The sequence below is a fragment of the Orcinus orca genome, chromosome 4 (assembly GCF_937001465.1).
Source record: "Orcinus orca chromosome 4, mOrcOrc1.1, whole genome shotgun sequence".
NCBI classification, from domain to species: domain Eukaryota; kingdom Metazoa; phylum Chordata; class Mammalia; order Artiodactyla; family Delphinidae; genus Orcinus; species Orcinus orca.
Genome location: NC_064562.1, coordinates 81,019,604 through 81,090,781, shown reverse-complemented (window position 1 = coordinate 81,090,781; position 71,178 = coordinate 81,019,604). Strand labels below are relative to the sequence as shown.

At 45.9% G+C, this 71,178-nt stretch overlaps 1 protein-coding gene and 1 non-coding gene across 6 annotated transcripts; one reads left to right on the top strand and one right to left on the bottom strand.

The window, feature by feature from the left end:
- Window positions 1-19,358: 19,358 nt before the first annotated feature.
- Window positions 19,359-19,431, bottom strand: TRNAK-UUU (transfer RNA lysine (anticodon UUU)). Its single transcript has one exon. It is a non-coding gene; the product is annotated as a tRNA-Lys (tRNA).
- A 5,503-nt stretch (window positions 19,432-24,934) lies between these two features.
- PDGFRA (platelet derived growth factor receptor alpha) lies at window positions 24,935-70,847 on the top strand. 5 transcript variants are annotated; one of them, XM_033425413.2, is made up of 24 exons: window positions 27,776-27,935; window positions 28,511-28,808; window positions 34,633-34,693; window positions 36,157-36,474; window positions 39,957-40,217; window positions 41,437-41,567; window positions 43,528-43,699; window positions 43,793-43,982; window positions 47,121-47,236; window positions 48,162-48,288; window positions 49,346-49,539; window positions 50,329-50,423; window positions 50,643-50,775; window positions 52,473-52,577; window positions 52,963-53,073; window positions 53,320-53,473; window positions 54,315-54,481; window positions 56,719-56,834; window positions 57,196-57,318; window positions 58,260-58,371; window positions 59,462-59,561; window positions 59,675-59,780; window positions 61,024-61,265; window positions 67,785-70,847. In XM_033425413.2, exons 3-24 carry the CDS (start codon window positions 34,645-34,647, stop codon window positions 67,930-67,932), a joined length of 3,270 nt encoding a protein of 1,089 aa, XP_033281304.1. In that variant the 5' UTR covers window positions 27,776-27,935; window positions 28,511-28,808; window positions 34,633-34,644; the 3' UTR covers window positions 67,933-70,847. The 5 variants fall into 5 exon arrangements, with proteins under 5 accessions (XP_004268313.1, XP_033281303.1, XP_033281304.1 ...); XM_004268265.3 differs by lacking the exons at window positions 27,776-27,935; window positions 28,511-28,808 and adding an exon at window positions 24,935-25,132; XM_033425412.2 differs by lacking the exons at window positions 27,776-27,935; window positions 28,511-28,808 and adding an exon at window positions 25,822-26,311.
- Window positions 70,848-71,178: the final 331 nt, after the last annotated feature.

Here is a 71,178-nt window from a genome sequence, read left to right as displayed (position 1 = left end):
AAAAAATAAAAGAAAAAAAAAAAGTACCCATCGAACGTACGAGGTTTTCTGGCGGAGAAAAACTAGTCTTTATTTCCAAACATTTATCCAGGGCAGGATTTTACCTAATAAAACTCGATTCAAATGTAATTTTTCTGATGCTCTTTGAGTCTATTCATTTTAATTTCTAATTACAACAGAAAATATCTAGTGAGATCCTTCTCCATATAGACAACACTGCTTATGAACACCCCCAGTTGAGGACTTTGAAACTGTTCCATGTTCCTTAAGATATTTTCATCTGTTTTTGTCTCTTCTATATTTATTTTGTGAAAAAAACTAGCACTGGTATTAAAACAATGGCACAATGACATACTAACCCTTGGGGATCAAGAAGAGTATTAACTTGCATTCAAAATAATATGACTCCTAAGAGAGTAAAAAGACAAGCCACAGATTTGGAGAAATGCTTTGCACAACACATATTTGGTAAAAGACTTGTATCCAAAATATACAGAGAAATTTTAAAACTCAGCAATAAAAAACAAACAAACAATCCAATTAAAAAATTGGCAAGATCTGGGCAGCAACCAAAGAAGATAAGCAGATGGAATAAACATATGAAAAGGTGCTTAACATCTATGCCATTAGGGAATTACAAATGGAAACAATAATGAGATATCACTATATACTTCTTAGAGTGGTGAAAATGCAAAAAACTGAAAACACCAAATGCTAGCAAGGGTGTGGCACTACAGGAGCTCTCATTCATTGCTGGTGGGAATGCAAAATGGTACAGCCACTTTGGAAGACAGCTTGGCAGTCTCTTACGCAGCTGAACATAGTCTTAGCATATGATCCAGCAATCATGTTCCTAGGTATTTATCCAAATGAAAACTTATGTCCACGCAAAACCTGAACATAAATGTTTATAGCAGCTTTATTCATAATTGTTTGGAAACAGCCAAGGTATCTTTTGATAGGCAAATGAATAAACAAACTGTGGTATATCACACAATGGAATATTTTTCAGTGATAAAAATGAGCTATCAACTCATGAAAAGACGTGGAAGAAACTCACATGTGTGTTTCTAAGTGAAAGTAACCAGTCTATAAAGGCTACTTTGTCATTTCAACTATATGATATTCAGGAAGAGGCAAAACAATAGAAAGAACGATGGCTGCCATGGGTTGGGATGCAGGGGTAGGGAGGAATGAATAGGTGAGGCAAAAAAAGAGAATTTTTAGGCTGGTGAAACTATTCTGAATGATACTATAATGGATACTGTAATGATACTAAATGCACACATGGCACTGTGCATTTGTCAAAGCCCATAGAATTGTATAACACAAAGAGTGAATAGTAATATAAACTTTGGCCTTTATTAATAATGATATATAAATATTGGTTCATCAACCATAACAAATGTATCATGCTAATGCAAGATGTTAACGATAGGAGAAACTGTGTGTGTGTGAGAGGGGTATATGGGAACTCTGTATTATCTGCTCAATTTTTCTGTAAACCTAAAGCTGTTCTAAAAAGTAGTCTGTTAATTAAAAACAAAAACAGCAATAATATGACTAGAAATGATCAGTTTTCATCATAAAGGAAAACTTTGTCTTCTGCTATATCTTATTTCTGTGCTGGTTACTGGAGGGCCCTTGTCTATCTTGTTTACAACTGAATCCCCATGGCACATAGTAGGTGCTCAGTAAAGGCTGTTGGATGAATATGCTCACAGAAGTTTAGCTAATAAAACTCTCCTCTCATGTCTTTATGCTCTGTTTGAACAGATAAACCTTGACCAAATGCAAACGATTGTAATAATATATATGGAACATCCAATGTGTGCTAACATTTTTCTAGACCCCTAACAGGTAGTAATTAATTGATTCCTAATAACTACCGTATGAAATCGGTACTTGTTTTTACAGACGAGGAAACTGGAACACAGACAGTTTAAGTAATTTGTCCAAAGTTATAGGAGCAGTAAGTGATAGAAGCAGGATTTGAACTCTGAAAGTAGCTCTGGAGGCCACACTCTTTTGACAACTCTGCTAAAATAGGAGCTGTGGGAATAAGATGTAGCAGCAAATAATCTCCTCCCTTAAGGAGATTTCAATCCATTAGGACAGCCAGGCATGAAGACTACAAACAATAACAGAGGGCTGACCTCTTTCTTTCACAATGCTCACTCAGGCCAAGTCCTACTGGCACATCAGGCTGATGGTTTCTTGATCTATGTCCTGGGCTCAGTTTTCTTATTACACTTCATCACAGTCAACATGGAAGAACTATCGACATTACTTACTAATTGTTTCCTCTGTGTTTGTCTCCCCCCAGTTAGACTCAAACTCCTTGAGGTCAGGAATAACTTCTTATACTTTGCTCTCTACCTGCACAGTAGGTGATTAATAAATACTTTCAGATTGATTAACTGTTGGGAGAATGCTCAGTGAGTGAGGGAAGAAATTTTAAGTCCAAGTTTCAGTAAAAATAGAGCTTAAAAGTTATTGTGTGTATGCCGTGCGCCACAAGTACTGAGCCTGTGCTCTAGAGCCCGCGAGCCACAGCTACTGTGCCCACGTGCCACAACTACTGAAGCCCGCGTGTCTAGAGCCCATGCTCCGCAGCAAGAGAAGTCATCGCAATCAGAGGCCTGTGCACCGCAACGAAGAGTAGCCTCTGCTGGCCGCAACTAGAGAAAGCCCCGCACGCAGCAACGAAGACCAATGCAGTCAAAAATAAATAAATAAATTTATTTTAAAAAGAAGTTATTGTGTGTGTGTGTTTGCTTGTTTTCCAGGACCTTTGGTGGCAAATTTCTACTTCATTTACATTTGATTAACTGTGATGGTCATAGTGTTTGATATTAGCCATATCTTTGATAGCCCATTAGAGGGCAAAGTGCTTCAGTAAACCATCAGCATACAGATAGAGAGGAACTCACCTTGGATCCCTGGAATTGGAGATTTTTCATTTTAGCCTGATACTGTCCCAGACTGTGTGACTGGGGCAGATCACTGAACATCTCTGAGCCTCAGTTTTCCATCCACTACATGAAGCTACTTCTACTTACCCTGCCTACCTCTCATGGTTTTTTTTTTTATCAAATGAGGCTTTGGTAAATGAAAGAGCAGGGTATTACATAATTTGAAAGAGAGAAGGTGGTGGGAAAGAATAGTGATGAAATATTTTTGTGATTCATTTTATTATCGTCTGCATCAGAGGCTTATTGTTTGAAATAGGGCAGCATAAAAATACTTCTGCTTGCTGTTTTAGAATATATGAAAACTTATAGAAGAGGGTTTTGATCATCTGGGTCAAGCTGAAGGACATCAAGTACATACTCTTTTTTTCTTTCTTAATAAATTACCCTCTAATGGGCTTGACGTATTCACCATCATTCTGCTGTTGTGGGATTATACCATTGTAGTGAGAATTCAGTGTATGCTTGCCACTAATGGCTGTAATTTTAGTAGGATGTCTCCTACTAGGGGAAAACATTTACACAAGGACTGAACCATCATTCCTACCAAATGTCCTACCAGTTGGTCAGTGGCCAGGTAAAGACCAACAGCAAGCCAGTGTTGATTAGTCATCCGCATTCTATTTCATGTTTGTTGACAGCCATCAGAACACCTTACAGTCATAGGTAGGTGACAGAAACAATTATCAGGTTACACAGAAAGTTTTTTCCAAGAAGCCTCAAGGCATCTCTTACAGAACTTTAAAGATACACTATGATGGGGCTTCCCTGGTGGCGCAATGGTTGAGAGTCCGCCTGCCGATGCAGGGGACACGGGTTCGTGCCCCGGTCCGGGAAGATCCCACATGCTGCGGAGCGGCTGGGCCCGTGAGCCATGGCCGCTGAGCCTGCGCGTCCGGAGCCTGTGCTCCGCAACGGGAGAGGCCACAACAGTGAGAGGCCCACGTACAGCAAAAAAAAAAAAAAGATACACTATGATGGCATCCTGACTGCCCTCATCTTTGGAACCAGAAATCAGCATACAACAAAAGGCTCTGAGAGCTAGATGCGGGATTAATTAGAAGGTACGGAATGGTTGCATCAAGGATAGAGCATCCTGCCACCTTATGTTCTCCTCCTCCATCACCTCCCGTGGATACTGCTACTGGACCCTATCTGAAGGTATGAAGGCAGCCGGGCAGAGGGCTCATCCACTGTCCAACCACCACCATTTCTTCTGTCCACATCCAGGGAACAGGAAGCAGATCAGCCTTGGCAGACGTGCCCTAGGCAAGACCCACCAGCACGTAGATTGCTGAGAATAGCCAGGTTCGAGGGACACTTGGCCAGTCCCTTCCGTCTGTCTCCTCAGCAAGGAGAAGGAAGCCTCATGCTTAGGAGCCATTCTGATGTTTAAATATGCTTACTATCATGAAATCTTTTGGAGCAAAGCCCAGGTAGAGATTGAGCCTGTGTGTGTGTGTGTGTGTGTGTGTGTGCGTGTTCCCAGCCTAAGGAGAGAGGCTTCAGAAAACCCCTTTGCAGTTTGGGAGAGACACTTTGGCCCTTGGGAGACAGTTTGGCAGACAATTTAACTGTCTGAGGGTTTGGATTCAAAGCAAGCTATGGGAGCGGGGGGAGTAGGAGGGGAGAAGAAAATGTGTGCGAGGAAGGATGTATTTCTGTGAGCTTGCAGCTGCCAGAAGCACACTGACACTAAGCTCTGGGCTCATTCTGCAGGTGGGACCATAGAGAGAAAGGAACTGCGGTGGGGACAGTACCCAGGACAGGAGCTGGAATAGCAGACTCGTCTGGGACCAAGTTCTAGGCCCCTCACTCAGGCAAGATGCCATTTCAGATCAGGCCCCCATCCATTTTTGAGCCTTTGGTTAGTTCCTTCAAGGCAGTCCAGATGTCCCCCTGGACATTTACAGCCTCAGGAGACATTTAAGGGGCAGGGGTTGGGGAGTGGGGGTCGTTGGAGACTAGGTTACTTTATCTTTCCGGGCCTCATTTTCATTATTTGAAAAAAAAAAAATTCTACTTAATAATCCGTTGGGGGTTTCCCTGGTGGCACAGTGGTTAAGAATCCGCCTGCCAATTCAGGGGACATGGGTTCGAGCCCTGGTCCGGGAAGATCCCACATGCCGTGGAGCAACTAAGCCCATGCACCACAACTACTGAGCCTACGCTCTACAGCCCACGAGCCACAACTACTGAGCCTGTGTGCCACAACTACTGAAGCCCACGCGCTTAGAGCCCGTGCTCGGCAACAAGAGAAGCCACTGCAATGAGAAGCCCGCGCGCCGCAACGAAGAGTAGCCCCCACTCGCTGCAACTAGAGAAAGCCCGCGTGCAGCAATGAAGACCCAATGCAGCCAAAAATAAATTAATTAATTAATTTAAAAAATTAAAAAAATATTTGTTGTGAGGGTTTAAATAAAATAACATGTGTAAAGCATCTAGCATAGCGACTAACATGTAGTAAGAGTTCCATAATTGCCAGGTTTTTATTGTTTCACATGACACTCCTAGTAGAGTGGTTTGCATATCGGCAAGTCACTCCCATTTGATTATAAGTCCCTTGGGGGCAGACTCTGAGTCTATTTATCTTTGTCTTTTTTTAGGAACTAAGAGCTCCTTGAAAGCAGGGACCTTTTCTTATTCTTGTAGATATCTGTTCCTTAGCAAAGGGCCTGGCACATGGTAAACAATGTAGAAACAATGTTTTTGAGTGAATGAGTGAATGAATGAATGCATGAGTGAGTGAATGAATGAAAACCACAATGAAGTGAAGAGAATGGAAATCTGAGAGTGGGGTGTGATTCCGTGTGTCTGTTATGTTTGCTTGAAATTAATTCTCAGATCTTCTCTGCTGGGATCCTGGCTGACATACATTTGCTGGGGCTGACTGGATTATATAATTGCCATTTTCTGTCTCTAACTACTGTGATTATGACTCAAGTAGTGGATATGTTTATGGTGCTACGTAAATAATAATTATTTTAATTATGGTTTGACCTGTACAATATATTCTAACAACATAGCTGACTGTGCATTTGTGTGTGTGCACTCTTGAGAGTGGTGGAAAAATCTCCTATTATGAAAGTACAAAGGAATCTCCCCTCTATGCACATGGTAATTTTAGAATTATAACGTGGAGATGTACAATACCACTGTAATTATAGCAAGTTTGCAGAAAGAAATGGCTTTGAAATAGTATATAATTTGTGTTGTATTTAGATAATATAAAATTTAATGTTATTGACAATATTTTATTTTTGATGCCAGGAAAAATTAGTAATGGTGATTTTTCAGGCTCCCTTTAAGAGTAGGAAAGTGCCTTGTAGATTTAAGTGTGATTTAAGCAACATAATCTGTGTACAATGCTTAGCCAGGTGCCTGGCATGTAGTAAGTGCTCAGTATTAGGTGTCCACTTGGCAAAAGCATACATCTAAGTAAGCATTCTATGTAAATGATGAGCTGTATGCATTTTTTTTTTTTTTTTTTGGCCATGCCACACAGCATGCAGGATCTTAGTTCTCTGACCGGGCGTCAAACCCATGCCCCCACTGCAGTCAAAGCACGGAATCCTAACCGCTGGACCGCCAGGGAAGTCCTGTATGCATTTTTTAAATGACCTACACAAAGAACTCAGGTTTTATCCACAAGGCACCTGGGAGAACTTTATCAATCACAGCAACATTATTTTTTGCACTTGAAATGCACAAAGGACCATCTTAGACACTGGAGGGGGTGGAGAATGTTTGGGACCCATGGGTAGGGTACAAAGACGAACAGCAGAGTATTTGCTTCTGAGGAACGTACAATGAGGAGACAAGACACTCATGGAATAATAATAGAGCTCTCACTGAACCCTTACTACATGCCGGGCACTGTTCTAGGTGCTCTGCTTATACTACTCCATTTAATCTTCACACAGAAGGGGAAACTGAGGCACAGGAAAATTAAGTAAGGTGTCACAGATAGCAAGCAGCAGCTGATTCCATTCTAAGCTGTCTGACCCCAGAGTCTGCTCTCCTGACCCTACACTAAATTGCCCCCTCTAAGGGCATGCAAATAGCAGTAATACAAGTATAAACTTTAGGGAGGGGTAAGAAAACCCACTGTGGGAAAATTCCAGCCAAGAGATTGGGAATGTTTCTCCAAGGACTGGCATTTGAGCTGAATTTTGGAAGACTGGGGGAAAGGAATGTCAAAAGAGAGAACAGCTTCCTAGAGACTTTGACAGCGATCCCCATTCTGGGGTAAACTGTTGTAACCCTTAGTACCCTTTATTGCAATAGCCTGTTTAGCTGTCTCCTCCCTTGTTAAATATAAGCTCTTTGAGGACAGAGACCTGTCTGGACATCTTTTTATCCTGAGCACCTTGGAGACCCTCAGGTTTTACTGATATGATCTCCCACCAAGTTTTTTTCCCCCTGAAATAAGATATTTTACACAACAAAATGACTACATTTAATTTAAAATACCATATGCCCTACAGAAATGCCTGTTTACATAGTGCTAAGATATGTTGAACAGCAGTTCATTATTTGAAACATACTTTTGTGGGTAAATCAGTAGGATTACTGGAGCCAAAGTAAACCTTTTAAATGTACATGCCATGGAGGATAAATGCCTTCCAATTATCTGGCACGTTAATTTTAAATGAAAATGACAATACCTCCTTCTCTTGTTCTCATTTGAATACTCTGTACTTTCTATTCTACTCATATCCAGAGGGTGCTTAGCCTCTCCTGTCCAGTAGGAAATCTGTAGTAGTGGTTGTCAGATGGGTGCTATTTGATGGAACAGACAATAGAGGGAAATCAGGTTAGCACAAGAGAGACTGAACATACTTCAGAAATGCACAAAATTACCAACTTATAGTAATTAATGTATTCTCAAAATTCTTGCCAGGAACACTACTTTTCACAATATCAAATTCTGTCCCCATTGTTATTGAAATGTTATTGAAATATTGGAAGGATATTCTTTCTTACACTAAAGTTACTGGCTTTAGGATCTGAGCCAGCTGATCCCTAATGCTTGCACCACTCCCTAGGAATGACTGAAGTCCTTAAGAAAAGGGCATTCCCTCTTGGAAGATATTAAGATGCTTCCTGGGGATAGGAAGGACTATTTGATTCTTTTAAAAATTTCACTTACTGGGGGACTTCCCTGCTGGCGCAGTGGTTAAGAATCCGCCTGCCAATGCAGGGGACGTGGGTTCGAGCCCTGGTCCGGGCAGATCCCACATGCCACGGAGCAACTAAGCCCAAGTCCCACAACTACTGAGCCTGCCCTCTGGAGCCCGTGTGCCACAACTACTGAAGGCCACGTGCCTAGAGCCCGTGGTACACAACAAGAGAAGCCACCCCAATGAGAAGCCCATGCACCTCAACGAAGGGTAGCCCCCGCTCACCGCAACTAGAGGAAGCCTGCACACAGCAACGAAGACCCAATGCAGCCATAAATAAATAAATTTTTTAAAAATTTCACTTACTGGAATACCCACACCTTCCCCCAAGGACGAGGTCTTTTACCCTTCTTTATAGGTAAACTGTCTTTTTCTGGAGACTCCTCACTTGTGGACAAGCTCTGGGCTGCTTGTCTAAGTGTTGCTGGTTCATCCCTCAAACCCTCTCCCTGTCCACGTCTGGCCATGTTTTTGCCACACACCCAGGAAAATATTCCTTCCTTGAGTGGATGTCAAAACTCCACACCCAAAGACGATATTAAACATTATTTTACTTATAGTCTAAAATAGACTGGAGTCATTCACTCGTGTTTTTCAGTTAACATTTGATGAGTGCCCGGTCTGCCAGGCATAGGGGCTAGAGTGGTTTATGAAGCAGACAGACTCACAATCTTCATGGACTTTACAATCAGACCAAAACAAGGGGGCGGGGGAGAGAGAAATATGTAACTACAAACGGCTTTAATCACTATGTGATTAGTTCTGTGAAGGGAAAAACAGGAGGGAGGGGTCGGGGACCTCTTACGGACAGACTTTAAATCTGAGATATGAAGGGTTGGAAGGAAGGCTTGTGACGAGGGCGGGATGCAGTGAAATTCTGAAGGCTGAGGGAGCTGTATGCAGGTCCAGAGTGGGAAGCAGCTTAATAGATTTTAAGAAGGAAAAGGCTAGTGTAAAAAGAGAGAAAGAGAGCGACATGCAGTGACATTGGAGGGGTACACAGGGCCATATTTAGGAGTCTGGGTTTTGTTTTAAATCCAGGGAGAAGCCAGAGACTTCCCTGGTGGTCCAGTGGTTAGCACTCCACGTTTCCACTGCAGGGGGCGCAGGTTCGATCCCTGGTTGGGGAACTAAGATCCCACATGCCGTGTGGCACAGCCAAAAAAAGAAAAAGAAAATTCAATGAGAAGCCATTAAGTAGGAAGTGACACTGGTCAGATTTATGGAAGGGCACACTGCCCATGGCTAAGATGAAAAAGACAGGTAAAATCAGGAGTTGGCAAGGACACAAGGCAAATGGAGTGCTCACATCTTGCTAGTGAGAGCATAAACTGATACAACTACTCGGAAAACCGGCAGCATCTACTAAAGTGCTCGCACCCCACCACCCAGGAATTCCACTTCTAGGTATATTCTTGACAGAAATGCGTACATAGGCTCACCAAGAAGTCAGGCATGAGAATGTTCGTAGCAGTTTTATTCTTGATAGCTAAAAACTGGACACTACTCAAGTATCCATCAACAGCAGAACGGGTAAATAAATCGTGGTGAATTCATAAAATGGAATACTTCCCAGAAATGAGAATAAACAAACGACGACTGCAAGCAACAACATGGATGAGTTTCATTAACAAAATGTTGAGTGAAAGACGCCAGACACGGAAGAGACACACTGTATGATTCTATTTATATAAAGCGCTAAAGCAGGCAAAACCAATCTACGATGTTGGCAGTTAGGACATGGGTACGTTTGGTAGGCGGGTAGCATGGAAAGCGTGTGAAGGGATTTCTGAGATACTGATCATAAATGTGTTTGTTTTATGTAAAATCACTGTCACACATTTTATGGAGAATCACTGAGTTATACAGTATGGTTTGTGTTCTTTTTGTATATATATTTCAACAATATATTTTTCATTTGCATAAAAAAGAATCTACATTTCAAAAGGAGCACCCTGACCGCTATGTGGGGAATGAATTGACAGTAGGCAAGAGTAGGTGTAGAGAAGCAATTGGAAGGTGATGACTGGTGAGAGGAATCTCATGGGAATAGGGGGATATGGTGGAGATAGAGAGGAATGAACAGGTTTGAGACACTCTTGGAAGGAAAAATCAATAAAACCTGCTAATGGCCTGAATATGGGGGACAAGGGAGAAGAAAGAACAAAGTAAACTCCTAGATTTGGGACTTGGGCAACTGAATGGCTGGTGGTGTCGTTGCCTGAGACGGGAAAGAACTAGGGGAGAATCAAGTTTGGGTGAAAATCTATAGTTTGTGAATCAGGACTTCCCGCCACCTCTGTTGGTGCGAGGCTGATCCCCAGGGAAATGGAGAAGGTCAAAATGACTCAGAACACCTACACCCTTGCCAGCCCTGAACTCTCAGGAAAGAAAAAGGAGGAACATTCCCATTCGGAATGAGGTACTCTCTTCTAGGAGTCCACAGCCTCTCCCATTTCTTCCCAGCCCCGTAGCTCTGGATAAACAAGTAAGCTTTTGCCACCAGGAAGGCCGCAAAGATATCTTTAACATTATTCTCTCTTGGCCGGAAAGTAGAAAATGTCCAGCTCTTCCCCTTAGGTCATAGATAGTTGAAATCAAAGAAAAATCTTTTAGTTGGAAAAAAAGGAAAGGAGCCCAAATACCAACCAGAGAACACAAGAGGGAAGAAAAAGTAAATGAGCGTTTTCTGAGTTGGCCAGGTTTGACCCAAACAACAGGATGTTGAAAGCAGCTGGGTGCAGGCAGGGGTGCCCAGGGCAGGGCTGGGAATGTGATCAAGGGCTCTATGGTGGGCTTCGTAGGCAGTGCCCAGGATTCTGGAACTGGATCTTATAGTACTGGAGGACTACTGAAAAGCTTTGCGGGGGACACAGTCAGATTTGCATTGTAAGTGGTTGTGAAGGGCATCAAATAAGCTAGCATATTCAGAAATACTTTGGGAAGGTGTAAAATGGCATTTAAAATGGAATAGAGAGAGTTCCCTGGCAGTCCAGTGGTTGGGACTTTGCCTTCCAATGCAGGGGCTGTGGGTTCGATCCCTGGCCGGGAAGCTAAGATCCCACATGCCTCGCGGCCAAAAGAACATAAAACAGAAGCAATATTGTAACAAATTCAATAAAGACTTTAAAAATGGTCCACATCGGGCTTCCCTGGTAGTGAAGTGGTTGAGAATCTGCCTGTCAATGCAGGGGACACGGGTTCGAGCCCTGGTCCGGGAAGATCCCACATGCCGCGGAGCAACTGGCCCCGTGAGCCACAACTACCGAGCCTGCGCGTCTGGAGCCTGTGCTCCGCAGCAAGAAAGGCTACGATAGTGAGAGGCCCGTGCACCGCGATGAAGAGTGGCACCTGCTTGCCACAACTAGAGAAAGCCCTCGCACAGAAACGAAGACCCAACACAGTCAAAAATAAATCAATTAATTAAAAAAAAAGTGGTCCACATCAAAAAAAAAAAAAAAGGAACAAGGCTTCCCTGGTGGCGCAGTTGTTGAGAGTCCGCCTGCCGATGCAGGGGACACGGGTTCGTGCCCCGGTCCGGGAAGATCCCACATGCCGCGGAGCGGCTGGGCCCGTGAGTCATGGCCGCTGAGCCTGCGCGTCCGGAGCCTGTGCTCCGCAACGGGAGAGGCCACAACAGTGAGAGGCCCGCGTACCACACACACACACACAAAAGGAACAGAAAAACTTAAATGAAAGAAAAGTGACCCATATTTCCAGTGGTTTGTCAGGATTTTGAAAGTTTAGGATAACTGAAATATTTATTTTTCATCCAACCTTCAGGTATTATGTAGACTTGAGGCATTTATCCTCTGAATGGTATGTGTGGTTGTAATAAGTTTGAGCTTTAGAATGAGACTTGTGTGGTCACGGCTGTGCATTTTAACCAGTCATCTTGTCAGGTCACTGTGCTCAAACACCAAGGATTACGCAGCACCCAATCAGACAAGCTCTTTCTCTGTCTTCCAGGTGCGGTAGGGGCAGGGAATTCTTGAGTGGCCAATTCTACTTTCTCAAGTTTTATTGGTGGCTTAGGGGAAAGCAAACAGTACTCATGGAGATAAGATAACCACTATTTGAAGTGTAAGCCTGCAGTTTTAAATTGTCTTCTATTTGGAAATACATTCGATCTCATTTGAAGGCCAGGGTAAAACCTAAATATTCAAGCATCCAGCTATAGACAATTCCTTCATTAAGTGTGCAGAAGAAATGTTTGATGTCCATTTCTACCTGCAATAAGAGACTAGTTTAGTAGGCTAGGTATTAGGTTAAACCATGTTAATTGCTGATGTCCAACCATTTTTAGACCTATAGAAACAGCAGCTACAAATGGTAGAGTTGTCAACCTAATAGAGATTCTGTCACTGGCAAATTTAGATGACCCACAGGAAACTTCGATGAAATTTATATTAGCCATTCCTCTTGTGTGTGTGTGTGTGATAGTCTGGTGTGTCTCTAATTATCTCAAGGAGTGTTGAAATACGTCTTAAAAGAAACTTACTTTCATGTGCTTTTACAAATAAAATCATGTCATTGCACCCTTATTTAGTAGAAGATGGGTTAGTGGTAGAGAATTCAATTCAAAGATTGGAAGTCGGGTGCGGGGAGTGGTGGTGGTGGGGTGGGATGAATTGGGAGTTTAGGATTGACCTGTATACACTAATGTGTATAAAATAGGTAACTAATAAGAAGCTCCTGTATAAAAAAATAAAATAAAATTCAAAATAAAAGAAAGATTGGAAGTCATCACAACCATGCCTGAATTTGACTAGAATGGAAATAGGTATTGGATCTGAATTATTAAGATTCTTCTTAAAGATGTGTGCATGTGTCAGTCAAGTGTTATTTGTGTCTATGGTAACATGACAACATAAAAACATGAGTCTCTTAGCTGGATATATCACTGTGGTTCAATTGACCTTAATGCTCCCAAGTTACATAATGGGGATAAACTACAGTAATAATATCAGGTTTTTCACAGGGCTGCCATGGAAAATTATTTGATAAGAAATATTTCTCATGTTGCCTGCTGATTTTAGAGTACTATCTCCATGGGAGAGCCTCAGAAAGTTACATCTTGTAGCTCCACGATGCAGGACAGTCTGTCAAAATACTGTACTGTTTTTGTGGTGATAAATGAAGAACCTACTATGACATTCCTTGCCAGCAGCTAAGGTTTTTATTTCAGTGTTTGAGAATTCTAGCAATCGATGCAGACTCAACATTACAAGGCAGTGATATTTGTTACAGGAGCCCATTTGGGACATTTTAATTTGAGTTGAACTTAAGTTCAGGTCCTGAGTTGTCTCTTTGAAGTCCCTAGGGGCTGTCAGATTTCAAATCTGCTAGAGTTGCTCACAAAAGCAAGGGGTGCCCGTCCCTGCCTCTGATGGGGTACATGGCCTCCCCTCTCCCCAGCCTCTATGCCTGTGCTTAAGCCATTCCCTCTGCAAAGAACACATCTCTCGCCTTTCTTCCCGGGTTATTTCTACTTACTCTTCAAGACTTAGCTCAGGAAAAAAAAAAAAAAAAAAAAGACTTAGCTCAGACACAGCCAGGGGAAGTCTTCCCTAACGTCTGGTTTGGTAAAGCGCCCCGATTCTGTGCTTTCATGGCCTTATATTTGTACCTCTATGTTATCGCTGACCTTTTTATATAAATTACCTGTCTACGTAGCACAGAGCCTGACACTTGGTTGGGGATGGAAACTGGCTGTAGTTTTAATTGCATCGTCCTCCCCTCCCCCTTGTACTGACACACAAACCTTAGTGTTCTAGGGATGACTCCAGACAGGGTCAGTCCTTCCGGTGGAACCTTAGCTTGTTGAGGGCTGGACTGGAACTGAAGCGGTTTCTAGGGGTGACTGGGGAGTCTTGGGGGAAGGGAGAGGCCCTGACCTGGTTTCTCTCCAGAACATTTGGGAACACTTGGCTTGGTTTCAGGCACTAATTATGAGCTCACCCGGAGTGGACTGAGATTCTGAGCTGGCCTCTTGCGCCCTCTGGTGGTATCAAATCACAGCTGAGCAGAGCTAGAACTCAACCAACTGGTTGGGTTTTCTCCAAGCAGGAATCATCACTAACCATTCAGACATCTACCACGCAGTGAAGTCATTTCATAAATACGCTTAGAGAGCAATCAAATAATTAACCAAACACACACACGATCAGGAATTTGGAACCTCTTGTGGGATCCTTGAAGGGCCTTGGGTTTTTTATTTTGTAGCACAAACTCTAACAGGCTGTACGCACCCAGGGGATAATCGAAAATGTGCCTTAATCAAAGGCAATCACTCTGTCATTGTCAACCTGTGAAACATTAGCTAAGGGGGCCGGATGACAGTATATGTGTCTCATCTCCCCAAGACAACTCCACCCCCAGGATGACTGAAGAACCAGCTTTGGGCCCGTCATGAGATCACGAGAGTCTCGATTACATTCAAATATCACGATAACCAATCCCAGGGGCAACAAATTCTCTCTCTCTCTCTCTCTCTCTCTCTCTCTCTCTCTCTCCCTCTTTGGCTGCGCGGTATGGCTTGTGGGATCTTAGTTCCCAGGCCAGGGATGGAACCCATGGCCCCTGCAGTGGAAGCACAGAGTCCTAACCACCGTACCGCCAGGGAATTCTCCAAATTGTCTCTGTTGAACAAGGACAGTTCGTCAGTTGAGTGTGTTCAATCATTTTGTGATTCAGTCTCGGAATATTACAGTTCCTTTGGGGGCACTCAAAACTCATTTCTAGAAACGGGAGAGTGTGATTTGCTATCTTCGTAACTGCCCCAAACATACACTTCTTGTGGGACCTAACTTTCTGAATGACTTAAAAATAATAGCAGAATATAGCTACTTTCTTCAGAATTGCTCGCAGCTTTATTTATTTATTATTTTTGGCTGCGTCGGGTCTTCGTTGCTGCGTGCGGGCTTTCTCTAGTTGTGGCGAGCGGGGGCTGCTCTTCGTCGCAGTGCGCGGGCTTCTCATTGCGGTGGCTTCTCTTGTTGCGGAGCACGGGCTCTAGACGCCCAGGATTCAGTAGCTGTGGTTCGTGGGCTCTAGAATGCAGGCTCAGTAGTTGTGGTGCACGGGCTTAGTTGCTCCGAGGCATGTGGGATCTTCCCGGACCAGGGCTCGAACCCGTGTCGCCTGCATTGGCGGGCAGATTCTTAACCACTGCGCCACCAGGGAAGCCCTTGCATGAAGTTTTTTGTTTTTGTTTTGAATTTTATTTATTTATTTATTTATACAGCAGGTTCTTATTAGTTATCTATTTTACACATATTAGTGTATATGTGTCAATCCCAATCTCCCAATTCATCCCACCACCACCACCACCCACCCCCGCTTTTCCCCCTTGGTGTCCATACGTTTGTTCTCTACATCTGTGTCTCTATTTCTGCCCTGCAAACCCGTTCATCTGTACCATTTTTCTAGGTTCCACACATATGGCACGCAGGGAAGATCCTTTGAGGCACTGGACCAGCTGAGGCTTCCTAGGATAGCCTCACACAGCCCCAGATGATGGCAGAGCACTTTAATCAGGGCCTGGTTTGTTTTTGGTCTGTCTCCCCGCAACAAAAGCTAAGCCCCGCAGTGCAGAGATCTTGTTTGTTTCTCCACCACGGTTCCCCAGAGTCTAGCACGGTGCCTGGCACAGGTGGGGCTGAATGAACGTTTGTCAGCTGACTGATGCAATCCAGTGGGGTAAATGCTGAGGAGACAGGCCACAGAGGAAAACTGATTTTGATTCTTATTTAAGGCTATGAAGGACTCCCTTCCCTCAAATTTTGAGCAGAAAAAGTATATGATTCAAGACTCAGTGATAGCTGGATTGGAGGCTTGAGTTAGCACCCAGAGGTCGATGTACATTTGTAGCTGTGTCAGGGCAGGGAGAGGAGAAACTCAGAGTTCTCTCATTCAGTTCCTGAGTCAGTCAGGAATCGTCATCTCCTTGCCTCGTGGGGCTGCCTTTCTCTGCCAAGAGCCTGGTGGAAGTTGGCCTAAACTCTGTGGACGGTTTACCTGCAGGATCGTTTTATGACCTCGAAATGTGGGCATGAAGTTTACTCTGAAGGCATATTTTTAAAGCATGAAAAATCGAACGAGGATGTAAATATGTTGAGGATCTGAAAGTGGCAAAGAGAGGAGGCCAGAAATGTGCAGACTGTAAGAATATATGCGGGGTAAGAACAAGGATATCACGAAAAATGAAACCACGAGACCAGGAGAAAGAAGATGAAAAGAGAGCTAATGTGTCCTTCCTTTTGTCTTCTTTGCGTTTCCTTTTGTGTCACTAACTATCTAAAGACAAATTAAGTTGAACAAGCAGCGCTTCGGAATGAGAGTTTTAAAACACACGCGCGCGCACACACACACACACTTAGAATTCCACAGGAACGTCGTAAATGTGAGCACGTCGCAGGGAGACATCCAGTCTTGGTAGGCTTAATGGGGATGTCATGCAGCTGTGTGTACGCTTTCAGCCCTTCTCTCCCCAGACAGCTTTCATTTTTGAGTGAGGGTAGTTGTATTTGTAGTTAGAACGAGCAAACCCTTTCTGACTTCATTAGTTAGGATCAAGCTTGGCTGCAAGTCACAGAAAAATTCAAAAGAAGAGACTTGACAAGATAGAATTGTATCTCTGCTACATTTCCCAGAAGACAATAGGTAGTTTATAAGGGGTTGTTTGGAGCTTCTTGGGTCAGGGACCTTCCATTTTACTGCATTACAGGGTGTAGTTTCCATTTTCAAGGTTGCCTCATAGTCTAAAATCGCTGCTGAAGCTCCAGTCATCACCTGTTTTCCATCCAGCAAAAAGATCAGATTGAAAACGATATGCCCTTTATTATTAAGGACACTTCTTGACAGTTGCACCCACAACTTCTGCTTACATCCTATTGGCCAGAACTTTTCTTCATGACCACATCTAGCTTCAAGAGAGACTGTGAAAGGATGATTTTGTCCCAAGAAGCAAAACAAAACAAAAAAACCAAAATAACAACAACAGTGACCCAGAGGCTCAATTACTGAGTAGGAGGGGAGAATGATTACTGGAGGACAATATGCAATCTTGGTCACTGGAATCATACATATTTTTTTGTCTCTGAAAGTGAGCCCTGCCTTAAGTTCTCCAGTGCCTGCCAAAGACTGCAAGTGGGGGGTACAGAGCTAGCACTGTGTATCCTTAGGACAAGAATCTGGCTTCAACCTCACTCCGTGATCTGAAATCCAAATGTGGATACAAATATGGATATAAATATTTACGAGTATGAAAAAAACAAAGGTTAGTTATTGTCTAAATGGAAAAGCATCTCTTCAGCTTGGGGGTAGTTTTTGCAGTTAATTTACATAATTCTGTTTGTTACTATTAAAATGTTCTGCCTATTTATTCATGTTAGAAAACCTTGTAAAATAATGATTATTATTGATTTGTATTCCAAAAATTTCAATTGCAAATAAATTCTCATACTTGTCTAAAAGAAAAGAGTGGGCTTCCCTGGTGGCGCAGTGGTGGAGAGTCCGCCTGCTGATGCAGGGGACACGGGTTCGTGACCCGGTCCGGGAGGATCCCACGTGCCGCGGAGCGGCTGGGCCCGTGAACCATGGCCGCTGAGCCTGCGCATCCGGAGCCTGTGCTCCGCAACGGGAGAGGCCACAGCAGTGAGAGGCCCGCGTACCGCAAAAAAAAAAAAGAAAAAAAAAAAGAAGAGTATGAGTGAGGGAAAAAATAATCTAGTATTGCCACTCATATAACAATTAAAGCTCTCATGTTTTCATAGAATGTTTATAATCACTCATAAGTATAAAATCACCTGATATGTCTGGCCACATTTTATAATGTTGAACTTAGATGGTAAGCATAGATAGCTCTTTAAATTTGACCAAAGCCTGTCTTATGGATTCAGAGACAAGAGCTGAACGTTCGGGAGATAAAGATTCCTAGCTGTTTCTCAGCATCTTCTCTGCTCACTGGAAAATGCTAGAGTTACTCAAGATTCTGTTCTGGATTTTCTCCTCATTTTAATCCTTCCCTGCCTGAGTTGTTTTCAAATGTATCAGGTTGAAGAGCGGACTCCGTTTCCCTTCCCAAATTTGTGTTCCTTTTGTCCCCCAGCTGTGTCAACAGCACCAGCTATGGCCTAAGGTAAGGACTCCACTCTCTCTTACAGCTCACATTCAACTTCCCTCTCTCCCGATTCACTTTCTCCAAATTCCCTGCCCTCAGCCGCAGGCCAGGGAAGCACCCGCTCCTGCTAGATTACAGTGGTAGCCTCCCTGCCTCTTGGCATCCTCCAGGCTAATCTTGCCTAAAATTCAACTTTGCTCCCGTCCTGCCCCTCCTTAAATCAATTCTAGTATCTCCATAGAATTCAGTCCAGATTCTTAACATGGCCTGGAAGGCCTCCAGGATCTGACTTCTTTCTAGCTCCTCCCCGCGTGGACCTTTACAAGTTCCAGTCATTCCAAACTTCTTTCATTGCTGATGGCCTCCTGCTGTCTCTCATCTCCAAGCCCATGCTTGGAGACTCACAAGAGTCTTCCTGAACTAGATTCTTATTCCTTTTAGGTTCACAGAGGAGACATCCCTTCCCTCTAAGAAGTCTTCTCCAACCTCCAAGTTGGGGTTAGGCTCCTCCTATGTGCTCTGACATCACTGGGCACCCTAACATTCGCTTACAGCACTATATTCCAACGTTATGTTTTATTGATTGTTTGTTCAGCTAACTCTATGCAGGCAGGGCTGTATCCTCAACCCTTGACATGGAGTCTTGGGCATTTCTGGCTCTGGAAGTATTTATTATATTGAATTGGATAAAGATAAGCTCCTCTCCAGCCCGGCTGGAGATCCCAGTTGTACACATTCTGGAGAGTTCGGGCGTGGGGGGTGTGTGCGTTCTGTGACCCACGATTCAAGGGGTCTGCCTTCTCCAGTCATCTTCTTCATTACAGTCTCATGAAAAAATGAGTGCTATTCTAATGGGGGCTCTCTCATTGCAGCAGTGAGTCTGCAATGGGGAGGGGGCACTGGTGGCTAGACAAGAAAATTGTAGCAAGTCCCTCAAGGCAAGGACCATATCCATTCTGTTTACTATTGTAACCCTAATGCCTAATATAGAGCCAGACACAAGGCATGTGCTCAATAAATGTTTCTTGACTCAATCAACTCTCTCTCTCTCTTTTTTTGGCTGCACGGCTTGGATTTTAGTTCCCCGAGCAGGGATTGAACCTGGGCCCACGGCAGTAAAAGTGCTGAGTCCTAACCACTGGACCACCAAAGAATTCCCTGAACCAATTCTCTCTAGCTGAGAGGAAACTCTGATTGGCACATGCCATAAGGTTTTTTTTAAACTCCTTTTTAAAAAATTTTAATTTTATATTAGAGTATAGTTTATTTACAATGTTGTGTTAGTTTCAGGTGTGCCTTAAGTTTTTTATTTATTTATTTTTTGCGGTATTTTCTCCCTGTTGGGGCCTCTCCCGTTGCGGAGCACAGGCTCCGGACGCGCAGGCTCAGCGGCCATGGCTCACGGGCCCAGCTGCTCTGCGGCATGTGGGATCTTCCCGGACCGGGGCACGAACCCGTGTCCCCTGCATCGGCAGGCGGACTCCCAACCACTGCACCACCAGGGAAGCCCTGCCTTAAGTTTTTGATGAATTGAAAAATGGGAAAAGAAACGCTTCCAAAATCAAGGTTGGGGGAAGTCTGGTGGGGGAGGGTGGCTGTCTGGGAGATGCATGTATGGGACACCTTGCCCTACCAAGTGCATCCTCTCAAAGTCCGGGCATCTGGTGCACAAGACATCCCAGAGGCTCCCTCACAGGTCCTCACCCCGAGGCTAAGGCCTCAACTTCTCTTTTTCCTGACTTTCTTACAGACCCTCTTGTTGGTGATGCCAGGCCTGTCTTCTCATTTCAGTTGCTTTTTCTACTCCTTCCTGGCTCCCCCGCTGCGTTCTTGCCTAGGCCCCATTTTTTGAGAGGGCCTGAAACATTGGGGGTTAATAGTTGGGAACCAAGATGCCCCTGACCCACCCTTAATTGAGAATATGAACTAGAAAACTAGACTGGCCTTCACCCAGCTCTGGAGGCCAATCCAGGGGAAGCAGAGAACTGGAGGTGACTGTGACAGTGACTGTGCCTGTGGAAAGCCTGAAGAAAGATGAGAAAGAGAAATTTTATCTAGTGCCTTCCTGGGCTCTTATACCTCATTTCATTTAACCTTCACAACAATCTGGGGGTGTAATGCAGACATTATGTCCATTCATACAGATGAGACTGAGGTTCAGAGACATGACCTATCTTCATCAGATCACACTGTACCTGGTGTCTGTTAGGCAGATCCCGGCACTGCTGTATACAAATTGCTTAACCCTCTGATTTCGTGTGCTCTTCTGTTAAACGGGGGGTAATCACGCACAACCCCCAGGGTTGTCTCGGGGATTAAATAATACCCTGATTAAATAATGTGGCTCATATTCAAACTTAGGTACTATAATTAATGTAGTTGTGGAACCCAGTTTCCACTGGCTTTCCCCTGAACAACGTTTCAGCTGGAAGCTTTTTTGCTTTGCTTTGCTTTTTTTTTTTTTTTAAATAACATCACTGGGCCTTGCTGTACTCCTGGGACTTCCAGAGGACAAGGCCCTTTCTTCAGTCAAGCTGACCTAAACAGAGCCAGCCCTCCTTCCCCTCCCAAGCCACAGCTGTGTGTTGGAAAGCTGGAAGCTGGGGCCCCTAATAAAGAGCAGACCTCCCAATCTCCTCGTTCCTTCCCTCTCCCCTCACACGGGTTTCAAATTAAAAGTAACTCAAAGCTAAGGCCTAAGAGGAGGAGAGGGGAGTAGGAGGTACAGAAACATCCCTAGATTGAGGAAGTGGGGCTCTCTCCCTAGGAAAAGGGTATCCATAAATCCAGACGCAGAGGAGTCTAGTCCTACCACATCTTTCCCAACTCCACAGTCTCTGGTCCTCGGGTCGGTAAGCAGGCTGAAGTGTTAGGGACCCTAGCAGAGGGTGCCTCTGGTCTCCAGCCACGGGGAACCGCTTTCTACGTCTCTCGGGAGACGAATCTCTGCAGAGAGAGCAAGGAACCCAGAAGAGACGCTGCGCCCTTAGCCAGACACTGGGAAGAAGAGGAGGTGTGCCAGGGGCCCCAGAGAGAACTGTCGCCCCAAGTTACACAGGCCGGTCTGGACCCTCTTTCTCCTCCCTTTCTAAGACTTGGGCCTCTCTGTGTTCTGAGCGTGCAGAGGCTCGCAGCAAGCTTCCAAGCCTCAGCCGGGGCAGACCCGAGGCAAGGGCGGGGCTCCCGGCGCTCTGCGGGGACTCCACACATCTGTGCACCACGTCCACAAGCCTCCTCCGGGCCTTCCCGACGAAGGTCCCTTCGGTGGGCCCACGGAGGCGTCCCTTCCAGGCCCAATCAAGAATTGAAGGGGGTGGGAAAAGGGACAGTTAGAGCCTTTTTTCCCTCCCAACCATCAAACGGCCCTTCATTTTCAATTCAGAAAGCCAGAAATGTGCCCCCCTCATCAATTTCATTTGAAAAACCAGTTGCAGGTTGGTGTAAATGTGATTTTCGTTAACTAACGGCTTTGATAACTGCTGCAACCAAAGGTCTCCTAAAGCCGAAGGACCTTCTGAATTCTCCGCGGAAAGTAGAATTGGGGGGCGGAGCTGGAGAGGAGGGGAGGAGTAAAGGAGAAACAAAAAGCCAGCTCAGCGGGGAACGCCCATGAAAGCCGAAGGTGTGACGCCCCGAGCTGCGGCAGCGGTCTCCCAGGGGTGGGGTGGGGACCAAAAGCGCGAGCCCGGGAAGCAGGGCAGGGGGAGATTTTGTTTTTGTTCTCAGGAACCATTTCGATTTGGTTGTAAAAACTTTGTGGAGTCCTCCTTTTGATGGCTGGCTCTGCTACATCTTTTGCCTCCACTTTCACAGTCGCTTGAGCGCCTAGATGCGCAAGGTCACGCCAGAAACACCGCACTCCCCAAACTTCCCACTTGGCTCAACTCCCGAGTTGGGCCTCCTTCCCAGAGGGTCGCAGCTGCCCAGACTCCGGGTTTGGGGAGATAAACCCTCATTCTTAACCCCATGATGATCCCTCAAGGGAAAAGCAGAAGAGGTTGAAAATCAAAATCCGGGTGCAGGCTGAGACCTTCGCTCAGCTGCCCAAGCCTGAAAGGGTCACTCCTCGGGGCGCACAGGGGTGGCCCGGTCACCCGCGATGCCCCAGGCAGAAGCCGACGAGAAGAGACCCCTCAGTCCGCCTCGGCCAGGAGGCGCTTCTTGCCCGCTGCGGCTCCAGGACCACCCAGGACACCGGGCATCGGGGGGAGCAATCTGGAGGATCTTAGAACAACACGGGGAGAGCGAAACTCGGCTCGCCCCACCTCCCAGCGACGCCCGGGCTGACTGACGGGCGCAGCCCCGACCTCTCCAAGCCTCTGGCCAGCGGCGGAGGGCGGACAGCAAGATTCAAACCCGCCTATGAGCAGTGGGAGGGGCAGCTGGGCGGGACTCGTCTTAAGGAACGAACCGCCCCTTCCCGAGGACCTCCAGCCCCGAGGTCGCTCCTGACCACTGGGTTTATTTTGCTTTTGCTGGAGAGGCAGATGTTGCCCTCTCTCCATCTTTGCTCGGCCCAGACTCGGCGAAAACTTCTCCCAACCATTTGCTTCTCTGCGCCACCCCCCACCGGTGTTCTATGCCGGGAGTCTGCTCCGCAGGCCTTTAAACCGTCTGGAATGTCACACATGGAAACCTTTAGCAAATGTTTGTTAATGATCATAACAAAGGCATCATTCAAATTAGGCAGGTAATTACTACCAGAAGGACAACTGAGTGCTTACTGGCTCATCCATTCTCCCTGCTTTAAACTGGCGAGGAGTTATGGTCCGAAGACACCCTCCGCCCAGTCCGTTTTTCGGGCCCCTTTAAGCTTCTCTGAAATGAACTGTGAAGTTACCATTTGTGGGCGGGGAGTGCTGGGGCCCTGCGTTCGGGAGATCCCGGCGTGACCGGTCTGGCAATCTCTTAGCAGCAAAGCAGGCCTTCCTGGGTAGGCCCTGCTCCCTGCCTCGCTTCCTACCCTCTTGGGTACTTGGTATAAAAACTTAGATCTCAGCTTGACTTTTTTAATTGCATGAAAGCCAGCACCCGCCTTCCCCCTATTATTCCGCACTCCAATTTTTTTTTTGGGGGGGTGTCTTTAGTTCCCGTTCGTTATCTACAAACATTACGGTATCCTGTTAGCATTCCGAACAAGGGGCTGTTCATATATTCGCCTTCAATGATTTCCTGAAAGAACATGTGGAAGTAATAGTGAGCAGGGCAGTCACCCGAACCGAAGATGCAGGAGAGGCGGTTGCGCAGAAGGGCTGGGGGTATAGGGCCCCTAGCCCAGCCTCAGGCGTCTTCCCCTTCCTGACATCCCAGGAACCGGTCCCAGTTCAATACAGCACCCCTTGGAGTACTTCTCTGGGACCATCCCCTGCAGGCTGTCCCGCGTCCATCCTCTGGATGAGGTAAAGGTGATGGCTGTCTCACGTTCCAGCCTAAACCAGGCCGCGCTGGCCGTTCTCAGGAGTGTGTGTGTTGTGTGTGGGGAGTGAGGGTGGGGGAGGGATGAGCCCCTCCACCCAGCAAGAGAATTCAAAATTAGGGAAGGCGGGGAAGGTGAACTCGCTCCCTTCCCCCGCCCTCGCTCGGCAGCCCCACTCCGCCCAGGTCTGGTTCCTGGAGCGTCAGCGCCCCCTTTCCTTCGCGAGCAGGATCGCTTTCTCCCGGCGTTGTCTCTTGCCTCGCGCCCCCGGCAAAGGGTTTGGGGCTCCGTTCTCAACCCCCAGGGCACAGGTAAGGTCCGACCTAGGCGGCGGGAGGGAGCGCAGGGAGAGTCAAATTGCACCCCCCAACACCCCCCACACACCTCCCCCCCACCCCGAGCGCGGAGGTGACAGGCTGTTTGTAGAGGATTCCCCAGACGCTCAAGCCTGAGCCTTTTTGTGTGCGTGATAGAAGCCAGGACAACCTCGCCCAGATAACCATGAAAACAAAGACATGACAAGATAAGTGCTCCAAGGGAGTAAAGGTCGTTCTGTCAGAGAACGTTCCAAACCTATGCAGACCCTCGACTCTTTGTACCCTCCTTCAAACCCGTTTTCAAACAAAACCAAACAAAACCAAAGCAAACCAAAAAACACCCATCATCTTCTTATTAGACTCAACAGTTTGCCTAATCCCATTAAAGGATTAGCAACTGCACGGAACTTTCCCTAAAAGACCCCAGGTTCAAAACGACGCAAGCGCTCGGAGATCTCTCGTGACGGCCCCAGTTATAGTCGGGCTAGGAATTCCTACAGAAGGGCCACTTCTCGATTCCAGATTTATATTCTCTCTGGGCAGTAACTACAATTTAACGTGTTCTTTTTCTTCCTTTCAAAGAAAATACAAAGCAACTTAGCTGCGTAGGAAAATGTCCCCCAGATCAGGAGGCAAACTCATTCTGGAAATGATGGGCAGTTTGTATCCTCGCGAACCCCTTCCCCGGCAGAGCATCCACACCTCCCTCTTCCATCCCACCCACCCCATCTGGTCTGCTTCTCCCCGCCCCCCAGTTGTTGTCGAAGTCTGGAGGTTGGGGCTGGACCCCCTGATTGCGTAAGAGCGAAAAGTGAAGGCGCAATCTGGGGGCTGGAAGATTCAGAGCGCACGGAGTTCGAGGGAAACTCTTATTTTGAAGAGGCCGAGGGGAGGGGGGGGCCTTCATTTCCTGACAGCTATTTACTTAGAGCAAATGATTAGTTTTAGAAGGATGGACTATAACATTGAATCAATTACAAAACGCGGTTTTTGAGCCCATTACGGTTGGAGCTAGAGTGAGAGAAACAGAGGAGGGGACTACAGGAGAGGACTGAAGGCCGTGGACACATTTTTTGCTCCATATGTAGGATTTTCATTGCGAATTGACATAGGAGGAGAAGGTAAGGGAGGAGAAAAAGGATTTTTGTTTCTAAGAGAAGTCCCTAATCAGGCCCTTTGGGCTACAAGAAGTGAAGTAACTTCACTTAAAGTTTGGGCGATCAGAAAAAAAAAAATTGGAGTTGAATTCTAGTTGTGTGTCCAGAGAGTAATTTATTTTGAATAAACTTCACTTGGAGGAAAGATAACTATAGAGTTCGAAAGTCTAGGCATTTTAAAAAAAACCACATTTTCCAGACCTATTTTTAAAAGCAGTGTTTTTCTAACAACTCTATGGCCTCCCAAAGAAATTGTTTAAGGTTACATTTTTGAGGTTTCTTTTGGGATTGGGGGTGGTATTCCTGTATACTGGGACTAGCACCTAGTACTGCTGGGAGTTGGGGCAGAGGTGTTTGCCCTCTTCCTGGCATTGGGTCCTGGAAGGCGACAGGTTTTTAACGAGTATTTTCATTCCTCGCCCGCAGTTTGGCGCGACAGCGCTGTAGCGGGTGGTGTGGAGCGCGGCCGGTGGACCGAGGGAGGTGGGGAGAGAAGAGCGCGGAGCGGGGCGCGGAAGGGGTTGAAGGGAGGGGAGGCGTGAAAGGCTCGGCTGGAGAGGGCCGGACCTTGGGTGCCCGCCGGGTGCACATGGCGCCGACCCAGGGCGCGTAATTACTGGACGACGCTGCGCCCGGTGCGAGCCGGGGCCAGACTCACCACAGCCTTGGCGGCTTCGAGACAAGCAGAGGGGGCGCGGATTTGGGCGAGGTTTGGGGAGCTCCTCGGAGGTTTGTGGGATCAGTGAAGTGCAAGGGAGAGCGGGCGCCAGCCCCGCAGTGCGCTCTGGTTGCGCGCTCTAGCGCGGGGGCGACGGCGGCCAGGGCAGGCAGGCAGGCGGTCTGGAGTAATGACAAACACATTTGGCCCCGAGTGAAGAAGTCATCGTCGCCTCGCATTCCAGCAACTGGGATTTGAGGAATTTCGAACTGCGCTCCAAGGGGCCCTCATTGTGCGCGGTGGTCCCCACCCCCACCAATCTCTGCGCGCCCCCTTCCTCGGTCGAACCGTTTATGCAAAGCCCGGGGCTCTGCTCCTGCCCAGTCCCGGCCGCAGGAAGGAAAGAAGGAAGGTCGCCAAAAAAGTGGAGAACTTCTTGTGGGGGAAGTTAGGGACAACTCGTAACGGAGAAACTTGGTTCCCAGGTAAGACAGGAAGATGGGAGGCGAAATACCTCCCTCGGGGCACCCGGACCCTGCACCCCCCTCGCATGCCCCTTTCCGCGCGGGGATGCGTGGCACTCGCCGCCCGTGCTTCACCCTCTCCAGTGTCCCTGTTTCTATTCCACTCCCTGCGCCGGCCAGAGTCTCTGCCCGCCTCGGAGCTCTCTCCTCGCGCCCCTCCTTCTTCCACCGTCTATCCCCATGGAAATCGGCTTTTATACGTGAGATTAACTTCTCCAGGCAGCGCCAGGGGAGCGGGCGGCGTCCACTTGGCTCGGAAACAACTGGGATCAGCGGTTCAGGTCGGAAAGGGTCTCGGCCAGCTGAGAGTGAGAGGGAGTGTGGCTTGACCCGAGCACCGCTGTCTGAGGAGGCCAGGAACCCCGGCCGCCTGGCCAGGTGTGAAGGAGCTGCCAGTAGCCTGGCCAAGCGTCTCAGCCGTGGAGGAAGCGAGGGGCTGTCGGTTCGCTGTCTCTCCCGCCGCCAGAGCGGCCCCCCCACCCCCGCCCTTTGCTCCCCCAGCCCATCTCCAAGGGTGAGAGGCAGATTGGGGCTGGAGAGGGAGCGTGAATGACACTTATCAGGTCCGGACTGCCCCGCGCCCGGCCCGGCCGCCTGGAAAAGCCCCTGGCTTCGCTGTGTGGGAAATGGCTTTTTGGCTCCGCAACCGAATTGCTCAACGTTTTGGACCGCCTCGCCTCGCCGCGGTCGCCTTCGAACAGAACTAGGCAGGTTTTTAGAGCAGGGAGAGACATCCGGGGCAAACGGGGCACGACAACCAGCCGCACAGCTCACGGGACTAACACCCCAGAGACCGGCGAGCCCGGGGGCCGCTGGAGGGGAGGAAGGGGCCCCCGGGACGTGAGCACCTCATTTGTTTCCGCTCTGGCTCTGGTTTTAACATTCCCTCCCATCCCCAATCTCCACCTCCATCTGACCGACCCAGGCTCTGGTACTGCTGCTTTGCTCCCCTTCCGTCTTTTCTTTCTCTCTTGCCTTTCTCCTCTTCACAGTCCTTACGGTAAAGGGGGCCCTTCCTCCACTCCCCGACAGGCGAGGGCCCGACCAGCCTCACTGACACCCTAGTGAGTCCCTGCTTCGGGCTCTTGGACAGTCTTGCTTTTGGTTTGACCCAAGTGTAGCTGGTCCAGGATTGGAGTCCGAAGAGCGAGGGGTGGTGGCGAGTGGGAGATAGACGAGGTGGGAGAAGGCACCAGGAAGGAGCCCTCAGCTGCCCCTCGGCCCTTACACCAGCCTTTAGACCGAGAGGGACTCGAAACGGAGCCTTGGCTCCCGGCCCCAGGTCCGCTTTCCTCCGGGGGCACGGACTGGGGAGGGGTGTAGGGGGAGGGGCATCGGGCCGGGCTTCCCAGCTGCAAACGCGTCTGGCGCCGAGGCGGGCCCGTTTTGTGCCTCCTGGGGACCGGCCGTGGGCGGCGCGCAGTGCCGGGACGCATCCTGGGGACGTGGTGACCGGCGCCTTCCTGCAGACCCCGGTGGGTGGGACTCCCTCTGGCCTCCGGGGAGCTGCGATAGGGTTACATGTTGTTGATGGAAAAGTGGCAATTCATGGGGGAAAGCTAAAAGCTTGCTCGGTCGCCGAAAGGTACGGCTCTCAGCCTCCCTTGCGTCTGGTCTTACGGGGTCCGCGCGCAGCATCAGCCAGCGGGGTACGCGAGGCGGGGGGTAAGGTTTGTGGTCTTGCCTCGAGTGCGGGAGGCAGAGTCGGGGCAAATTGCTTTTCCCCACAACACTCTAGTCCGGGCTCTGCCGGTGCTTGTCTTGTGCTGTAGTGGCTTGGTGGCATTTCCTTTTGTTTTAAACTGAACAGTGAGCCAGGGATCCGTTGGAAAAGTAGATTGTAGGGGATGGACGACCTCGGAATCAGGGTGCTTCCTTCCCCGCCTATAGCAGTCTTCCCCTTCCCCGCGAAAGGGGAGCGAGAGGCGCAGGCGGCGCTTGTGTGCTTAGGGCAGCCGCGGCTGAGCGAGCGTCGGGCAAGGGGGACACTGGGGAAAGGCTGGGTTCTTAAAAGCGCAGGAGGCGCAGCCACGGCGGCCTTCTCTGCGAGCAGCTGTCCGCGGCCGTGGCGCTTTCCGACCCATAGGAGGCGCTAGCGTGCGACTGTAACCCTAAACCCACCCGGTCCTTCTCCCTCCACCCCGTCCGGCCCCCTCTCAGGTCTCAGCCGAAAACAATGCAAACGCCTAGCGTCGTGCCTGGGGCGCAGCGGCGGACGCGGGCGCTAAACCTGGGAGCGAGCGGTCGTTGCCCCAAGCGCCGGGGTGACTGAGCTGACGAGAACGTGGACCAGCGGGAGGGGGAGCGGCCCGCTCGGTGTTCGTGTGGGCGTGGCGGGGCCGGAGGCCGGACTGTGCCAGCGCGGAACCACCCCGGCGAAGGTGGGCGAGCAGCGGTCTCCGCTGCGCTGTCGGGGACCCGGAGCCAGAGCGGCCGGCCGGAGCGAGGAGCTAGCCGGGTAAGATTCTCGGGGCTACCGCGCCCTCTAGCGGGCGTCCGGCTCGCAATCCGGCTCTCCGCCAGCCTCCGGCGGTCCCCGCAGCCGCCGGGTCGGAGCGCAGCGCTGAGACCCAGGGGAAGACTAACCTCGGTCACCTTACCCCCTCCTGGAGGCCTCAGATTGACGCCTCGCGGGCACTTTGTGTGCCCGGATGGCGCTGGGTGGACGAGAGGGGCGGAGGTCTCCGGGTTTGGGGATAAGGGTAGGGGCGTCATAGTAATTACATGTGGGAGAAGCGGAGGATGTAAAATCCTGGGCGCTCTTGGGTGGGGGTCGGTGTCAAGCCCCTCGAAAGTTCTCCTGCCGCGCAGGCGGCCTCTTGCTGTTTGTTTTACGACCCTGCGTTATTATGCAATGGGAGCAGTCGTTTCCAATCAGCCCGTAGTTCCCGGGCTGCGCGGCCGTCGCGGCCCCCGCCGGGGGCTTTACGAGGGGTGACAATGGTATGCGAACAGATTGGGCAGCGCGGGCCCGGCCACGGCGTCGGGACCCCCACCTAGCGCTGCCCAGGTGGTCTCCCTCCCCTGAGCGGGCGGAAACTGCAAGGTGGGGAGAGCGTTGGTGAAACAAAACCCTGAACCGCCCGACCTCCTCCCGAGTGGCTTTTCCTGCTGAACTTTCTAAACCTTTGCGACCTGGGATGGCAGCGCCATTTTCCTGGCTCCCGAAGCTCAGTCTCCCCGGCCGACCCTCTGGCAGGGGTGATGGTGATGGTGATGGTGATGGTGGTGGTGGTGATGGTGATGTCTGGCCTTCAGCGAATTCTCTTGGGGCCCCGCGGAACTTTAAGCCATTTCGCAGGCAGTTACCCTATTCCTGTTTCTATTCTGCGGGCTTTGAGCTGAGGTCACCACGAAACCTAAATGTACAACCCAATAAAATAAGAGATTGGAAGTTAAGATTTGGGACACTTTGGCACAGAACTTGTAGCAGCATCTAAGCCGGACTGCCTGTCCCTTGGACCAATACTGCCACCTGCTGGTTTTACTTGAGAACTGCAACGACCCTTTGCGAGAATGGGCTTCGCGGATATTCTAAGTGAGTCGTGGCACCAGGAAGATGCATTTTCCACCCGGTAGGACCAAGTTTTCTTCTTCTGTGAAGTTGCAAGAATCATTGGGCTGACAACATTTATTTTATGGACTTCTGGGTAGTCTTTCGCCTTAGTTGTTAATCCTTTGTATTTACCTAATGAGCAAAGTGCTGACCTACCACATCTGATTATCAGAACAGACCTGTGAAGAAGATAGGTGGGTTATTTGCATTTCCTTTTACAGTGAAGCCCTAGTGTTGGGGACTTGGTGAGATCAAGTATACTACAAGCTGCTACGCCTAAGGTTGTCCCATTAGGTGTCACACCAGTTTGGTGACAGTCAAAAGGAAGTTGACATTGTAGTCTCCTGTGGTCAAATATCTGGTGCAGGAGAGCAGAAAGGTTTATGAGCTCAGACGGTCCCATAAAATGTTCCCATGTAAAAATGCTCCAGCCCCCGCCCATCACTGGAATGTCTAGTGGAACTCAAGGAGATAAAAACAGTAAAACAGGCTCTGGTGAGGTGCAGATCCCAGTAAACACACCCTCGCTGAAGTTGCCACCAGGGTAGACCAGCATTTGGATTGCCTGGGCTGAAGTTGCAAGAACATTTGTCGCAGGGGAAAAGCAGCCCATGTAATTTTCACAGTTAGAATTAACTGAAGAGAGCTGAAATTAACTGAACCTCGGAAATCTGAATCTTGAGGTCGTCAGTGACTTTTGGGACTGTGAGAGAGTCTTCTGTGGCCTCTAGTCATGCCAGGGTGGGGTGAAATTCAGTATTCAGCGGCTCTGCAGTGGGATGCATTGTGCAGCTGGTGATCCGGAAGCCAGCTCTCTGGCTTTGTGAGAAGAATGCCATGCTCTCTCTTCTGGAAATAGTGCCCTTGCATTGCTTGCCCTGTGCTTACTCTCTAGCTTAGCATGTTGTTTTTGACTGTAGAGTCATAGTTAATGGCTCTTTGCTTCTGTTTGCAGGGACAGAGATGGCAACCTGTTAAAGAGAAAGAATAGTGGCTGCAAACAGATTTGTTTCTCTGTTTACATGACTGTATATATTGGTTCAACTTGAAACAGTGTTGATCACTACACCAGGCTTCACCACATGCGAGTTCAGATTCAGTTCTCCACTACGCAGGTGGTACAGGGCCAGTCAAGTGGCCTCTGGGGCCTGACTGGTCTCAGTAAGTAGAAGCTGCAGTAGCCCCTCTGATGTCCCTCTCATCTAAAACATTTTTGGAGCCTGCAGAAAAAGAGGCAGTATGAAAACTAACAGCTGCAGTTTCTGAAGCCCTTTCAATTACACTATAGAATTTAGTCTTTATAATAATGCAGTAAGGCAAGCCAGCGAGTCAGGTGTTAGTCTTGGTTTACAGAAGAGACTGAGGTTCAGAGAGGTGGCCTAGGTGTCAGATGTGGGATCAAAGCCTGCTCTAATGCCATTTCTATCATATCTTCTGAGAGAAGGAATGAAGGACCGGAGAATGGGGGGTGGGAGGAGAGACCACACTCATTTGTCTGAGAGTGAACACGGAAGAGATCTCTTTTCTCCAGTCGTTTCTCTAACCCGTGGCAACGAGTTGTGAGTATAGAGGATTGAGACTGACGTCTCAGCGCACGGCTGGCATGAGAGAAATGATTATGATTAAAAAAATGTTTTTTGGATGAAATCCATTGTTCGTCCTTGCAAAGTGGTTTATTCTTGCTGACTCATAACACGCTGTGTTTCCCTGAATCTGTAACCTCAGTTCCTGATATTTGCATGTCCGACTTTTGGAGGAGCTCTAGGATAGGGGTTACCGATTAAGGATGAGCAGTTACTCCCAGAGTAGAAAAGCACTGGAAATAGCAACATGACTCCTAGAGATTCTCACTCCAGGGCCAATAGGAAGGGAAGCCTCCGTTCTTTCCAGTTGTTTTCTATTACCTCCCTGTAGGGCTAACAGTCTGCAATTATTCACGAGTAAATTGTCTGAGTTACAGACGAGTAATGACACGAAACTTCACCAATATGCCTAGATTTCTAGCCAGGGAACCACTCTTATCAGAGAAGGGAGGTTGAAATCATAAGTAAACACATGTTGATTTTCAGTATTTGTATCATTATCGCTTGCTCCGAGGCCCTGTTTTCATTGCCCACTTTGTATGTCAGTAAGTAATCCTCCCTGGCATCGGGTCCCCCATATCTGGATGCACAGAAGGAAACATGGTGGGGCCTGGCCGGGGCAAAACGCTCGTCAGAGCCTGCGCTGTAAAAGCAGTGAGCCCCTCTCTTAAGCTTGGGAATGCTTTAAAGATGCATCATTGGCAAGCCCAGCTGAAGGAATGCAGGATATAAATGTGATAAAACCCAAGACATCAAGCTGGCTCTGGAGGGCTCCTTTGAAGTTTGCTAAGTGGATTATCAGTGGGAGGTTGATATTTATATGTACAAACACACAGGCCCGTTACTGCTAATTGTGGTAAGTAAGTCTTTCCAGCCCGGCTCTGGGGCCCGCTGTGCCCGTCACCGCAGCAGTGAGGGGACCCTGCATCCCTGGGCACACGCCAGGATCCTTGGAAGCCATCAGCCAGCTAGCATTGTGCAAATTGCATTTGGGTTCACGGCACATTGTGCTGCTCTCACTGTGGCAGAGAGCAGAGGAGGAAAGCAGGGCCCCAGTTTGCATTAGGAAATAGTTGGGGGTGGAGGGAGCACAGAAGGTTGAAACACTGACCTTCCCTTGAGAGAGAACATATGGTGGATTGCAGAGAGCGTGGTGTTTGCATTACACAGACGCGGTGTTACAATCCTGGCTTTACCACCAACAGCGTGATTTTGGGTCATTTGCTAAACCTCTCTGAGCCACAAGCGGCCCTTTTTAAAATCAGATATTTCACAGGGTTATTATCAACAAACATGGCATACACATGACAACTTTGGCTTCATACATATTGGTTTCTCGTTCCCGCTTTGGAGAAAACAGAATTATCATTTTATTCCTGTCCAGCCCACTCACTGCTACCAGCATTCCATGTTTCACTCTGTCTTTCTTCCTCTTCCATTTAACTGGTAGAATTTAATCTGATGTCTGCAGGTAGACCAGTTGCCACTTCCAAGCAAGAATACATGACGAAGCTCTCGTGCTCCACCAAAAACTACTAGGCTATTATCAACTGGATCCTCTGCAACGAAAAAAAAAAAAAAGAAGAAAACAAGGGCTAAACACAGGCGTACGTGAATTCCTTCTTTGGTTTTGTTTTTTAGACGGCTTACTCAGGAATCCTGTACACACATCAGAGTCAGTGATGGAACAAGTCAAGCCCCATGAACTCATTTCCGTTGCATGAGTTGGGGTTTTGAGCGACTCAGAGACCCAGTACCTCCCAGGCCAAGGCTTAGGTGATTTTTATGGGTCATCTTAAAGCTTGCGCCCCTGCCCAGGCCCCTCCGCGGAGCCTCTTTAATTGAAACTTGGATGCTCAGCAGACCCAATACCTGGAAGCTCATCGTGGTCGACTTCAGGAAGATCACTTTCTCAGTGACTTCATGTGGGAAGTGAAGCGGGAGATAATAACATTTGTGGGGTGTGCATGGAAAGAAAAGGATAAAGGAGAGGGGCCTTTTCAGAGGGTGGACCAGAACAGATTTTTCAGTGGTTTTACTGCAGGGCAATATGGGTCCTGCTTTTCATTTTTCCCTCCGTTAATTTTCCTTATCCCCCCTTTCTTGCCCACTGCTTTTCCCTGTTTTGTCTTAGGGACATTCAGTTTCAGTCTCTCTCTCTCTCTCTACTTCTCTTCCGTTCCCTAGAATTTGTTGCAGGAAATCAGGGTGGAGAACTTGGCTTTTGCAGGTACAGGTACCTGTGTGAGAACGAATCATCCATTGAATTTTATCCCGTGGTTTACTGCATCCCTGAAACACAAGAATTTAGCCACACTTTTCTCTCGCACTTCCTCTCCCTTTTCCACTTCCTTTACAGATCCTCTTTCCATGCCTGTGCCCTCGGCTTTTCTGTGCCTTGTTTAGCTTGACTGTGAATGTAGCAGGTCCTGGGAGAACTTGGGCTGGGGGCCCAGGCCTGAGCCTGGTACAGGGCTGCCTATGACATCCTCTAAGTGACACTGGGTTAGTGCAACTTGTAAAACGTCTATACCAGGATGGCTCTTAAGTATTAAGATATTTGTTGGCAGCCTAAGCATCTTTTCCCAAAAGTTGCCGAGGATGTGACCAAGTATTTTCTGTTAGCGAAACACGAAGCCAACGACAACGCATTTTGAGTGAAAACAGCTCAAGTTTAGCAGTTGAGTAAATACATGTTTATTTGTTTTTCGTAATCTTAATTTAAATGGTTTAAGAGGAACCGTTCTTCTGTACTTTTGGACATATTCCAAGACAATAAAGTCAGACTTTTTGGAATTTGAAAGCTGCAGACAATCAAAAAGGGTTTGGGCTTCAGATGGTTCCTGTCATGATCTCGGGGCCGCACAAGGCCATCTGATTTCTGCTTCTTAGGCATCTTCCTGTTTTAACTGTGAGTCTTAAAACCCAGGATGTTGTTGACTAAAATGATGCTGTTAACATAAAATTGATGACTAATAAGAACCTGCTGTATAAAAAAAATAATAAAATTAAATTTAAATAAAAAGGCAATTTAATAACTAAAAAAAAGAAAAAAAAAACATTTTCCATAGTGCAAAGTGCAAAGAGAACTAGGCTCATGGGTTGTTTTATTGACTAACATTGTTTCTGTTTGACTTTTTCAGTTTTCCAGAACTATGGGGACTTCCCATTGGGCACTCCTGGTCTTAGGCTGTCTCGTCACAGGTATGGATCACAGGCCTATCTGAGTTCATTGTCCTAGGGGAAATCTTTTCTTCCCCTAAGTTCTGTGCTCTGCGGGTATATGACCTATACTGCACATACTGCAAACAGTCCAAAAGAGTAAAGAGAAGTAGAAACCTATGGGACATTATCTAGAATGACCACAAACCTTCAGTTCTCTCTGCTGTATTGCACTAATTCCAGTTCAAAAAAGAATGTTCTTTATGTGTGTCATCATGGCGTTGAAATATCGTTAGGAATAATAGTCTAAATTTGCCCACCGCCCTCCTCCATCTCCTGGGACATGGGTTTCCAGTAGAGGTGGATCAGGGGAATTCAAGAATGCTCAAAGGGAACACATAATGGAAAAATCTCATCTAGAAAATCATACCTGTCTAAAGTTATACCTGTCTTAGGTGGAAGATGCTTTCATTGCTACAAAATCTTAGAATCACCTTTGGCCTTGAAATTGAATTAACAGACTGACTTTTGGGGAAGCTTAGTAACTCTCTTCCAACAGGAGGGATGCCACTGGGGCCATTTGTTGAAATATTTATTGGACTTTCTTAGTTTTCATCCAGATATTTATAAATTGCAGATGTTCACCATGACACCAGTGTTTTTCTAATCTGAGGAGTTAACTTAAGTCTATTAGTCTCTTTAGGTCGTATCTAGATGGATATGGTAGAACTAAGCACTGTCAGTGATTTAAGAGTTCTGAAGTCCACTCAGTATTCCCCACCTGCAGGATAGTGACCCAGGTGTACTTACCACTTCCCTGTTAACAAAAGCTGTTCAATCATAGTGGACACATACTGAAGTCGGGTGGGATTCCCACACCAGGCTCAGAGGGAGGTTAGAGAACATTAATGAATAATTAATTAAGTCATAACATCTCTTCTACCAGTTTTATAGACAGAGGAAGCAGCTAGACTGACATTTTAGGTTCTAAGATGAACTTAGACGTTTTTGCTCTTGGGCTTGACTGTTCTTTTTGAATTGAAATCCACATCCTCCTGCTTTGGTTTCTGGAAGTCATTAGAGAGGAGGCACGCCAGAGGGTAGAGAGGAACGGAAGACGCGTACTTCTTGAGCACGAATCTGCCTTGTGTCTTTACTGTCTGCGTTCCCTGTCCACAGTAAAGAATGCACGTGTGCTTGAGCTTATACTATCTTGGGATATTTCATGGTCACACATAAGAGCCTAAAATATGGAGTTGGAGTCAGACGTCCTCTATCCATTGGAGTGTTTGGAGGGGTGAATCCAGGGGCGCTTAGCGGGACTATTGAGGCCTTAGGAGCATTTGCTGCTCTCAGCAGATGCGGTGCCGTTATAATGGGGGGCCTTTCAAGGGCACCCAGGCTAGCGGATTTTTGCGTAGAAATGGTCATTGTTCATAGAAGCTGCTCTGGGTGAGACCGTCCTTTTGGCCTGCATCCTATTCAGAGCATGTTTCCTTTTACAGGGCCAAGCCTCATCCTCTGCCAGCTTTCATTACCCTCCATCCTGCCCAATGAAAACGAGAGGATTGTCCAGCTGAATTCATCCTTTTCTCTGAGATGCTTTGGGGAGAGTGAAGTGAGCTGGCAGTACCCCATGTCTGAAGAAGAGAACCCCAATGTGGAAATCAGGGACGAGGAGAACAACAGTGGCCTTTTTGTGACAGTGCTGGAAGTGGTCAGTGCCTCGGCGGCCCACACGGGGCTGTACACTTGCTATTACAACCACACACAGTTGGAAGAAAGCGAGATCGAGGGCAGACGCATTTACATCTATGTGCCAGGTGAGTTGCCTGGGTCCCCTGGACCAAGCTTATCGTCGTCCCGTCTCTCCTGTTGATTGTATGAGAGTTTTTTATAAGTATAAAAATCATAAATTTTCATCGGAGAAAATTTGAAAACTATAGGCGAACACACAAACTTAAATCAAGATCATTTGTCATGCCGGCATCTAGAAATATTCACTTAATATTTTGGAACTGTATTAAGTTTTGAAAATCATTGTCATTGTGGCATCTTTTATTGGCATTGTGCAGAATGTCTGAAATGTACTCATTTCTATTCAGTTTGATCGAGTTCAACAAATATTTACTGTGTATGCTTTGTGTGACAGGCACTGCTAAGTGCTGGGGCCACGAAGTAATTAGGTAGGCCTTATCATGGACTTGCCCATAGTCATTAGAATAGTTTCCAAATAACCATGCTATTTCTTAAATTCAATAAAACATGTACAGGCGTACCTTGGAGATGTTACAGGTTTAGCTCCTGACCCCCTCATTAAAGCCAATATCACAATAAAGCGAGTCACACAAATTTTTTTTTGGTTTTCCAGTGGATATAAAAGTTATGTTTGAATTATACTGCAGCCTATTAGGTGTGCAATAGCATTATGTCTTAAAAAAACAACGTACGTACTGTAAGTTTAAAATATTTTATTGCTAGAAACACCATCGTCTCAGCCTTCAGTGAGTTGTAATCTTTTTGCAATAGTAACATCAAATATCACTGATCACAGATCACTGTAACAAAGATAATAACAATGAAAAAGTTTGAAATATTAACAAGAATTACTAATATGTGACACAGAGACACAGACTGAGGGAATGCTGTTGGAAAAAATGGCACTGATAGATTTTCTTTTTTTCTTTTCTTTTTTTTTTTTTTGCGGTACGCGGGCCTCTCACTGTTGTGGCCTCTCCCGCTGCGGAGCACAGGCTCCGGACGCGCAGGCTCAGCGGCCATGGCTCACGGGCCCAGCCGCTCCGCGGCACGTGGGATCTTCCTGGACCGCGGTACGAACCCGCGTCCCCTGCATCGGCAGGCGGACTCTCAACCACTGCGCCACCAGGGAAGCCCCTGATAGATTTTCTTGATGCAGCGTTGCCACAAACCTCCGATTTGTAACAAATTCAGGATCTGCGAAGCGCAGTAAAGCAAAGCGCAATACACCGAGGTGTGCCTGTATTTACTCTTGATGAGTTAGAATATTTTTTTTTCTTTTTAATAAAAATTCAGGTTGATGTTGTCTCTTGTCCTCCAAGAAGCACGTGCCAGGATAGGAGTAAGGTGGGATTAAGTATGTAAGGGTTTTACTAGGAGAGAGGCTTATGAGAGAAAATGGGGAGGGATCCAGCAGAGGCTGGGAGAGCTGTCTGCCTGCATTGTAAGGGTGACCCTGAATGAAGGACCGTGGGTAGGAAGGTGGGGTAGATGAGTCCTAGACCTCTGGGCAAAGAAAGCTGGGGAGTCCTCCAGCCTAAGGAACTCCTGTTCCACACAGTCATTGTCTGGAAGCATCTCTGGAGGGCATGGCCTAGGGTTGTGATGGATTTCAGAGCCAGGCCCTGTTGCTGGAGGAAGATGTGGTGCTTTCCCACAGCAGCCACCCTAATTAACTAGCCTTAGCCATGAGCTTGAGATGCATTTGGTCTGCCACCCTCCTAGCATTGCCTGGGTACTCCTTTGTAATGATCTATGTCTGTATCTGTACCTATATCTATATCTGTACCTGTATCTATATCTGTATCTGTATATATTGGCTTCTTCCAAGGACAGTTGTTAAAAGAAGGACCACCATGTTATTTAAACATTGCATAGGTAACGCATGATGGTAGGGGAGACTTGCATTTTAAAGGAATCTCTGGCTGATGTGTAATGGATATCAAACTGTATATTTTAACCTGAAATTAACTTGCAGCTTAATTAACTTTGCTGGAGTCTTTGCTAACAGAGTTCAAGAATTTGGAACTCTAAACACAAATTCAAGTCACGGCAGTTGTAATATATAGATGGGTGAATTAAAGAGGAATACAGCCAGAGTAGTCAGTTTCAAATAAACATATAAACCACTTACAGCTCTTGCCATCCGTGTCATTTTAGCAGAGGTAGAGTAAGGGGGTTTCAGAAGTGTATCTTCATACCTTTCTGTCTTTTCAAGTTTTTAAAATTGGCTCCTTTTCCTGCCTTCTGTTAACTGTGGGTGCTCCATGGATCTAGACCCTCTTCACTTCTGTTCTGACACTCTTATCTGTATCAGCCTCCCTTCCTACCAATCAAAAAAAATTGTTTCAAAAAGAGTAGGTATTTAGAATGTCACCTGTCATTGCCACCATAAATACCACCCCCCCTCCTTCTCCCGTTGTGAAGGCAATGGTAGGAAGGTAGGTATGTTAAAGGTCCCTGGGTCTTGGAGTTTTGATCTGCCTAAGATTGCCCAAAGATGATTCTTCTTTTTTTTTTTTTTCTGGCTGCACTGTGCAGCTTCCGGGATTTTAGTTCCCCGACCAGGGATCGAACCCCGGGCCCTTGGCAGTGAGAGTGCGGAGTTCTAACCACTGGACCACCAGGGAACTCCCAGTCCAAAGGTTCTTCTTGTTCCTCCCTTGCCCTAGCACAAACATCATCTGGGTAGGCCCTGCATTGTCAGAGATCTTGTTTGCTATTATGAAGAGTTGCACATCCTTTGCGAAACTGATGCTTGAGACTCTCAGTACTTCTTACTATAGTAGCTTAAGTAGCTGGTTTTCTTTGGAAAGGAAATTCTCAAGCTATGGGATTATACATTTTATTTATTATTTGAGAGTCATTTTTTTTGATAGGTAGGTTTCTGTACTACTTTTCAATAATACTGACTATAGGCCATAAGCATTGTCAAAAGCATTGCATAATTTTAAAATTATAAGTATTTTCTCATGTTTTGAACAGACCTGATTATTTTGTTGTCCATTTTTTGTTGTTTTTAGTAGTTGTTTAAATTTTTACCTCAATTCCTGACTAATATTTATATTTATCATCAGTATTTTTTTTTTTTTTTTTTTTTTTGCGGTACGTGGGCCTGTCACTTTTGTGGCCTCTCCTGTTGTGGCCTCTCCTGTTGCGGAGCACAGGCTCCGGACGTGCAGGCCGAGCGGCCATGGCTCACGGAACCAGCCGCTCCGCGGCATGTGGGATCTTCCCAGACCGGGGCACGAACCCGCGTCCCCTGCATCGGTAGGCGGACTCCCAACCACTGCGCCACCAGGGAAGCCCTAGCATCAGTATTTTTTATGAGGGTATAGGCAATTTGGTATTGTTCATACTTTAAGAAGTATGAACCTTCTAGCTTTTATGATGATTAATGTCAGTGGGGTGACACTTCTATATATATGTGTGAAGGTAAAATTCATACCTTTGAATTTGATTAATGGTAAAGGAATAATTTTTCTGCATATATGTGTAAAGATGAAATTAATCCCTAACATGTTTTTCTTTCTTTTTCAAACCTCAGACCCAGATGTAGCCTTCGTGCCTCTAGGAATGACAGATTACTTGGTCATCGTGGAGGACGATGATTCTGCCATCATCCCTTGTCGAACGACTGATCCTGAGACGCCAGTGATTTTACTCAGCAGTGACGGGGTGGTGCACGCCTCCTATGACAGCAGACAAGGCTTTAATGGAACCTTCACTGTCGGACCCTATATCTGCGAGGCCACCGTCAGGGGGAAGAAGTTCCAGACGATCCCATTCAATGTTTATGCTTTAAAAGGTACTTGTGCCCTCTCCGCCCCCCCCCCCCTTTTTTTTTTTGCGGTACGCGGGCCTCTCACTGCTGTGGCCTCTCTTGTTGCGGAGCACAGGCTCCGGACGCGCAGGCTCAGCGGCCATGGCTCACGGGCCCAGCCGCTCCGCCGGCATGTGGGATCTTCCCGGACCGGGTCACGAACCCGTGTCCCCTGCATCGGCAGGCGGACTCTCAACCACTGCGCCACCAGGGAAGCCCCCTCCTTCTTAAAATAAGAGTTATGGGCAAAACAGTCAGATGCATGTAGCTTTTTTTTCCCTTGATCTTAGTCCCTGGTGATGGGAGACCCCAAATTCTGATATGGGAACTTAGGATCCCACCTTTACCGTACAATGTTAAGCTGACTTCTGTGGCTGTAACAGTACGAAGCTTAGCAATACCAAAGGCAAAAGCTTTCCTACCCCTGGAAGATTTTGTGTTTCATCAGTTGACTTCAAAATACTCTAAGGAATTCTTTTCTTGCATAAGCCTCTTACTGTTTAGTCACATTCCTGACTACAAAGGCCCTAACAACAAACACACACCTGTGAGGGTTGGACCCCTAGGTTAATTTTAGTAACTTAAGAAAAGTGATTTTGATTTTGAGAAAAGCTGGTGGTTGTCGACTTCATCCCTTTGATGCGAGTGGTTAATGCAAATGGGAAAGGATAAACCATGCTTGGGGGGCAACAGATCTATTGAACGCTTACGTGTAGGTGTGGCGTTAGCAAGAGTGTGCCATTGAACTTCTGTGAAGGGCTTCTTTTATGCCCAGCTCTGTGCTAGGTTCTTGAAGTGCTGAGAATACCTGGGGAGCGGAGCGGGAGAGGAGAATGAGTGATGGGGTGGGAACTAGTGCCTATAGGGGAGCGCAGGTCAGTAAAGACTGAGTAGATTCATCAGTAAAGGCGGCTGCAGTCGTAATTAACCCAAATGAACCCAAATGCTTGCGGATTCAAATGTCTTCTGTTTAATTGGAGTTTATTTTTACTATTGTTATTGTTCTGCGTGTGTGTGTGTCTTATTTTGTGCCAAATTATGTATGTCAACGCAAATCAAAGTTTCTGAGATTTTCAATATTTTGTCTTGATCAAGGTGGTTTGCAAATTATTGTTCAGGGTCATCTTAAAAAAGCCCAAACCTTGTAAGATCCTAACTATACTGTGGATATTTAGGTCCTTGTGTTTGTTGTTTTTTTAAATAGCAACATCAGAACTTGATCTGGAAATGGAAGCTCTTAAAACTGTCTATAAGGCAGGGGAATCGATTGTGGTCACCTGCGCCGTCTTTAACAATGAGGTTGTGGACCTTCAGTGGACTTACCCTGGACAAGTGGTAGGTACCCTCACGGCCCCTGGTGGCATGGAATGGAGTACAGGAGGGGTCCAAAGACCCATCGCTGATGGGGCACGACATTGACCTCCTGTAGACCCCAGCTTCCCATCTCTAAGCTGCTCACTGACCAGATGGCTTCATGGCTCTTGGAGCAATGGGAGAGTCTGAGATGATGACAGCTGGACAGAATGCATAGATATTTCACACTGAGCCCTTTTTCTCATAAGTATGAAAGAAACTGGAAGGTTCTATGGCTACAAGATAACAACCAAAAAAATTAAAAAGAGAATGGATTTTAAAATTTGCTGATTGCTGAGAGAGTCATGAATTCTCCTTTTCTTGGCTCTCATACCTTTGGGTTTTGAGGCATTTGATAATGTTGGTTGTCTGCCCCCTTCTATTTCTGCTTTGTGGACACCCATGACACTTCTGCCTCCTGCGTGCCTGGTCTTTCTTTGCCTGGTTTTCTTCAGTGAACAGGCATAACTCGAGTCATTCAACAAAGATTTAATGATGTTTGCCAAATCCCAAGCACTCTGTTAAAAGCTGGCCCATGTACAGAAAGAGGGAGAAGGAGGGAGGAATGGAGATGGAAGCGGGGAAGGGGAGCCACCGTGCCATCTCTCATCCCTGGGGATTTACACATAGGTTCTCATTCATTCTGGTTTTTTTTTTTTTAATTGAAGTATAGTTAATTTACAATGTGGTGTTAGTTTCGTGTACAGTAAACGGATTCAGTTATACATACATATATTCTTTTTCAGATTCTTTTCCATTCTAGGTTATTATAAGATATTGAGTATAGTTCCCTGTGCTATACAGTAGGTCCTTGTTGTTTTCCTGTTTTATATATAGCGGTGCGTATATGTTAATCCCGGGTCTCATTCATTCTAATGCATTGTGGTAAGTGTATATGAACCATTGTGAAAGGCTATGATGGTCCCACGCAGAAACAATTAACAGTATTGAATGCAGGGGCCTCATGGAGAACAAAAAACATATATGTATATATATGCTTTTTTGTCCCCTTCACTCCTAGTTTGCAAATTTCGGCTCCTTGCTCTTTTTTTTGACATTTTATAGTGTCTCTTCTTTTATCCATTTCTCTCCCCCATGCTTTTGCTGCCCCTTTCCTTTCTCTCCAGGGCGTCTGATTGGAAGTTGTGCATTTTCACATATTGCCTTATAAACCTCATGTTTTGAAGAGACATTCATAGACCTATATATATATATATATATATATATATCTATCTATCTTTGCTGAAATGTAAAGCTATCTGATTTTTCTGTTCATACCTGATTGCCTTTAATCCTTAAAACAGAAACTTTTCATTTATTGGAGATAAAATATTTTTCCCCTCGAAACCAAACTATGTACTGTTTGGCCCCAAATATATGATCAAAGTATTGGTTATGAATCATATTTTTGTTTGATATTAAAAATAACGTAGGCTTATTGTTGTAACTTCATAAAATTTAGAGAAACAGAGGAAAAGTCACTTCCCAGAACACCTCCATTATAATTTTAGGGAGATAAAATCCTTTAAATACTTTATAAATGTAATAATTAATAGCTACTATACTTTAAATAGTACTTTGTTATGTATTTTTCCTGCGGCAGTAGAGCACAGACACCTTCCTATGTCATTAAATATCTTTTTAAAACAGGATTTTCAAAGGAGTGAGCTTGAAAAAACCCTTTTTGTCAATTAGACTTTATTTTTTAGGGCAGTTTTAAGTTCACAGCAGAATTGAGGGGAAAGTACCGAGATTTCTCGCATAGCTCCTGGGCTCACACGAGAGCGGCCTCCCGCATGACATCCCCACAAGGGTGGTACCCTTGTTACAGTCCGCGAACCCATACCGGTGCGTCATTATCTCCCAGGGTCCGTAGCCTACGTGAGGCTTCACTCTTAGGAGCTAGCTTGTTAAAGTTGGTTTTCCTCCCCTTTTTCTGTAGAAAGGCAAAGGCCTCACAATGCTGGAGGAGACCAAGGTCCCGTCCATCAAGTTGGTGTACACTCTGATGGTCCCTGAGGCCACGGTGAAAGATAGTGGAGATTACGAATGTGCTGCCCGCCAGGCCACCAAGGAGGTCAAAGAAATGAAGAAAGTCACCATCTCTGTGCACGGTACATTCTGCTTTCCAAAATGTCCACTGACTGTGCTGCTCGGGGATCCACTATGCAGTAAGCGTTGTTTAACGGAAACTTTTCCCTGTACAGAGAAAGGGTTTATTGAAATCAGACCCAACTTCAGCCCGTTGGAAGCCGTCAACCTGCATGAAGTCAAACATTTTGTGGTGGACGTGCAGGCCTACCCCCCTCCCAGGATAGCCTGGCTCAAGGACAACCTGACTCTGATTGAGAATCTCACAGAGATCACCACTGACATAGAAAAGATTCAGGAAATCAGGTAAAGAAACAGCCTTCCTGAGTATGCCTTTTCTTTTTATTGTGTGTGTATTCCTAGATAGACTGACGCTTGCGCTTGTCTTACAACCCAAACCAAGAGTCCATATAGAAAATTTAGCAGTCAGAAATAGGAGATAGTGGAAATCAAGTACCTCTTCCGATGACATTGCAATGCAATAATAGTGTGTTGGTAAGTTTATGATCAAACGAGAGAAAGAAGAACTGAAAATCTCTGCTCCCGATGAAAGATACGTTCCTGGATTCAGCAAGGGATGGAGGAAAGAAAGTAAAATTGGACCCACTTGTATGGTGATTACAGTTCCAGGGCAATTAGCACATAAACCTACATGAAACAAAACGTTGCTGGCTTCATTTGAAACGCATTTGCCCCAGTGAGGCCTCCATGGGAAATAAGAGTAGTGTCTGGTTAAATGTGGTTAGGAGAAGACATACAGTGAATAGTTTAGATCCCTGCCCTCTGAGGAGTCGGGAGACTGCTGTCATCTCTTAACCAGTGGTGGAGTTTTGGGTAAGTCGCCCTTCAGCCTCAGTTTTCCCATCTATAAGGTAGGGTTAATAATACCTTGTGTCCTTCAAGGCAAGGCACTGGACCAGATGATATTTTGAGGTCTCTTGCAGTTTTAAGCTCTGATTAGAATTTAGGAGTAGAAGGTACCTCTTGAAGGGCTCAGCTAATCCAGCCCTGCACCTTTGTCAGAAACCATCCCAGGGAGACACAGTCCTCTATTTCAAGCCTTCAGGGAAGAAGAGAAGACAGAACCCCTCTCTCATCAGTTCGCTTAACCTCAGGATTTGCTTTCTTCTTTCTGAACTAAATTCCATGTGTAATTGAGAAGCGACATCTGGGAAAATGGACGTGGAAACCTCTGTGGAACAGTGATGGAAAAAGAAGTGGGATACGGAATCTGGAAGGCTTTCTGATGACACAAAATGGAGGTGCACAAAGAGGTGGGCAGTGCCCAACTTTCCACTAGGCTGTGAGGCCAGAGAGGAATAGGGTGATCCTGGCACAGCCAACACTTGAGACACCCGTCTGAGCGCTGTCTGCGAGCTACAGTCAATAGCGACGGCCAGGTAGCGGTCGTCCCCTGAGTGGTCCAGGAGAGCGGCCTGTTCAGGTGCTTCGAGAGTTCCTCCAGCACATCTGATCCCCATGAAGGGCAAGGGAACATAGGATGCATATGATGGAGGGGTGTCTGGCTTACTTAAAACTAGTGGATCCGGGCTTCCCTGGTGGCACAGTGGTTAAGAATCCGCCTGCCAATGCAGGGATACGGGTTCAAGCCCTGGTCCGGGAAGATCCCACATGCTGTGGAGCAACTAAGCCTGTGCGCCACAACTACTGAGCCTGTGCTCTAGAACCTGCAAGCCACAACTACTGAACCCGTGTGCCTAGAGCCTGTGCTCTGCAACAAGAGAAGCCACCCCAATGAGAAGCCTGCGCACCGCAATGAAGAGTAGCCCCCGCCCGCCGCAACTAGAGGAAGCCCGCGTGCAGCAACGGAGACCCAACAGAGCCAAAAATAAATAAATAAATAAAACCAAAAAACCCCCAAACAAACTAGTGGATCCACCAGCTTCCTTGGCTGAACGAGTGCAGAAAATGAACAACAAAAGACTGTCTGGTCATTGGCAGCCAGGGTCGCTAAGGGGACTCTAAGGAAGTCCATTCCAGAGTGTGTCCAGTGTGGTGTGGCAGAGGGAGAGCCAGCCCAGCATGCTCCCTTCACAGGTCCCAGCACCTGGCGTCTTGGGCTAGAAGACTCTACATTAGCAGGGTATTTTGGAGCCTGTGAAATGCTTTAGATTATTTCATGTAATTAATTCTCAAAATGACACTTGCATACAGCTTTCCAATGCTACACATAAGGAACCTGAGGCATGGAGAAGTTCAGTCATGCCCCAGATCTCCTCCCTTCATGACCAGTGCTCTTCCTCTCACTCCACCTTCCTTTCACTCACAATTCTACACTGTACTGTTTTTTTTTTAATTATAAATTTATTTATTTTTATTTTTGGCTGTGTTGGATCTTTGTTGCTGTGCACGGGCTTTCTCTAGTTGCGGCGAGCGGGGGCTGCTCTTCGTTGTGGAGCACGGGCTCTAGGCACGAGGGCTCAGCAGTTGTGGCTCATGGGCTCTAGAGCGCAGGCTCAGTAGTTGTGGCGCACAGGCTTAGTTGCTCTGTGGCATGTGGGATCTTCCCAGACCAGGGCTCGAACCCATGTCCCCTGCCTTGGCAGGCAGGTTCTTAACCATTGCGCCACCAGGGAAGCCTATCACACTGTGCTGTTTTGTTAATGACAGCCAAATGGGCCATTACTTTATAGATGCACGCACACACACGTGCATGCACACACACACTCATGGCCAAATGTCATTTATTGTACGTGTAAGAAACCTTTTGGAGAAACTTCCCATTAGTGAAGTATGAAGGACTATGTTTCTCTAATTTATTTATTTTTTAAGATGAATCCTGTGCTTTAAAATCATTCAAGCCTAAAGACAGTGCATTGTAAGAAACCTTATTCCACTCCTGTCCTCGTGTTCCTCCGTACCCGCTCCTCTCCACCCCCAGGGGAATACTTTTGTTAGTTTTGTTAGGTTCTTATGAAACCTTCCAGAGTTTCTTAAAGCAGATACAAGCAAGCAGGAATTTTATACCCTAGTGACCTCTTCGTATCGATACAGAGACAGTGTCCTCGTTCTTTCTTCCAAGGATGTTCCATTGTTTGGCTAATCACTCAAATGATGAATATTTAGGGGAAGCAAGTATTTTTTAGAAGGTAAAAATCAAGGGTTAAAAAAAAAAAAGGAAAGTTGGTGGGTTTATTCCCATTAGAAGTCTGGCCTTAGCAGAGCTGACTGCTCTTGTAGCCACATAAGCCATTGCTCATCTCAGGTTGTCCCGTCTTATGTTTAAGAATTAAGTGTCTATGACTCAGACCTTCAGTGCGTAGAAAGTGTATCAAAAATCCCAGAAAAGCGATGATATGGACAAGAAAAAAAGGTGTTTTTACTTTTTTACAAAAAACAAAATTCGAATTGAATATGGTTATTACTTAATGATTAGAATTTATTTGGCTACAACTTGCTGAAACAAAGTCCTTTACTTTCAAGGTATCGAAGCAAATTAAAGTTGATCCGAGCTAAGGAAGAAGACAGCGGCCATTATACTATTGTAGTTCAAAATGAAGATGATGTGAAGAGCTACACTTTTGAACTCTTAACTCAAGGTATGTAAGGGCCGTATAAAGATAATGCCAGCTCAGTAGATGCGTGACTGAGAGTCTGCCGAGGAGAGCCTGGCACTTTTCCCCCAGGTCGTGGAGGGAAAAGCAGCCCTTTTAGGGGAGAAGCAGGGACTGTAGATGTCACATGTCAGGGATGGCTTTGTTGGACTTACAAATCCACATCATTCTGGGAGGTTCCAGGCTAGTCTGGAATCATTTGGGAATTCCTAGGCTCCACTAGCTTCCTTACCATCTGCTTCTCAATGTGGTCTGGGAAGAGTGACATGATGCTTTCTGGTCTGGATGACCTTAGATTGTTCCAGAGTGTTTGGCCTTTTTGCTTTGCTTTCCTTGTAGACCTCGTACAGTGGCCCTTCCCAGAAAGGAGTGCCCAAGTCTTTAATCCTGGTTCAGAACCTACTCACCTACCCTGGGCCACATACTGTCTTAGGTGGGCTCATTTGACCCTCACAGTCAATCTATGATACAAGTCTCAGCATATTTCTAAATTATTTGATCCCAGGTTGAAAAAACATCTTTAAAACCTAATAATACCCTGTAGATGCACTTTGGTAAATGCTGCTCTAGATTTAGATGAATCCATTAGATGATTCCCAAGCTATGATATAATTTTAAGAGCCTTCTTGCCTTTCAAGCCAAATAACCACAGGGGCTTTTTGCTTTCTTCACTGAGGATTTAAAACACCACGGGGCATAAATGCCAAATCACTGAAGATGTGACCATGCTCTTACCCAAGTGGGTCTGTCCAAACTGGAGTGTTAACCGTGCACGTGACTCAGTGGCCGCTTGATTTGTAGGTTTGAATGTCACGCGGACAAGTTCTGAACTCTTGGAATTCCACTTCGTAATTCCCAGAAGCTCTGGGACACGAACCATTCAATTCTGATTTCTTTTCACCTCTTGCAGTTCCGTCATCCATTCTGGACTTGGTCGACGACCACCATGGCTCTAATGGGGGCCAGACAGTGAGATGCACAGCTGAAGGAACCCCTCTTCCTGATATTGAGTGGCTGATTTGCAAGGATATTAAGAAGTATGGAAATCACACCTTCCCTTTCCATTTGTGGTCAGAATGTTTCTTCCTTGGGACAAAGGACCTCAAGTGCCTTTTACTTCTTTTGCTGGCCCTTGTTTTTGTGTTTGTGATTCTTATTTGGCCTAAGTCTCATAAACTGCAAGATAGGGTTCCAAACATGGACCTCGCGTGTGTGTGCATGCAGGCGTGCATGCACGCAGGTGCACATCTGTGTTCTTGAGTAGCTGTAAGAAGGTCGACAGCTTTCAGCAGATTCTCAAAGGGTCTCTAATCTGAAAAGAGCATGAATCTAAAGAACTGCTGTAAGAGGATTTTTACTACCCTGGCCCACAGTTTCATCTCACATTTCATCTGTGGTGAATGTTATTTGGTGGTTAGACTGGCACATGAAAATAAATGAAGGTACTGCCCAGGTGACTTCTCACTACCTGCTCTGTGGCGGGAGTTAAGGTACCCGTCCGTCCTTCAGCCCCCACCCCTCACCCTTCTCCGGCGGGCACGTGAGCAGCACATTTGCACTCCCACCTGTAGTGACTGCCGTGCTCAGAAGCCTCGTTGCTTCTCCTGGAGACGGAGACTCCTAGACCTACGCCCCCCGCAGGCCACAAGGCAGCAGACTTGGATCCAGACTGGAGCTGGTGTCGAGGTCTAACCCTAGTGACACCTGAGGGGGTCCTCACAGTGTGGGTGGAGAGAAGGGAGGGCAGCAGGCCTTTTCGGAGGGGTGGGACGTTGGGATAGTTAAATTCTTGAAGTCCAGGTTGCTCTTGGGTTCAAGGCTTGGGATGGGTAGTTCTGTTGGATTGAACTTGTTTATCTCTGCCTTGTCCTCATAACCAGTTAACTTTTAAATACCCACATGTAGCTTATTCTCTCTTGGAGAACAAGGTGTTGAATGTTAATCTGCACATAAAATAAGAAAATCGACCTGTAGCCCCCCAAATGCAGACAAAGTCAGGGCTGCTTGCCGTCTTAGATGATTCTCACTGCTCCACCCACCCCCATGACTCCCCGTAATTGGCTCTATACCTATACCCTTTTTCTCCGTCTCCAGATGTAATAACGAAACTTCATGGACGATTTTGGCCAACAATGTCTCAAACATCATCACGGAGGTCCACCCCCGAGACAGGAGCATGGTGGAGGGCCAAGTGACATTCGCCAAGGTGGAGGAGACCATTGCAGTACGATGCCTGGCTAAGAATCTCCTCGGGGTGGAGAGCCGAGAGCTGAAGTTGGTGGCTCCCAGTGAGTAGCTCGTGGGTCAGGACGACGCCAAGTCAGCAGCCGAGCCCTTCCTCTCTCAAGCGGAACTTTGAATCCCAGATGGGGTCCCGTAGGAATGAAGGTCCCTCGGTGGAAATTCAGCTCCGGATGCTCTTAACGGGCCTTCTCTGGGCATCTCTGTGGGAGCCCTTTCTTTCAGATTCAAATCCCAAACCGCATTGTGCAGAGGCCCCTAGGCATTTTGATTGTCTAGCCGTATAGCTACCCAGTCTCTTTGGTCTGAGCATGTGGGGATGGAGGATGGGGAAGAAGGGTCTTCCTCCTTGTTGCTCTTCATAACAGTTGAGACAGGTTGAATTCTTAAAAAAAAAAAAAAAAAAAAATGAAGCCAAAAGCAATATAAGTAAACTGCAACCTTTCAAAATAACTGAACTTGATTTTCTGAACTTACGTTCTAAACGTATGCTACTAATGGTAGCTCTCAATCTCACTTATTATTATTTATATTCCAATTCATATTTTGTCCAGAAGGTTAATGTTGGAGGACCTTTGGGGAAAGTATTTTGTTCCCAAGTGAATTTTGTCCCTTTCACTTCTAAGGGAAGAGCTGGAGTAGTTTCATGCATGTAGATAACTGAGAGATGGTCTTGCCCATCCTCCAGATAAGCCTGGCAGCTCTTATGCTTCTCCACCAGTAGTGAAAGATTTCTGGCCCAGAAACAGCCACCCTGCCTTCCTGCCCTCGCGCGTGTTTGTGCAAGTTCTCCACCGTGCCTCTCTCTCTCTCTCCCTCTCTCTCTGGTCCTCTAGCTCTGCGTTCTGAACTCACGGTGGCGGCCGCAGTCCTGGTGTTGTTGGTGATTGTAATCATCTCACTCATTGTCCTGGTTGTCATTTGGAAACAGGTAGATTTTCTTTTTAAAGAACTAAAACTATTTGAAACCAATAAGAACAAGAAGAAGAGCCACCTAGTTCAGGGCTTGGCACAGAGGAGGAGCTCAGTAACAGCATGATGAGTGAACATTATTGAATCCTACTGTGTCCAGTCATTCTGCTGCTGCGGTTAAGCTTTGGTACATTCGGACGTTGGTAATTCACCAGTTACCTGTCCTGGTCATTTATAGAAACCAAGGTATGAAATTCGTTGGAGGGTCATTGAATCAATCAGCCCCGATGGACATGAATATATTTATGTGGACCCGATGCAACTGCCTTATGACTCGAGATGGGAGTTTCCAAGAGATGGACTAGTGCTTGGTAAGCTCCTACTGGGGTGATCTCCCAAGACTCCCTTTGATTTGTACGCAACTTTACTCTTTACGGGCCTGTGGAGGAATAAAGGATCTGCGCTTGTGCTTGGTAAAAGCTAAGCATTAGAAATTGGCTTTCAGAAATAGTTTTCTCTCTTGAAAATGAGTTAATTGAATCACAGCAATGATTTGTTTTTACCTCCTTCCCTAGCAAATTACGGTTAAAGAACATTTTACAAAGGGAGAAGAGAATATGAGGAGGCCTGCCAAAGCTACGCATCAAAGTGGCTTTGCTTTGGAAATGACACCAATTGAAAATGAGACGAAGTTCTACAACTAAAAGGGAACAGATGAGAAATGAATGAGGACAATCGGAAAATATATTTTGACTCAGTACATTCTGAGGATTATTAGATACTTCTTTAAACTATAGAATATAAAAATATAGGTTCCTTTTAAAACAAACATGAAAAAATCATCAAGCCAGCTTATCACAGACTTTTCAAATATTTCAATCTTGGGCTGAGACCAAGAACATGAAGCTTTAGTCCAAGGGATTTTTTTTGGTTTTTTTAAAATCATATCCTGAATGAATGAAAACAGGACAAAGACAAATGAAAGTTAGAGCTAGAGGTTGTGTCATCATGACTATTCTAACAGTATGTACTTCAGAGGATGCCAAAGGCATTTTAACATTATCCACTTGTCTCATTCCAAAGTACAGCCAAGTTAGGTCTTCTTACAGAGTTACTTAAACTGAAATCAAACAAGACACCCTATTCACATACCTATACCTGGGAACTAAGCTTTCTTTATTATATTTTCTCCCTTGTTTTACAAAAAGGGATGAGGAGCTTAGGGAAGTTAAAAAGTAATAAAATATGGAGAAAAAGGGCAACATCCCTAACGTACCAAGAGGCAGTCCTGTGTCTCTCTGCTTCTGTGTATTGTCAAGTTGCTAGGGAAGCAGTACCTTTCCAGGAACAGTTTCCAGCCGTGCAGACATGCAGTCACAGGCAGTGTTGGCTGTTAGTGCCCTTTTATGAGCCGAGTCTTTCCCTGGCTTGGCAGAAACATCTGTTTTAGACTGTGAGCTCTTTTAAGAGTGGGGACCAGAGCTTCCATTTCATTTTGTATCTCCCAGCGTGCGGCAAAGTGTTGTGCTCCTAGGGCATGTTTAGCCTTTGCCCTTCCTAGTCTTTCTAAGAAACAGGCAGCAAGGGAGCCAGCCCGAAGTTGTCTTCATCACTGCTTAGAATCCGTGATGTCTTGAATACTGAAGTATTGCCAGTGGATAAAGGCTTATTGATGCAAAAGATGCCCCTGTTTGTGTGCGGAAAACAGAAGGGTAGAGAACCAGGAGGTTTGGGCCAGAGCCACAGAAAGCAAGTACCACAGAGCCCACGATTTGGCCCGGTTCTCCAGCTGGTAGACAGAGTGCTCACACCAGCGAGGGCTACACCCTCCTTCTTCCCGCCTGTGTTTTCCTTTCCTTTGCAAATGTTATTTGACAAAAGCAGTTATACTAATTTCCTTCCCTGTGGGCTCAGTTCTGGTTTTGACATGATGACTCGGAGGAATCATTATGCTTCCTCCATATGGGAGAAACACCACCCAGCTGTGTACCCGTGAGCGCTGGCCGCGGTAAATGAAGCTGACGAGATGCCTGATTCTGCATGTGTTGATGGTGCTGGTTGCCCACAGGTCGTATCCTGGGCTCTGGTGCATTTGGGAAAGTGGTTGAAGGAACTGCCTATGGATTAAGTCGATCCCAACCTGTCATGAAGGTAGCAGTGAAGATGCTAAAACGTAAGTGCCCCTTTCTGGGGATTTTTTGAACATGGAGATATTAAGTAAATTGCTCAAAATCACACAGCCAGTAAATGCCAAGTTTAGGACTAGATCTTGGTTCTTTTGACTCTAGGTTTTATGCATATGTAGACTCTTTTGTCAGTTAGTTTTATTTAGATTGTTCTTGTTGCCTATATGTTGGAAAACCAAGAGTTATTTGTAGTGGCTTCTTTTTACCCTGAAGCCTAGGGATTAGTTATTAGCATCTAGACTGAGTCACTGTTTCTCTTTTAGACTGTTGTTAAATAAAATGACGTCCAGTCGTAGGGTTAGCCATGTTCTGGGCTTTTTCTGGGTAGTAAATAGTTTAGTTGAACCGATACGTGATTTATTTCTTCAACAGCCACAGCCAGATCCAGTGAAAAACAAGCTCTCATGTCTGAACTGAAGATAATGACCCACCTGGGGCCGCATTTAAACATTGTGAACTTGCTGGGAGCCTGCACCAAGTCAGGTAGGCTTGCTCACCTGAGAGTGAGGATTTTCATAGAACACTACGGTTGTGAAGACTGTCTAGGCTTTTAAATGCCCAAACACGCCAGCAAATATAAGTCCCTTGAATGGAGCTGTTGACTAGATTCTATTGAGGGAAGCTCACTGTTCTTGAGCAGCGTCTCTTACCAGTGTAGACACAGTGTAATTCATGGCCCTTCTGTTCTTCACTTTCATGCTCACCTCCAACTGGTTTTGGACCCCACAGGCCCCATTTACATCATCACTGAGTACTGCTTCTATGGGGATTTGGTCAACTATTTGCATAAGAATAGGGACAGCTTCTTGAGCCGCCACCCAGAGAAGCCCAAGAAAGAGCTGGACATTTTTGGATTGAACCCTGCTGACGAAAGCACACGAAGGTAGGTGCGAAGAGAGACGCTGTTGTGAACCGTCGTCTTATGAGCCTCACCCATGGAGAGAACCCATGTCCTGACAGAGGCCATGTCTGCAGATTCAGTGCCAGGAGGTAGCAAGACTTAGAGTCAACTACCCTGCTCCATCATCCTGTAACATGGTGCTGAGAGATACCTGATGTCTGCAGGTGTTTTGAACCAGGATATCATGTTGGGGATAGGTTTGCTGATAGGTTTGAATGAGAGTGAGGGTTGGAATAGTTCTGGGAACCAGTTTGCTGTTTATGTGTGTTCTACTTAAGACCTCTAAATGCATCTCTGGCCAGGGATGCCCCAGTACTCGTACCTTGTGAGAAACTTCTAAGTTTGAGATACTGGTCCTTGCTGAACCCTGTGCCTATTAGTCCCCACTGCAGAAGTCTAAAGTGGCTAAAAAGATCTCTGTAGATACGAAGTTCTGTAAGATCAGAAAGGACGTGAGTTCACTTCATATTAATTTACTCAATGGACACCAGATTGGTGCTAAATGTATTGAGTAGCAGGATTTGTCTGCCCAAGCCACTTGGTCATGGGGTGCAGGTTCATGGCCCGTGAACTGAAAAACAGAATAAAGACAGACACAGCTGAGTTGAGATGGTCCATGTGTTTGTGTGATCATTGATTGATGCTCATCCCCCCGACTAGACCACCCTTGTGAAGGGTATGGGTGGTTGTGCTTTTGTTCCCTGTGCCGCCCCCATGGCCACCACTGCCTCGCATGTGGCGGGTACCTAGTTGTCATCTACTGAATGTCGGGCGATCGCTCCAGAGGACAGCCTGGTTAAGGTTTCTTTTTCTGTTTCTACAGTTACGTTATTTTATCTTTTGAAAACAACGGTGACTACATGGACATGAAGCAAGCTGACACTACACAGTATGTCCCCATGCTGGAAAGGAAAGAGGTTTCTAAGTACTCAGACATCCAGAGAGCGCTGTACGATCGCCCAGCCTCATATAAGAAGAAATCCATGTTAGGTAAAGGCGTCTTTGCTTACGCTTTGGGTGTTGTGATCTTCCGGTGGTTTAATACGATACCTAAAATACTCAGAAGATGCTGAGCAGGCCTGGGAAGTAGGACTGCCAGGCCACATGGTTCCTAACTGCAGATCTGCACACCTGAGTCTAGGACATGTTTTTGAAGGTCTGTGGCCTGTGGATTGAAAAAAGAAAAAGAATAAAGATAGACCTCATGTAATAAATTTTTCAGACTTTAAATGTAATTATTTTATGTTATTAATTTTATCTTTCTGTCCAGTTTTATTCAGATGTAATTGAGATACAGGACTGTGTAAGTTCAAGGTGCACAGCAGAATGATTTGACTTACAAACGTCATGAAATGATCACCACAGTGAGCGTAGTGAACATCCATCATCTCACACAGATGCAAACTAAAAGAAAAAGATTGTTTTCCTTGTGATGAGAATTCTTAGTATTTACTCTCTTAACTTGCATATATACTATACAGCAGTGTTAATTATATTGATCATGTTGTACATCATATCCCTGTAATGTACATTTTAAAATGTAGTCATTTTAAAGAATTGTTTATTCTGACATAATGATATTCATTTTTTGGTGTTAGCATGACTTTTTTTTTTCTTCTTCAAATGGAAGTATGGTGGTAGTTGATGTTTTTTCTCAGTACCCTTATTTGGAACAATTAAAAGCTGGCAATCTTATATTGGTTCCTAATATATTTTTTTAATTTAATTATATAAATCTCTAATATCTGTGAGTTCAATAGCCCTTGTTTTTAGCTTTGCTAATATCCAGTTTGTGTTAGAAACTGGAAAGTGGACAACTTGAGGTTATATTTTCTGACAAGGGTGTTGGGTTTTTCTACTGAATGTTGTTTCAAGGAAGATCCGTTTGTTTTCAGAGCAGATGAGCATGTGGCAGGGTTGAACTGATTTGTAAACTCCAGGGAGCCTAGCTGATGCCCATAGCAGATGGACCACCCCACATCTGCTGGGGGTGGTCCTTCCAGGCTTCTACTCTCATCACAGGCTTGGAGTGGGGAGGAGGCTGCTAGATAGATCTGACGATGCCTTGTTCCATAATCTTGTATTACCGGGACTGAGACCTCCCGTTGGTCCCTGCAAAAAGGTGTTGAGCTGTCATGGAAATTGTTTTGAAAATCATTACTGTACTCTGGATGCTTTCAGGGTTCTTAAGTGAAAGGTACAGTCATTAAAAAAAAGAATGTGCTTGTTCTGCAAAGCGCAGTACAGAATAATATTTTCCACTCCTGCAGCTCCAAGGTCCATTCACATCTCATTGCCAACTGGGTAAACTTCCAAGCCCTTTTAAAAGATTAGCCAGTGAGACTTGTCGGAACCAGTCCTTCCTCTCCCCTCCTGTATTGTTAAAAATAGTTTACGTTGCTTCCCAGGCTGGACGTGGCTCTAGATGTCAGGGGAACCTGATTCATGCTCAACCCAGGCCCAGTTGGCAGGCAGACCATTGCTTTCTGGCTGGAAAAATGTGAAGGGCTGCAGCTACTCTTCACATGCCTGAACTTTTTCAAAAAGTGCTGAGAACTGCTGGCCTAGATTGCCTCCTTCCTCGAAAACCCTGGGACCCTTCCAGAAGGGACCAACTGGGGAAAGTGGACAAGTTACAAAGAAAGGGAACTACGCGCGAAGTCTTTGGCACTGACCTTTAAGATCGCTATCTCTAGTTGGACTGGTGGCTAATTTTATTCACAAAGTAAGCCAAGTACTATGAAGGTGGCTTTAAAAAGAAAAAAAAAGCAATTCCTAGAAGCTGCTTTTTCAAAGAGCCCTCGTGTACATTCCTCACGGAAGATTTGTGTGTGTGTGTCTGTGTGTGTGTGTGTGTGTGTGTGTGTGTGTGTGTTTAAAGTGGCTGAGGTGATTTGCTAACTAAGATTGAAAAAAGAAATTTGGGAGGCAAACAACAAAATATGTGTGAGAACGCATGATACTGGTCCTTATGGAATCATATATACTTATATATATACTTAAACCAGGTATATGTTTCTACAGATGTATTTCTTTTTAAAGAGAGCACTTTTGCATATTTTACACACACCCCTGTGAGGTTTAGAAACTATAACAAAATGATCTTAAGTGTGTTCTTTGGACAAGCCTCCGCAGTCTGACGAGTGGCCCAGCCCTTCGGGAGTATCAAGGTGGGTGATGTTTCATGCTGTCCGCCAGCACCAACACACTTAATTCCTTTCCTGCAGACTCAGAAGTCAAAAACCTCCTTTCAGATGATAACTCAGAAGGCCTTACTTTGTTGGATTTGTTGAGCTTTACCTATCAAGTTGCCCGAGGAATGGAGTTTTTGGCTTCAAAAAATGTAAGTGTATTCGGGGGACAGAGACTTCTTTAGACCCAGGCCACAGATCTGAGCAAGGTGAGCGTGGAAGGGAGATCGTGGAGAAGCCTGTAGCAATGGCTGCTTCTCTCTTCCTCATCCCCAAAGCAGAGCGGGGCATCCAACAGGATCAGGTGTCTACTTTTCTCCAGAGCTTTGTCCCTCTCGGGAGGGACTGGGATGAGGGCCTGAGAGAGGGGAGCTCTTTATGCCAGGACAGCCTCCCTGAGGCTGTGTTCCAGGCAGCTCCAAGCACCCCCGTGAAGTGGCCAGTCTTGCAGGGGTGATGCTGTCTAGCGCAGGTGGACTGACACTCCCCGTCATTTCTTCCCTTTCTGCGCAGTGTGTCCACCGGGACCTGGCCGCTCGCAACGTCCTCCTGGCGCAAGGGAAAATCGTGAAGATCTGTGACTTTGGCCTGGCCAGAGACATCATGCATGATTCGAACTACGTGTCAAAAGGCAGCGTACGTGCTCTCACCTTGTTTGGCATGCTCGCCCTCCCTCACTTGCATCTCTGAAAGCAGGTGTTGCTTCCAGCCATTCAGTGCCCAGATTTTTAACACAGAGTCCATGACATTCATGAATGGGCTCCAGGGGTCAGTATGAAAAGCACAGGCTCTACAGACAGACTCCCTGGGTGTGAGCACCATCTCCAGCACCTACTAGTGTGGGAACTTGGGGCAAGTTACTTGGCCATTCTGTACCTCGGTTTCCCTGTCTGTATCAGGGAAGTGACATTAGTACCTATCTCCTGAGTTGCTGCAGAGTATTAGATCACTGGATTCATGTAAAATGCTTAGGACAGTGCCTGGCACATACAAAGCAGCCCGTAAGTGTTAGTCATTAATACATAAGTTGTGCATTTATTTCCAAGGAGAGCACCTCTTTTATCAAATTTTCAAATGGTGTCTACGACCCCTAAAATGTTAAAACCATTTGAGTTAATACATCTTAGAGGCACAGTTTCCTTAAAGATAGTCGTTCTGTCCTACACTTGAACCTTCTCCCCACTATTTCTTATAGTTCAAAAATGTAATTGGCTCTCGGGTCACTAGGTCTGTTCTTAATTTCGTTCCTAGGAAGACCTGAAAATAGGGGACAGGTCCATTCAGGGCTCACGCTTTTGGGGTAGACATTCAGGATTAAATATCTTGGCATGTTATTCCTTGGAAGGGTGTCAGAGGCAGCAGTGACCATCCATCATTCATTAAATACGTATTGAGCACCCACTAGGTGGCAGGCACTCTTCTGGGTGCCGAGAGTACAGAAGTGAACTAAAGAGACGCTCCTGTGGGGCAAGGTTGCCAGTGCAAGCTATTAGCCCAGAGAGGACCCCTTTCTATTCCTGCTGCCGTAGATCATAGCTGCATCTGCTGGCTTTAACGTCCTCCCCGCTTCCCTGCAGACCTTTCTCCCGGTGAAGTGGATGGCTCCCGAGAGCATCTTCGACAACCTCTACACCACACTGAGCGACGTCTGGTCTTACGGCATTCTGCTCTGGGAGATCTTTTCCCTCGGTATGGGCCTGACATCTCTGCTTGTTTGGGTTGTTCTGGAACAACACTGGAAGGGAGATGCTGTGTTTGCCGAGCTCCAGGATGTAAACAATGTTAAGATACCTAGTGTGGGTCAGGTGCACTGCGGCCGATTCACACGTTGTGCACTTACGATGGCTAGTGTGTTTCCGAGCAGACCGAGAAGGGGTCTTGGGGAACTGTGCCCTCACCCCTGGCCTTTGCCCCCCTTCTCCTCTGAGCTACATCAGAGGGACCGTCTCCTGCTGGAAATGCTCCTGATGACATTCACTCACCCGCTACTTCTTCACCTTGGACTTTGGGTTAAGTGGGTTCACCAGTGGGGATTCGCCCTCCCTCACCTCATGGTGATGGACCCTCAGTGAAAGCGGTGCAGTGAGGGAAGGGGAATGGTGACTCCCTTCCTGGTCATCATTCTGGAGGAGAGAAACCTTCTAGTCATTCAGTAAGTCAGGCACCGGTTACTGAAGAACACAGGTGCCCCGAGCTACCAGGTGAGGGCCCTGCGAGGGGGTGATTCACGCCCCTGACTTCCAGACGGTTCACCTGGGGAGGTGAAACTTACACATTTAATGATAAGCTCTGTGTTCCTGATTTAAAATTGTAATGGAAGCTCAGAGAACAGAGGAGTCCTGGAGTAGTTTTGGAAGGAAACTAAACTTGACCTGGCCTTGGCCACAAAAATGGGAAATGTTTCATGAATCCACTATTGTCCTGATGTGACAGTAAAGGGCTTTCCCTGCCTGTTCTCCTTTGTCGACCCTAGTTCATCCCTCCGTAGATGTCACTGTGGGTCACCCAAGTGTGTGGCCTAACTGAGTCTCGTATTCTGTGACAAACAGAGAATTATCTAGACATTTCAAGACTGCTGCCTTAATTATTTGAACATTTCGGATGGAAATGACTTTCCATTGGGCAAGGCTGTGAAATCAAGCAGATGATAACACTTAATTTCTTTGGAAGAACCGCTACTTCAAGGCGGGGATCCCCAAACATTTTCTAAAGGTGTCAAGTGTTTCAACAGTGTACCACACACTCGTCAGTCCTGGTCGTTTTCTTCTTGGGTCCTCAGGTGGTACGCCCTACCCTGGCATGGTGGTGGATTCTACTTTCTACAATAAGATCAAGAGTGGGTACCGGATGGCCAAGCCCGACCACGCCACCAGTGAAGTGTGAGCCCCCCTTGCTATCCCGTGGGCCTGTGTTCATGCCCGGTGGGTCTATGGGGGTAGGGGGTGCCCTGACGTTCCTCCCTGTGCCCACTGTGAGTCCTGTGCTTCTCCAGCTACGAGATCATGGTGAAGTGCTGGAACAGTGAGCCAGAGAAGAGACCCTCCTTTTACCACCTGAGTGAGATTGTGGAGAATCTGCTGCCTGGACAATATAAAAAGGTTTGTCTGAGCCTCTTAAGATGGGTGAGTGGAAAGGAATGGGCAAAGGGAGGAGACAACAGCTGGTCATTGCACAGGAGAGCAGTACCGTTCAACACTATGTTAAAGGAGCATTTTCAAAGGAGGAAAAAGATGGTGTGATCCAGTGGCCGGGGCTTCAGGGAATGCTCCCTGGGCCCTTGGTAGCAATGATGAGTAGAAACCCTCCTCTTCCTGCACGGCTCCCTTTCATCCTGAGTGTGCGACACCTGTAAGCACTTCATTCTCCATATGCTTGAGTATCTGAAGCTACTGTGCAGTTAGAAGTCTCAGAGCACCCACAGCCATTAAATCGCTAATTTGAATGCACTTAAACCCATGCGAAATTGGCTTTTACCAGCCGACTGGAAGGAACAACCTCAGCTGTTATCTGTGGCTCCAGCTGGTTTTTTGTGGAATAGGAAGCATTGTTCAAAGGAACAAATGTAATTTCATGGAACCAAGCAGGATACAGTAATGAATGAAACAAATTTTTGCTGAGATGCTGAGAAGGAAACCCAGACACACTTGTGGAATAAACTCAGTTTCTTAGATTCAGTCACCATGTAGGTTTTCCATACTTATTGCTTCTCTTCCTTCTTCTCGAGGAAGAGCAGTGTTAGCTGAACTGGAAGTTAAATACTTTTGTTTATCGATTATCTCACTGCCCCTTACAACTGCCATAAGTGAGGCAGAAGGAAGGAAGGAAATTAACCATAGGAAAGTCAGAGACACTCTGGTTGGTGAAATTGTGTTGATGGGAACAGACTGGAACTATTGTTGAAAATGGGGTCTTTTTTAGATCAATGGTCCCTAAGTTTTGAATTACATTTCTCCAGTGTTTGGGGATTAGGAAGACTTCTGGTATGGTGCTCCCAGTGGAAGCCCTGTTCACCTCTTATTGGGACTCATCCCAGCCCTGGAGAGACTGTGTGATGGGGACCAGAAGGGTCCATGCTAGTCCCAGAGAAGGGAGTGTGTGTGTTTGGGGACGCAGTTGTAGCTACTGACTGAGAAGGGGTTCTTGGTATCTCAAGACCTACCAGCAGGAGATCTCTGCCACGGGTGGCCCTTTCTTCATGTTACACATCTCTGCGGAACAGTTAACACCTGACTCTCCTTCAGTTGTCAACAGTTTAAAAAATAGTAAGCTCTGAGCATCTGTGTTCTTTTTTGCAGTTCTATCAGTAATCCTTGAGTAACTATGTGAAATGAACATTTGCAGAGTTATGAAAAGATCCACCTGGACTTCCTGAAGAGTGACCATCCCGCCGTGGCACGTATGCGCGTGGACTCCGACAATGCGTACATTGGCGTCACCTACAAAAACGAGGAGGACAAGCTGAAGGACTGGGAGGGTGGCCTCGACGAGCAGAGGCTGAGCGCAGACAGTGGCTACATCATCCCTCTGCCTGACATCGACCCTGTTCCTGAAGAGGAAGACCTGGGCAAAAGGAACAGACACAGGTAGACACGAGACCTCAGCTTCCCGCCGAGCTCTCTCCCCTCCCCTCGCCCAGCGCACCTGAAGGGGAGGAGCCATTGCCCCATTGTGAGGCCCTCCTGGTGCTCAATCTGTCCTGGGGGAGCCAGTGGCAGAACCCCCAGGGGTCTGTTTAGTTTTGAAAATGCTTCCCAGATGATTCTTTAAATTTTTTGTTTGTTTGTTTACTCAAATATAGTTGGCTTACAATATTATATTAGTGTCAAGTGTACAACATAGTGATTTGATATTTTTATAGATTATACACCCTACAAAGTTGTTATAAATTATAGATTATTTCCCTATATGTGCTGTACATTACATCCCTGCGATTTATTTTTTTGCGGTACGCAGGCCTCTCACTGTTGTGGCCTCTCCCGTTGCGGAGCACAGGCTCTGGACGCACAGGCTCAGCGGCCATGGCTCACGGGCCCAGCCGCTCTGCAGCATGTGGGATCTTCCCGGACTGGGTCAGGAACCCGTGTCCCCTGCATCGGCAGACGGACTCCCAACCACTGCGCCACCAGGGAAGCCTCCTGTGATTTATTTATTTTATAACTGGTAGTTTGTACCTTTTAATCCCATTCACCTACTTTGCCCCTCTCCCCTCTGGTAACCACTAGTTTGTTCTCTGTGAGTCTGTTTTTGTTTTGTTTGTTAATTTGTTTTCTTTTTTTAGCTTCCACATATACGTGAAAACATACAGTATTTGTCTCTGACTCATTTCACTAAGTGTAACACCCTCCAGGTCCATTCACGTTGTCACAAGTGGCAAGATTTCATTCTTTTTTATGGCTGAGTATTTCATTGTGTATATATACCATATCTTCCTTATCCATTCGTCGGTTGATGGGCACTTAGGTTGCTTCTATATCATGGCTATTGTAAATAATGCTGTTAAGAACACTGGGGTGTACATATCTTTCCGAATTAGTGTTTTCATCTCCTTTGGATAAATACCGAGAAGTGGAACTGCTGTGTCGTATGGTAGTTCTATTTTTAATTTTTTGAGGAACCTCCATATTGTTTTCCATAGTGGTTGCACCAATTTACATTCCCACTAACAATGTACTAGGGTTTTCTTTTTTCCACATCCTCACCACCACTTGTTATTTCTTGTCTTTTTGATGATAGCCATTCTGACAGGCATGACATGATATCTCATTGTGGTTTTGATTTGCATTTCCCTGATGATTAGTGACGTTGAGCATCTTTTCATGTGCCTGTTGACCATCTGTATGCCTTCTTTGGAAAAATGCCTATTCAGGTCCTCTGCCCAATTTTTAATTGGATTGTTTGGGGTTTTTTGATATTGAGTTGTATGAGTTCTTTATGTATTTTGGTTATTAATCCCTTATCAGACATATTTTTGCAAATATCTTCTCTCATTCAGTACGTTCCCTTTTCATTTTGTTATTGGTTTCCTTTGCTGTGCAAGAGGTTTGATCAGGTCCCATTTGTTTATTTTTGTTTTTGTTGCTCTTGGCTGAAGAGACAGGTCCAAAAACATATTGCTTAGACCAATGTCAAAGAGTGTACTGCCTATATTTGCTCCCTGGAGCTGGTGGAGGTCTGGGGCAGGAAGGGACATGTTTCCCTGATGGAGAACCTTTGACCTAAGTCCTCAAGTAATTTGATCAAACTGACACAGCAACTATGATTACTGAAATAATATAAGCCTCTCTTGCTGTTTTTTTTCTTTTTTCTTTTCTTTTTTGGCCCCACAGCCTGTGGGTGGGATCTTGTGGGATCTTAGTTCCCCGACCAGGGATCTAACCCGCATCCCCTGCAGTGGAAGCTTGGAGTCTTAACCACTGGACTGCCAGAGAAATCCTTCTTCCTGTTTTCTTATTTAGTTTCTTAATTCAAACCGAGGAGAAAATTGAGAGGCGGGCTGTACTGGGCTATGTGACGCTACATCAGTGGTTTCATTTATTCATTCATTCATTCATGCTACATTGGGTCTTTGTTGTTGTGCCTGGGATTTCTCTAATTGTGGAGAGTGGGGGCTACTCTTCATTGTGGTGCGTGGGCTTCTCATTGCGGTGGCTTCTCTTGTTGCGGAGCATGGGTTCTAGGCGTGTGGGTTTCAGTAGTTGTGGCACACGGGCTTAGCTGCTCCGCGGCATGTGGGATCTTCCCCACCCAGGGCTCAAACCCATGTTCCCAGCATTGGCAGGCGGATTCTTAACCACTGCGCCACCAGGGAAGTCCCCATCAGCGGTTTTAAACCCTGGCTGCAAGTTGGAACCACCTGGGGAGATTTGATGACTACTCCTATACAAGCCTCACCCAGGCCAACAAATGATAATCTCTGGGAGTGAGGCACAAGCACTCTCTGGCTGATTTGTTCTTTCTTTCTTTCTAACTTTGTATTATGGAAGATTTACGTGCATAATTCAAACAGTATAGTGAACTGTCAGGTACCCACCACTCAACTTCAGTGTTGATGAACCCATGACCTGTCTGCTTGCGTAGCCATATCTCCTCCTCCTCTACCACTTCCCTCTGGATTATTTTGAAGCAGATCCTAGACATCATATCATTTCACCCATAATATTTCAGCATACATCTCAAAAAGATAAGGGCTCTATTTAAAAAAATAACTATAGTTATTAAAAATAACTACAGTACCATTATTTCACCCCCCAAATTGACAATAAATAGTTAAAAGCATCCGATATCCAGTCAGTGTTCAAATTTCCTTGATTCTCTCATAAATATTATTTTACATTTAGTTTGTTCTGTTCAAGACCCAAATAAGAGTCACACCTTGACTTTGGTTGATAGAGCTCTATAAGTTCGTTCTGCCTCTTTTAGCCCCCTTGCATATTGTTTGTGTAAAAACCAGAGCCTTTGCCTGTAGAGTTCCCACATTCAGAATTTTGCTGCTTGCATTACTGTTGTGAGTTTTATCATATGCTTCTGTCTCCTATATTTGTTGGAAATTGGTAGTTAGTCTAGAGGCTTGATCTGACTCAGTAGATTTTTGGTAAGTGTGCTTCAAAGATGATGCGGTGTACGGGAGGTACCTGCTGTACCGTTGTCTCTTTCTGTGACAATAGCAGCCACTGGTGATCATACCTAGACCCATTAATTTATTACCAACGTGATGCTAATGCACAGCCAGCACTAGAACCATTGGTTTGTATGGTCCAGGGGGAGGGGCCATGCCCCACTTCCTTGCTCTCTTTGCATAACCCTTGGACAGAGGCAGGAGAAGGTAGGTGGTGATAGTGGCCCCAAGTTCAAGGTCCAAGTTGCTTATGAGTTTCTCTCTTTCTCTCTTCATTCAGGATATTGCTGTCTCTCATTCAGTTGAATACATATAAATATTTAGGCAGAAGCACATGACATTATTATTTTGGAGGCTTATAACTGTGACCTCTCTCAACCAATTTAGGTGTAAGATATAGACAGCCCTTGTTTATGTGTATGCACCAGGTAATTTTAAAAATATAGTTTTTATTTGTTTTTGTGATGCGATTTGGAGATGGGAAAAAGTGAGCTGTCTGACTTACCTTTCTGTTTATCCTCTGCTCAGAACAATTTTTAAAGGTGTTTATGTTCCTTTAGTAAACACTGTTTCTCCAAGTTTTGGGTAGTTTTTGTAGAACTTCTTGGGGGTGGGAAGAAGGTTGAACAGTGGGTCTTGGAGTGCTCACTATACCCCAGATCTGTCATCCATTTGGTTACTTTGTGTTTGAGGGCCCTGAATATTTCAACTGTAAAAAAGGGTTCTGCTTCTAAATAAAGTTAGAAAATCACTTTGGGATAAATAACATAAGAAAGGTGCCAAGAACTGTTCTAGGGGTACACAAGGCTGGACTTCAGAATTTGACATGTATTCCACAGAGAGAGCAATTCTAGTTGGTAGGTAGTTGTTATATTAAAAAACTGGGACTTCTGTAAGGGTGATACATTTGGTTTTCTCTGAATCACACAAAGTATGTCCCAAATGATTACACTAGGTCAGCGAGACTGTGGCCCTGACAGGTGGGCTGAGATGGTGAGTGTCTTAGCTTGTGCTGCCTTAACACAGTACCACAGACTAAGGGGCTTAAACAACAGGAATTTCTCACAGTTCTGGAAGCTGGAAATTCAAGATCAAGGTGTTGGCAGGTTTGGTTTCTCCCAAGGCCTCTCTCCTTGGCTTGCACATGGCCACCTTTTTGCTGTGTCCTCACATGGGCTTTTTCTGTGTGTGCATCTCTGGTGTCTCTTCTTATAAGGACACCAATCCTACTGGGCTAGGGCCCCATCCTTATGACTTCATTTAACCTTAATTACCTCCTTAAAGGCCCTGTCTCCACATTTTTCACATTGGGGGTTGGGGCTTCAACATATGACTTTGGTGGGATACAATTCAGCCCATAAAAGATGGGGGATTCCAGATCTGGGATGCTCTGGGTGTAGGCAGGCAGGAGTGAGCATGGTGGTCTTGTGGAACACCCTCCTCAGGCTCAGGATGCTTGGCCTTGGGAGGCGAGTGGGCCTGAGAAAGAAAGGGCCTTGCTGTAGAGGACTTGGGGATGCTAGGTCAGAGCCTATCAGGAGTCAGGTCCTGGGCTACAAGATGAGCACTGTGGCTTGGGAACCAGAAATAAGCCCAGTCATCAGCATTAGGAACCCCCGTCCGTGAAGCCTGATGAGCAGCAAGGATGATGTGGTGCTGAGTCTTGGTGGAAGCTACCTTCTTCTGTGCCCACAGTCCAGCCATTGGCCAAGGTCCCGGGAACTGGGTTTGGCCTCTTGGGGAGAGAGGCTGCCAGGACTAGATGGTTATTAAGACCAGCCAAGTGGACTAGGATTCACAGTGAGGCTTTAGGACCAGGGTATAAGTGGGGAGGGAAGGTGGAGTACAGACTAGGAACTGAGCAAAAGCTCAGTCTTAAGGAAGGGCCCAATCTGGAGGGTTATGAAGGGGAACTCAGTCCAGTAGCCCCATAGGTTCTAAGAGCTCTCTGGGCCACTGGGGCCCCACGGTGGAGGGTAGCAGACTGTTTCCCGTGGGCTTCTATTGGCCAGGCTTGGTTCTCTGCTTGGAAACTGATACGGAAAGGAGGGGAGAGAGCCTCTTTTTTGGTATGCATGTGTGAGACTCCGTCATGTGGCCACCCAGCTGATGGTATGGCTTCTATGCCGTGTGTGTAGCATGGTGCTGCAGCCTTGCCATGAGGAGGTGAAGCTGTGGTCCTGCCTATCAGCAGGTGATAATCTGCTTGGAGCTAAAAGAGATACATGAAAATTTAGCAACACAGGGTAGGATAACAGTAAGAGAGTAAGAGTTCAGAGAAGGGAAGACAGGCAATAGTGACAGTCTGGAGACCCTAGAGAATATTTTCTAAAAATTTTTGTGAAAAATTTTAAGTGTCCAGAAAAATTCTAAGAATATATCTACCACTTAGATTTAGCTGTTGTTAACACTGTATCACATTTGCTTTACCTATATATTATATATATAATATACATATATATGGTAGGTGTTGTGTGTATCACAAACATACACTCATACTTTTTTTCTTGCTAAGTCACCTGAAACAAAGTCATTTGAAATTCCAGCACACATCTCCTAAGAATAAGGAGACTCTCCTACATAACCATAATAGCATGACCACACATGAGAAAATTGACAACTATTCCTTGATATCATCTAATATCCGGGCCCTATTCAAATTCAGAGTTTGGATAACAGCAACAATAATCATAACTAACATTTATCGAGCGCTTATTATGTGCTAGGTACTCTACTCAGTGCTGTATGGTTATTGCCTTACTGCTGTATTTAATCTCCCTAACAAACAGGAATATTGTCAGGCACTGTTGTCATCTCATTTTATAGGCAAGGGAACAAGTTCAGGAGGTTAAGGGACTTGTGTGAAGTCCCACAGCTGGTAAGTGGTGGACCATTCCACATCTAAGGCTGTCTGACTCTAGAACTCCCTTCTCAGATGCTACTCTAGTAAGTAAAGAGCCTTCACCTGGGCCTTTAGGACTCAAGGGGGGATTGGATGTAAGAGGAGGGGAAGGAGGGCATGCCTGGGGCGTGGGGTGAAATCCTGAGATCACAGTTTGGACGTTCAGGAGCTTTCAGGGCTAGCAAGTGACTGACCCGGCTGCACTTTGCCCCAATTTCATCCCTCTGCTTTTTCTTCCCCAGGTCTTTTGATCGGGCATTGCTTCTTTTCTCTTCCACTGGGGTTGAGTAGGGAAAATAGAAATTGTCACAGCTTGTTAGCAACTTTGATGGAGGATCTGGCAGAAGAGAAGGGAAGCTGAAGTGTGGAGATGACCTGTGGATCTGGGTTTTCCATACGGCCCACTGCAGTGTGATGGGGGCTGTGTCTGGCTTGGTGGCAAAATCTTGCCCAGCTGGGTAGCCTGGGTTTGAATGCCAAAGGATGTTGCAGGAAGAGCTCCTTTGCTTTGGGGGGCCACCTTGGAAATGCCCCCATGGTCTAGTTGGTCTGACTGTGATCTTTTCTATTCTTTCCCCTCTCCAGCTCGCAGACCTCTGAAGAGAGTGCCATTGAGACAGGTTCCAGCAGTTCTACCTTCATCAAGAGAGAGGATGAGACCATCGAGGACATCGACATGATGGACGACATTGGCATAGACTCCTCGGACCTGGTGGAAGACAGCTTCCTGTAACTGGCAGATTCGGAGGGGACCTTCCACTCCTGGAACCAACTTGGATCCTTTTAAGAAAACCACTTTACTGCAATGCAAAGTTTGAGGGGAGGACTTGGATGATGTGTAAAGAGAAGTTCCCAGCCAAGGGCCTCAGGGAACCTTCTAAATACGAATGAATGGGATATTCTGAAATGAACTTTTTTATTGTGGCCTCTGGCAATGCTTCAGTAGCATCTCATTGGCATGTGAAGTATGGAGGTAGATGGACAAGGAAATAACGGGCCACAGGAGACAAACTTTGCGATTCAGGGGCATTGGTGAGATTCCAACGTACACAACTTTTACTGCAACAAAACTCCAGCATTGTAATTATGTAAATAACTCTAACCAAGGATGTGTTTTGATTTGTATTAACTATCTTCTCTGGACTTCTGGAGAGACCACTCAGTCCACCCATGTACTTCACGCTTGAAACCTGGTATCAGCTGCTGTTGGACTTTCTTATGAAGTACATGCAAAACCACTTTTGAACCTTAAAAGGTACTGGTACTATAGCATTTTACATTTTTTTTTTTTTTTAGTGTTGAGGAGATAAAAGATAATAATTAACCAACTTTGTTTATTAGATTTGGGTCATTTATAAGCCCGACAACTCATTTTCATATTGTAATCTACGTTTATAATAATGCTACTGTTATCAGTAATGCTAAATGTGTAATATGTAACACGTTTTCCCTACAGAAAAAGCACAATTTAAAAAAAATCCTTACTAAGTAGGTGACAAGTTTGACAGTTTTTGACATTTATATTAAATAACATGTTTCTCTATAAAATATGGTTATAGCTTTAGTGGATTAAATTTAGTTGAACATAGAGAACAAAGTAAGAGTAGTGTCTTCCAGCAAGTCAGAGTTTTTAACTATGTACTGAATAGTTCCCTAATCCATTGTACTAAAAGCAATTAACTGCCCTTTGAAGTAATGCGATTTGGAATAAATAAACAAAACCCCTAAATCCTAAATGTTCTCAATATTAAGGCATGAGTCTCTGCCTAACATGACTTCTCATATTATTACCCAGTGGAAAAAGTAATCATCAGCAAAAAGACTGGATTTGCAGAGATTTTGTTTTCATGCCTGGTGATAATTCTGGTGGATCTCAACACATAGATATTTTAAATTCTGCGAACCCTGAAAAAGTCAGAAGGATGCCCTGAACAGGAGCCCCCTTCCTTACCCCCAGGAGGAATAGTTTGGAACTCTGAGACAATAAAGGCATTGTTTAGTGAAGGCTGTGTATGCCATAGCCTGGATCCTTGGTCCCCATATGGAACCGGCAACCAGAATCATGAGATTCTATGTCCCCATCCGAGAGATTCTGAATTAATTAGGTCTGGGGGAGCAGAGACCTGTATTTTTATAAACATCCTGGCTGTTCTGATCAGCCAGATTTGGGGAACACCGGCGTAGATGACAGGAAGTTGCCATGGGAAAAAAATAATTGGAAATAGAAATCAACCACGTAGGAAGCCTCCATTTAAATCTTTGGCTCTGGGTCAGTGACATTTAATGCCATATATCTGGCAATTGCCACACTTAATTTAATATCACAGTCTTAGCTGAGACTGAGCAAGCGAACAAGTCTTGGTTTAGTAGATCTCACTGCATGGGGAACTGAACCCCCTCCCCACCAGTTTCCCGCCAAAAGGCATGTACAAAAATGATGCAATTCAGTGTACCAAGTCTCTGTATGACCAGGTCACTATTTTGGTGAAAAAAATTTTTTTAAGTTTTACTGATACTTTGGGGTTAGAGGGGAGGACAGATTGTCACATCCATCCAGATTGTCAAACCGGTTGTTGTGGGTTCATTGGCATTCTGTGCGATACCACTTAATTGCTGACACCATATGAATGAAACATGGGCTGTGATTACTGCAATCACTGTGCGTACTCGTGGCAGGTGATGCTTTGGAAGATGTAGAAGCAATAACAAGGTACTTGACTACCTACTGGTGTAATCTCAATGCAAGCCCCACCTTTTTCATGGTAAGTGTGAAGACTGAGCCAGATTGGCCAATTTAAAAAGAAAACCTGACTAGGTTCTGTAGAGCCAATTGGACTTGAAATACGTTTGTGTTTCTAGGATCACAGCTCAAGCACTCTGTTTATCGCTCCCTGTTTATCATACAGCCTCCTTTTGTTGGTGCTTTGCATTTTGATGTCCTTTGAGTCTTGCATGACATCATGAGGCTGGATGAAAATTCTCAGACCAGCAGGATCTAGTCCTGACAAATGCTGTCACCTGAGTTTGTATGTGGCTGCATTTTTTTTTTTTTTCTCTCAAGTAGTGTTTTCAGTGTATGACAGATTTGTTTCCTTTCTGGCCTCCTGCAAAGACCCCAGATGAAAATTTGTCAATCCTTCCTGCTTTCTATTTTTATGAAGACAATCAAAGTTGGCCTGAGAAACACAATTTGTGACTTTTTAAATGATTGATTATGTCCTTAAAATGTGGTCTGCCAATCTGTACAAAATGGTCCTATTTTTGTGAAGAGGGACGTGAGATAAAATGATGTTATACATCAATATGTATATATGTATTTCTATATAGACTTGGAGAATACTGCCAAAACATTTATGACAAGCTGTATCACTGCCTTTGTTTATATTTTTTTAACTGTGATATTCCCCACAGGCACATTAACTGTTGCACTTTTGAATGTCCAAAATTTATATTTTAGAAATAATAAAGAGAAAAATACGTAAATGTTCCCAAAACGGTGGTGTGGTGAATGTTGGAGAACTAACTCGATAGGAAGAGTCTACCGATACAATTGTATTACAAATTGCCCCGTTCATGTTTTTGTTTTAAAACGTGTAAATGAAGATCTTTATATTTCAATAAATGAGATATATATATAATTTTAAATTATGCTAAGGTTTTAGCATTTTTGTCTTTAGTTTAACCATAAATTAAACCAATCCTGTTTAATTTACTTTAGTGACGTTCTAGTAGGACTCTGTATTATGGTTTTAATGAAACCAATAGAAAATTCTAGTTTCAAACATTATTTGAGGTCGTTAGTTCTCAGAACCAGCATTTGGCTTAAAGATGACTGGCACCTAGCTCATCTTTGATCCTGTCTATTGTTTGTTATAGTAGCATTTTGTGCATTTTCCCCTGCACAAGGAATACAAGACTGCATTTACTCTGGACCCGGTTCAAACATTGTTCAAGTACGTAAAATAAAAGGTTAAAGTCT

Coding starts and splice junctions, on each gene's coding strand:
- PDGFRA (XM_004268265.3), top strand. CDS start 34,645: ATGGGGACTTCCCATTGGGCACTCCTGGTCTTAGGCTGTCTCGTCACA. Junction 48,289..49,345: donor ATTTGCAAGGATATTAAGAA/GTATGGAAATCA, acceptor CTCCGTCTCCAG/ATGTAATAACGAAACTTCAT. Junction 49,540..50,328: donor GCTGAAGTTGGTGGCTCCCA/GTGAGTAGCTCG, acceptor CTGGTCCTCTAG/CTCTGCGTTCTGAACTCACG.